Raw genomic sequence first — 68,344 nt, 5'->3', positions numbered from 1 at the left:
GCTCCTCTGTGTTTAGGCAGCTAACAAGCAGCTTTATTAATTAATAAAGCACAGCATGAGCCAAACGTGGTCACAGCAGAGCCAGACCCAGTAAAGCTACTAATACAATCAATCCTAGTATCTTTATACCCTTAACCAAACAGTCTGACGTCAGGGCATCCAATTACAGAAATCCTCAATTAAATTTGGAAAAACAAAGCCTTATCAACAAGATGGCGGACAGGTGCGAGGGAGTACATCTCCTGTCCCAACCAGCCCAATTAACACATACCAATAGCCCATCCTGTAGGCCTCTTCTCACGGGGTGACAGAAAGTTCACTCTGGTCTACGTGCTTGAGAGAAAAGCTGAAATGGTTTCTGATATACAAGATGGCTTCTAGCTAAATATGAAAATGGTTTCTACAGCTTCCACAACTCCCCCCTTTTAGCCTTTTAAAGGCTAACCTTGAAACCATTTTATACCTCCATTTTCCATTAAAGTATTTATGTACATTTCTTGTTCCTTTCTCTGCTCATCCTATTTTAACATCATGAGTTCCACATTCCCTTTGGTAAGGGTCTATCTTGTGTTTTCTAGAATACAAGAAATACAGCATTTGATTAACAAGAAACAGCAATAAGCACAAAAGAAAATAGCCAATACTAAAACTACTCTTTGCAAAATCCAAGTTCCCACATGTCTAAACTAGCCTCCCAACCAATCCCAGAGGGTCCAGTCTTCCCCCTGCCTTAGGCGTTTCACAGTTCTTTTAATTTCTGAGGCATCTTCCTTTACTTCTTTGCTGGTGTCAGAAATATACCCACAGCATTTTCTTCTTACTAAGGCACAAACCCCGCTCTTACTAGCTAGGACATAGTCTAGGGCCATTCGGTTTGGCTTTTCCTCACCCTGGCTCCTGAACCGTTACATGTCTAGCAGTACTTTCCAATTGGGGTCAAGGCTAGGCGGATATACCCTGGGTTAGTAAACTCTTTATCCTGCCAAGTATCATTTGGCTTAGTTTACTAAACAGTGTGCCATTCATTTGAGTGTTGTTTAGTGGGACTGGAATTATTGGGATGCCTCCTTCTGAATGTACTGGACTGTGAGCACATATCCAGCAACCTGTAGAATTAAATTCTTGGGAAACTTGGTTCATTAAAAGCATAAACACATTTGAACCATATAGGTTATAACTACTAAATATTAAAAATAAGATTAAGCATAAGCTTAACATGAATTGTTTGTCCAGCCTCATGCTGGCTGTTCTTCAGGACTTCGTAGTTTGCTTCACCTATCGCTGGCAGGTTCTTTTGGGCCGCAGCTGGTACCTTAGCCTTGGTCTCTCAGGCTCGTCTGCTTCTGGGCCTGGATTGCCGGTACCAAGCCTGTGCTGATCCTCGTCTACTTCTGGACCTGGGTTTCTGGTACCAGGTCTGTGGTGATTCCCATCTGCTTCTGGACCTGGGTCTCCGGTACCAGGTCTGCGGTGCTCCTTATTGGGGCCGACTTCTGTAGGGGCCAGGACGGGTTTGCAGTGGGATGCGTGAATCCAGGTGGGCAATCCTTCGCACTTTACAGCAGTATGGGTGGTCAGAAGGACTTGGTAGGGATCCTTTCACCTGGGTTTCAGGGCAGTCTTCCGCTGGTGAACTTTCACGCAAACCCAGTCTCCTGGTTGTAGTTTAAGGCACAGCTCAGTCGGGGCCTTAACCTGTGAATGATAAGACTGTACACACCTCATAAGTTCCTGGCAATACTTGACTATGCTTCTTTTAACGAGTGTGGCATCAGCCAGGTCAATTTCTGGGCTGCTTAACAGTCTCATAGGTTGGCCACATGCAATTTCATGTGGACTGAGTCCAGTTTTCTGATTAGGAGTGGCTCTCATGCTCATTAGGGCAATCGGGAGTGCTTCTACCCATGTTAATCCAGAGTTCTCACATATTTTAGCAAGTTTGTTCTTTAAAATCCTGTTTCATCTTTCTACTGTTTGTGCGCTCTCTAGGTGTCGTGCACAGTGCAGTGCTTGTCTGGTACAGTAGTACTTTTCCAGTTTTTTTTTTTTTTTTTTTTTTTTTTTTTTAACAATTTGCCCAGTAAAGTGGGTACCTTTATCACTGGAGATCACAAGGTGTATTTCCCATGATGGGATGTAATAATTTAGAAGTTTCTTAGCTACTGTGATGTCATTATGTTTCCTTCAGGGATAAGCTTCTACCCATCCCAAAAACAAGCAAACAAATAACCAGCACATTATTGAAAAGATTGACATTTAAGCAACTGAATAAAGTCCATTTGTAAATTCAGAAATGGTCCTAAAGGCGGAGGTCTGGTTGCCGGAACTGTCTTTACAGGTTTACCCACGTTGTGGGCTTGGCAGACAGGGCAAGCCAGACAGTAATCTTTGGATGCTTGGGAGAATTTGGGAGCAAAACAATTTTGTTTTAGGATTGCTACCATCCCCCCCTTTTGCCAACGTGCGACAATCTAGGGAGCACGGGGGCAAGGTGAGGTAGCAAGACCACTGGGGCAACAATGTGGCCATCAGAGCTGCACCACAAGTGGTCTGGGTGCAAGGTGCACCCTGCCAGTCTCCACTCCTGCTTTTCTGATTCTGGGGCTTGGTTTCGCAGGAGGGCCAGTTCTGAAAGAGACGGCGTAGGAGCTGGCGATGGTAGGAGAGAAGGGAAAAACAGCAGGTAGAGGAGCAGATTCCACTACATTCCAGACAGTACAAACTGCATAGCCTGCTACTAAAACTCTACTAAAATTATAAAGGCAAGAACCATTTATATAAAGCACAATATTAAGATTATTCAAGGGACTTAAATTATTCTTTCATTAGAACAACAATATTGTACACACAACGTTTGAAATACATATATCACAATCAAGATACACACAAGACAAATCTGGACAGAACACAAACTTATGTCATGACACAGAACCATGGTTTTTTTTTTTTTCCTTCGGTTAATTTTCATATGATATTAGCGCTTCTTGATGATCTGAAAGACAAAGAAAACATTTCTACCCCCGTCGGGGTGGCCCATTATAACTTAAAATACTGCCTAAGATCTGCTAGGGGAACTAGTTACATCAAGTTCCTTACCACTTCTATGGGTGAGTGAGCTATAACTTTCTGAGAACAAGAGAGCTTCATCGGTACTCGTGACCTTCCACTCTCTTGAATTACCTCTGAGCTGCTAGCTTTCCTTATCAGTGGCATGCCTCAGTTTTTCTCTTGTACTGCAGACCAGGCTTATTTTATTTACTGCTACAGAAACTCTTAGAACAAGGTGCTTGCTAGTTACTATTCCAGCAAGCAAAAGGTTTTTCTTTCCTGAAAAGAATCACATGCAATGTTACAGACTTACTTATGGGGGACAGTGCTCCCCCCCTTCCAAAACAGACAGGCAGTTTGCAGACACACACAACCTTGGATCTGAAAGCAAGCCAAAGGTGCTATCAGCTCAGCCTTGAACAGAAACACTGTGAAGTTTCTGGGCTTGGATTTTTTTAAACAATAATTAGGTTCCTTGGAAGACACATTTAACCCTTAGGGTGCAGGTTTTACAAATTTACAATGTATAGATTCTATTCTTTTATGCGGTTAACCAATTTAGTTTCAGTAGAATTCCTTATTTTTTCTTTAATAGATTTAACAAAGTGTCTGTAGCTAAATGTTTAACTTGACTGTTTCATTGCTAAGATGATTAAAAAGAGACGACAAGAAACAAGGAGTCATTTCTTAAAGCAGGTTTCCCTTCATATATAACAACAATCGCTTAATTCCGTCCACTCTCCTATGCAGTCACTTCTCACCTTCACATACTCTTTAATTACTTGCTTCGTCCTTCTAAAGAAAAACATTCCTCATTCCTAGTAACTTTCTAATGTCTGTATTTCTACTTTCTTTATTCCTTCTTATGGTTTGTCTTTGCAGAGCTTTACTTTCATCTCTCAGGGCTTTAATTTTTCCTCTTTTCCAATCTGTTAAATGCTTACAGGTCCTTGGACCATTATGCACGTACATGTAGTACACAGGGGTGCTTTTCGGCAGTGTGGGGGGATGTTTAGACTAACCCCCACCTAAACTAACTTTACACACTCCAAAGAAAGAGTCTGCCGGGTCTAGAGTGTCAGACCTTAGCAGCTTATGAAATAAGGGGAGTCGTCACTCCCTCACATATTCATTGAGTCTTGAGGTTCAGCTGACCCCCCTTTGCGTTCAGAGCTCCCTCATGGGAGAGCCCTGGTGCAGCTGGGATCAGCTCAAGTCTCAGACCTATGCAACGGCATTCATTCTTCACTCATTACATTCATACTCATTTTCCACACACATTTTTTTCTCCTTTTTCACATTTTTCCTATAGTTTCCACATTTAGCTGCATCTTTATTTATTGTCTAGTTCCCATGGGTTTCTATTAAGTGACGCTGCCCTAAGACACCCGGCACTTAATATCAGACTTCATTAGGATCCTATACCAGAAAACACTTATCATAAAGGCACTGGAATTCCTGTAGACTGACCTATCCCCATTTCCTGCGCGCGCTTAATTCTGTAAGACACCGAACCAAAGTCCGCCTGCTTACACCATATTCTGCAAGTCACCGAATCAGAATCCGCCTGCTCGCTCTGCGAGTCACCGAATCAGGATCCGCCTGCTCGCTCTGCGAGTCACCGAATCAGAATTCGCCTGCTTGCTCTGCAAGTCACCGAAACAGGATTCGCCTGCTTGCTCTGCGAGTCACTGAATCAGGATCCGCCTGCTCGCTCTGCGAGTTACCGAATCAAGAATTCACCTGCTCGCACTGGTCCCCCCCCTTTTTGTTGCGAAGCACTGGACTCAAGGTCCACCTGCCTCGCAGGGGTTTCCGGCACCTGCCCCAGCCCGGCAGAACACCACGTCCTGGCGCCTGGAGACAGCCTGGCGGAATGGGGCACTATGGCCTGGGGTTAGCCTCAGAGGTCAGTACTACGCCCACAAATAACAGAGAAAGACAACAAAGCTTCCCCACAGTTCCGTGTGCCGAGAGAGAGTAATGGCACCACACCAGCTTTTAGCGTCCGAACACAGAGGGTCCAGCGCATGGCTGCCTCACTAGAGACACCGGTGTGCCCTTTTGGAACTGTGACACATAAGACAGGCCTAATAGACAAAGACAGACACAGACAGACAAAAATGTTAGCCGCTCCACAAAATTGAATTCCGTAGCTCCCCTTACCCCGATGGCCGGCCGTCACTCCAAATCCCAAGCCCTCAACCAGGAGATTTCGTAACAGGTATCCCCTTTACCTTCTCTTGAGCGCTCTGAGAGGTTTGGAAGTGGAGTGCCAGTCCGTCCATACGGGCAATTGGCGCGTTAGGAATCTCGGTGGAACCTCCAAATTGTCGAAGCAAAAACACGCTCCTCTGTGTTTAGGCAGCTAACAAGCAGCTTTATTAATTAATAAAGCACAGCATGAGCCAAACGTGGTCACAGCAGAGCCAGACCCAGTAAAGCTACTAATACAATCAATCCTAGTATCTTTATACCCTTAACCAAACAGTCTGACGTCAGGGCATCCAATTACAGAAATCCTCAATTAAATTTGGAAAAACAAAGCCTTATCAACAAGATGGCGGACAGGTGCGAGGGAGTACATCTCCTGTCCCAACCAGCCCAATTAACACATACCAATAGCCCATCCTGTAGGCCTCTTCTCACGGGGTGACAGAAAGTTCACTCTGGTCTACGTGCTTGAGAGAAAAGCTGAAATGGTTTCTGATATACAAGATGGCTTCTAGCTAAATATGAAAATGGTTTCTACAGCTTCCACATTGTATGTATGGAACTGATTGTTCCTTCCTAAGTGGAGCACTTTGCATTTCTCTTTATTAAACCTCATCCTGTTTACCTCTGACCATTTCTCTAACTTGCTAAGGTCATTTTGAATTATGTCCCTATCCTCCAAAGAAGTTGCAACCCCACCCAGTTTGGTATCATCTGCAAACTTCATAAGCGTACTCTCTATCCCAATATCTACATCATTGATGAAGATATTGAACAGTACGGGTCCCAAAACAGACCCTTGCGGAACTCCACTTGTTATCCCTTTCCAGCAGGATTTAGCACCGTTAACAACAACTCTCTGACTACGGTTATCCAGCCAATTATGCACCCACCTTATCGTGGCCCTATCTAAGTTATATTTGCCTAGTTTATCAATAAGAATATCATGCGAGACCGTATCAAATGCCTTACTAAAGTCTAGGTATATGACATCCACCGCTTCTCCCTTATCCACAAGGCTCGTTATCTTATCAAAGAAAGCTATCAGATTAGTTTGGCATGACTTGTTCTTCACAAACCCATGCTGGCTATTCCCTATCACTTTATTACCTTCCAAGTGTTTGCATATGATTTCCTTAATTACCTGCTCCATTATCTTCCCTGGGACAGACGTTAAACTGACCGTTAAACTGTAGTTTCCTGGGTTGTTCTTATTCCCCTTTTTATAGATGGGCACAATATTTGCCCTTTTCCAGTCTTCTGGAATCTCCCCTGTCTGCCATGATTTTTCAAAGATCATAGCTAAAGGCTCAGATACCTCCTCTATCAGCTCCTTGAGTATCCTGGGATGCATTTCATCAGGACCTGGTGACTTGCTGACATCTAACTTTCCTAAGTGATTTTTAACTTGTTCTTTGTGTATCCTATCTTCTAAACTTACCCTCTCTCTGCTTGTATTCACTACGTTAGGCACACCTCCAGACTTCTCGGTGAAGACCGAAACAAAGAAGTCATTGAGCATCTCCGCCATTTCCAAGTTCCCTGTTACTGCTTCTCCCTCCTCACTAAGCAGTGGGCCTGCCCTGTCCTTGGTCTTCCTCTTGCTTTTAATGTATTTATAAAAGGTCTTCTTGTTTCCCTTTATGCCTGTAGCTAGTTTGATCTCATTTTGTGCCTTTGCCTTTCTAATCTTGCCCCTGCATTCCCGTGTTGCTTGCCTATATTCCTCCTTTGTTAGTTGTCCTAGTTTCCATTTTTTATATGACTCCTTTTTTATTTTGAGATCGTGCAAGATCTCCTTGTTAAGCCAAGCTGGTCTTTTGCCGTATTTTCTATCTTTCCTACACAGCGGAATTGTTTGCTTTTGGGCCCTTAACAACGTCCCTTTGAAATACTTCCAACTCTCCTCAGTTGTTTTTCCCTTCAGTCTTGCTTCCCATGGGACCTTACCTACAAGTTCTCTGAGCTTATCAAAATCTGCCTTCCTGAAATCCATTACCTCAATTGTGCTGGTCTCCCTTCTCCCTTTCCTTAAGATCATGAACTCTATTATTTCGTGATCACTGTCCCCTATACTGTCTTCCACTTTCAAGTTCTCAACTAGTTCCTCCCTATTTGTTAAAACCAAATCCAGAACAGCTTCTCCTCTGGTAGCTTTTTCAACCTTCTGAAACAGAAAGTTGTCTCCAATGCAGTCCAGAAACTTATTGGATAGCCTGCGCCCCGCTGTGTTAGTTTCCCAACATATGTCTGGATAGTTGAAGTCCCCCATCAGCACCAAATCTTGGGCTTTGGCTAGTTTTGTTAATTGTTTAAAAAAGGCCTCATCCACCTCTTCCACCTGGCTAGGTGGCCTGTAGTAGACTCCTAGCATGATATCACCCTCGTTTTTTACCCCTTTTAGCTTAACCCAGAGACTCTCTACACAGCTATCTCCTACGTTCATCTCCACTTCAGTCCAAGTGTGTACATTTTTAATATACAAGGCAACCCCTCCTCCCTTTTTTCCCTGTCTGTCCTTCCTGAGCAAGCCGTACCCTTCCATACCGATATTCCAATCATGCGTCCCATCCCACCAGGTTTCTGTAATACCAATGATATCACAGTTGTATTTATTGGTTAGCAATTCCAGTTCTTCCTGCTTATTACCCATACTTCTCGCATTTGTATATAGGCATCTAAGATACTGATTTGATCTTGCCTCCCTCTTGTGCCCTGACCCTCCTTTCTCCTTGCCATTATAGGCCATAGTCCCCCCCATTTCCAACCCATCTCCCAGTCCCGCACATTCAGCACTTACCTGTGGGCTTTGCTCACCTGCCCCCGTCGAACCTAGTTTAAAGCCCTCCTCACAAGGTTAGCCAGTCTGTGTCCAAACAAGGCCTTCCCGCTCCTGGAAAGGTGAACTCCATCTCCGCCAAGCAGTCCTTCCTGGAAGAGCACCCCGTGATCAAGGAAGCCGAATCCCTCCTAGCGACACCATCGTCGCAGCCAGGCATTCACCTCCAGGATGCACCTCTCTCTGCCCGGGCCCCTACCTTTGACAGGAAGGATAGAAGAGATGCACCTCTCTCTGCCTCTGGCCGCCGGTGGGTTTGTGCTCCCAGAGGGGTTCCTCCGGCTCAGTGGGGGCCCACTCTCCCCCACTAAACTCGTGGGAAGGAGGAGAGGCAGCGGGGTGCAGGGGCTGCCCTCTTCCTTCTCCCCCCACCCCACTGGTGCCTGGTTCCTGCTCCTGCACCAGTCGGAGCCCTCCCCACCCAGCTGCCTCCCTGCCCGTCCGTCTGCTGAGGCCTGCTCCCCGGACGTCGCTGCACCCCACCACCACCACCGCCACCTGCTGCTGTCGCTGCCTGGGGGGGGGGGGGGCTGCCGGCTGCCCTCCCTCTCCCCTCCACCGCTCCAGAGGAGGAGGATCACCCCACCCGCACCCACCCCCCGGGGGCCTTCCCCTGCTGCACCCCGCTGAGGGGGAGAAGAGGAGATCGTCACCATCAGGAACTGGGGAGGGGGGTTGTTTAAAAACTGAGCTTTTCTCATCTGCTCCGGGGTGGTGGTGCACTGAACTGTTGAAAGGGGGGCTGGGGGAGAGGCTCAGAGCCCCCCCCCCCCCGCTGCCACCACCCCCAGCGCCCCCTCCACCGCCCTTCACCACCTGGACTGGCTCTTCTCCCCCTGGTGGGGTTTGCTGCCCCGCCCTCCACCCGGGACTCTGCTGCAGCCGTGGGCAAGGTCGAGCCCCCACAGCGCTCGTGGGCGTGCTCCCCCCCCCTCTTCTGGACTTGGCCCCCCTCCCCCACCCTCACCCCCAGTCACCCACCCCACCCCAGCAGCTTGGTTTTTTCCCCACTGCCCGCCCCTCCCTGCTAGCCTAGTTTGCTTCCCAAAGTCACTTACCCACCACTTACCTGCCCCGCCCCTGCCCCAGAGTGTGTGCCCCGCCCCACCCAGCTGCTGTTTGCCTCCATTTTACCCCCCCCCCCCCGCCACCCGCCAGCCCTTGAGCACCACCCGGTCTGCTTTGCCCCCCCCCCCCGCCCTGAGCCCTTGGTCCCCCCCCCCTTTTTTTTTAGTTAGTCCCCCTGTTCACTGCACTCCCACATGGGTCCCATAACCCCTTTCCCTCACAGACACCCCCCTCCCTTGCCTGTTGTCCGGTGGGGAGGGGTGGTTAACCCTCGTCCCCCCCCTTGTCATCTGTGCCTCCTTCCTCCCCCCTTCCACCACGGCCAAAGCTGCCCCACCCCCCGCAGCCCCTCCTCCCCCTGCTGTCCCCTCCACCAGCTCTGGGGGTGACCCAACCAAGGCCCCCAGAGCGTACGCCCAGGTGGCCGCTGCCGCCCCCTCACCTGCCCCGTCATCGGCCCCGACTGCCGCCACTGGGGACCCCTTCCCAGACCCCGTCCAGGATCCCGATCCCCTCCCACGTCCCGATCCCCCCCCTACTCCCGCTTCCACCCTTTACGAACCCATCTCCAGCCCCGAGTCCTCCCCTGTTCCCGATCCCTTCCCTACCCCCACCTCTGCCCCATTCCCTGTCCCCGACCCACTGCCCGGCCCTGAACCTACCCCTCCCCTGCCGTCCCCCCCTTCTTTTCCCATCCTGGTCCCCGTCGTGCTGCCCGATCCGTCCCTACCGCCCCCCCAAACATCCGCCAGTGCCACCCCCGCGAGGGCCGTCTCGTTCCCGCTAGCTGCGGGCGGCCCTTCGGGGGTCGTTTTTGTATCCCCGGTCCCCAACCCGTTGGGGGCTGCCTTGTTCCCCCCGCCGCCTCCTTCCCTGCCGGGGTCGGGGGTGGGCAGCGCGGCGCCAGCAGTAACGGCGCCGCGTCGGGGATCGGATCCCTGCTTGTCCGTCTCCGTGGCCCGCGAGTCTCATCCGGGGGCCCGGGCGGAGGAGAGTCCTGGTTCCCCCTCGGTGCTGAGGGGCGAGCTGCGCCAATTCCTCGCGGATAACCGCGGGGCGAAAGGAAAGGTGCAGCTCGCCCTCCAGCGCTGGGGGGACTTCCACTCCATCCTCCAGGCCACTAGAGCCCTGTTGCAGGAGGGGAGAGGGACCAGTAGGCAGGACGACGCGGCCTACCGCCGGACCCGCAGGTTTTGGGACGCTCTCCTGACCTTCGGGTCGGGGAGCGGTCTGCTGCGGGGCTGCGTGAGGCCGCCGACTCGCCTGTCCGCGAGGATCCGCCCCAGCCCTCACTATGAATTGTACCACCTTTGCAACATTGAACGCCCGGGGCTGTAGGGCGGGTCTCCACAGGAGCCGGGTGCTCTCCTTCCTTCGGGAGGGGGGGTGCTCGGTGGTTTTCCTGCAAGAGACCCACACGACTCCAGCCGTCGAGGCTGGCTGGCGGCTGGAGTGGGGGGACGGGGTGTATTTTAGCCACCTCAGCGCTCACTCGGCCGGGGTGGCCACCCTGTTCTCCCCTGCCCTACGGCCCGAGGTGCTGGGGACTGCCCAGGTTGTCCCGGGTCGCCTGCTGCACGTCCGGGCCCGCGTGGAGGGGCGGACGTTGAACCTGGTCAACGTCTATGCCTCGAACGCGGGCCCGGACCAGGTCACCTTTTATCGGCAGGCGGCCCCCTTCCTCGGCACTCTGGATCCTCGCGAGGGCCTGGTCCTGGGCGGGGACTTCAACACCACCCTGGATGGACCACGGGACCGTGTAGGACTCGCGGACGTCCTCAGGGAGATCGTGGAACATCACCCCCTGGTGGACGTCTGGCGAGACCACCATCCGGACGACAGTACCACCTTCACTTACGTCCGGGTGGGGAACGAGCGGTCGAGCCACTCCCGGTTGGATCGCATTTACCTATCGCGATTCCATCTGGCGCGGGCCCACTCCTCCAGCGTCCGGCCGGCCCCGTTCACGCACCACCATCTGGTGGCCGTGAAGGCCTCTCTGACTTCGGAGAGGCTGGGGCCGGCCTATTGGCATTTTAACAATAGCTTGCTGGAGGACGTGGGCTTCGTGGCGTCCTTCCGGGAGTTCTGGCAGGCCTGGCGGGGGCAGCGGCCCGCCTTTCCCTCGGCGCGGCAATGGTGGGATGTGGGGAAGGTGCGCGCCCGGCTCTTCTGCCGTGACTACTCCCGGGGCGCCAGCCGGCGGAGGGATGCGGCGATAGAGCAGTTGGAACGGGAGGTCTTGAAGCTGGAGGGGCGCCTGGCGTCCGCCCCCGAGGATCCACTCCTCCGCGAGGCGTGCCGGGAGAAGCGGGAGGAGCTCCGGGCCCTGGAAGATCACAGGGCCCGGGGTGCTTTTGTTCGATCTCGCATCCACCTCCTTCGGGAGATGGATCGCGGCTCCTGCTTCTTCTACGCCCTGGAGAAAAGGAGGGGGGCCAAAAAGCACGTCACCTGCCTCTTGGCGGAGGACGGCGCCCCCCTCACGGATCCGGCGGAGATGCGCGGAAGGGCCAGGGCCTTCTACGCCAGTTTGTTCTCCCCGGATCCGACCGAAGCCGACGCCTGCAGGGCGCTCTGGACCGAGCTCCCGACGGTCAGCGCGGGCGACCGAGACCGGCTGGAGCTGCCTCTCACTCTGGCCGAGCTCTCGGAAGCCCTCCGTCTCATGCCCAACAACAAAACCCGGGCATGGACGGGCTGACCGTGGAGCTCTACCACGTGTTCTGGGACGTCCTCGGCCCGGACCTCGTCACCGTCTGGGCCGAGTCCCTGGAGAGCGGGGTCCTCCCTCTGTCGTGCAGGCGGGCGGTGCTCGCCTTGCTGCCGAAGAGGGGGGACCTCCGCGACCCACGGAATTGGCGTCCCGTCTCGCTCCTCAGCACGGACTACAAGATCGTAGCGAAAGCCACCTTGCTGCGACTGTGGTCCGTGCTGGCGGACGTGATCCATCCCGACCAGACCTACACCGTCCCGGGCCGTAGTATATTTGACAACTTGTATTTGGTCCGGGATCTCTTAGAGCTCGGGTGTAGGGACGGCTTGTCGTTCGCCCTCCTGTCCCTGGACCAGGAGAAGGCGTTCGACAGGATGGACCACGGGTATCTCCTGGGCACCCTGCAGGCCTTCGGCTTCGGGCCCCGGTTTGTGGGTTTTCTCCGGGTGCTGTACGCCCTCGCGGAGTGTTTGATCAGGCTCAACTGGACCCTGACCGAGCCGGTCAGCTTCGGGCGGGGGGTGCGCCAGGGGTGTCCGCTGTCAGGCCAGCTGTATGCTCTGGCGATCGAGCCCTTCCTCTGTCTCCTCCGTAGGAGGTTGACGGGGTTGGTGCTTCGGGAGCCGGAGCTGCGGCTGGTCCTGTCGGCGTACGCCGATGACGTGCTCCTCGTGGTCCAGGACCCGGGCGACCTGGCGCGGGTGGAGGCTTGCCAAGGTGTCTACTCGGCAGCCTCCTCCGCCCGAGTCAACTGGGTCAAGAGCTCTGGCCTGGTGGTCGGGGACGGGTGGCGGGCCGGCTCCCTCCCACCCGCGCTTCAGGCCATCAGGTGGAGCGCGGGTCCGCTGCTCTATCTGGGCGTCTATTTATCCGCCACGCATCCCTCTCCGCCGGAGAACTGGCAGGGTTTGGAGGCCAGGGTGGGTGAGCGGCTGCGGAGATGGGCAGGGCTGCTCCGGTGTCTCTCCCTTCGCGGGAGAGCGCTGGTGCTCAATCAGCTGGTCCTGTCCATGCTCTGGCACCGGCTCAACACCCTGCGCCCGGCCCCGGAGGTCCCGGCCAAACTCCAGAGGGCAGCTTTGGGGTTCCTTTGGCCAGGACTGCACTGGGTCTCTGCAGGGGTCCTGTCTCCCCCCCTGGAGGAGGGGGGTCAGGGCCTGGTCTGTGTGCGCAGCCGGGTCCGGACCTTCCGCCTCCAGGCCCTGCAGAGACTCCTCTTTAGTGCAGGTAGTCCGGCATGGAGCACCTTGGCGCGCACCTTCCTCCGCCGCCTCCGAGGGCTCCGATACGACCGGCAGCTCTTCCTTATCCACCCGAGGGGCCTCCCGCGAGACCTCCCAGAGCTGCCGGAATTCTACCAGGACCTCCTCCAGACCTGGAAGCTGTTCTCGGCGACCAGGTCCGTTGTGGCCTCCGAGGGAGCAGACCTCCTCGCGGAGCCCCTGCTCCACAATCCAGCCTTGTGCGTGCAGGTGGCGGAGTCTCCCTCGGGGCGCCGGAGGCTGATCCTGGCAGAAACCACCATGGTCGGGGACCTCCTGGACTACGACAGGGGGGACTGGGTGGACCCCCGGGCGCTCGCTCGGCGCATGGGGCTCTCCACCCCCCGAACCCCCCTGCGCCTACTCCAGGAGGTGAAGGCGGCTTTGCCGCGGCCCGCTCTCGACTTCCTGCAGCGGTCCCTGCGAGAGGGTACACCCCGCCCCTCCCCTCCTGCAAAGCCTCCGGCCCTTATTATTGGGCCCCTGTTCCACGGGCCCCCCCGGCCTCCCCACCCCTGGACCCCCAGCCGGCTGCAAAATCTGCCGCCGGTCTGTTTCCAAACCGCGCCAAGGCAGCATCTGTACACGCTCGTGCTCCACACCCTGCATTTCCCCAGCCTCGTGTCCCGCCCTGATACCAAATGGCGGGACTATCTAAGACCCGTAGAGGGTGGGGAACCCTGGTGGGCCAGCGTCTATTCCGATCTAGTCCCGCGGCCCATCGGGGACATCAGTTGGCGGCTCCTCCATGGGGCCGTGAGCACGGGCGTGTACGTGGCGCGGTTCACCCCATCCCGGACACCTGCCCTTCTGCGGCGCGAGGGAGAACCTGGCGCACGCCTACCTCGAATGCGCCAGGGTGCAGCCCCTATTGAGGTTCTGGCTGCACTTCTCCCCCCACCTATTCATTTACGCACACCCCATCCGTGGCCCCACAACGTCGCGAGACCTCGTCAGCCTGCTCCTGGCCCTGGCTAAGACCAGCATCTACAGTACCAGGAGGAGCATGCTGGGCGAGGGGTTCTCTGCGACTGGGGGCCTATTTCCGTTCCTCCCTGGTCTCACGAATCCGGGCAGAGTTCCTCTGGGCGGCGCCCGCTGGCTCCATCGACAGCTTTGAGGAGCAGTGGGCGCTGGCCGGGGCTCTCTGCTCGGTGTCCCCGTCCGGCTCCCTTATTTTGAACCTGTGACCCGCACCCCTTGATCCTTTCGTAATTATTTGTCCCAAGCAATCAGTTGGACACGGGTCCAGTGTCCCTCCCATAAGGCTTCGCCCGCCCACCTTCCCATGATTCCAAATAGACTCTGCCTCCGGCCGCCGGTGGGTTTGTGCCGGGTCGGAACCGCGACCGGCCCGGCTCTCTCCCTCCGGCCGCCGGTGGGTTTGTGCCGGGTCGGTACCGCGACCGGCCCGGCTCTCTGCCTCCGGCCGCCGGTGGGTTTGTGCCGGGTCGGAACCGCGACCGGCCCGGCTCTCTGCCTCCGGCCGCCAGTGGGTTTGTGCCGGGTCGGAACCGCGACCGGCCCGGCTCTCTGCCTCCGGCCGCTGGTGGGTTTGTGCCGGGTCGGAACCACGACCGGCCCGGCTCTCTCCCTCCGGCCGCCGGTGGGTTTGTGCCGGGTCGGTACCGCGACCGGCCCGGCTCTCTGCCTCCGGCCGCCGGTGGGTTTGTGCCGGGTCGGAACCGCGACCGGCCCGGCTCTCTGCCTCCGGCCGCCAGTGGGTTTGTGCCGGGTCGGAACCGCGACCGGCCCGGCTCTCTGCCTCCGGCCGCTGGTGGGTTTGTGCCGGGTCGGAACCACGACCGGCCCGGCTCTCTCCCTCCGGCCGCCGGTGGGTTTGTGCCGGGTCGGTACCGCGACCGGCCCGGCTCTCTGCCTCCGGCCGCCGGTGGGTTTGTGCCGGGTCGGTACCGCGACCGGCCAGGCTCTCTGCCTCCGGCCGCCGGTGGGTTCGTGCCGGGTCGGAACCGCGACCGGCCCGGCTCTCTGCCTCCGGCCGCCGGTGGGTTCGTGCCGGGTCGGAACCGCGACCGGCCCGGCTCTCTGCCTCCGGCCGCCGGTGGGTTCGTGCCGGGTCGGAACCGCGACCGGCCCGGCTCTCTGCCTCCGGCCGCCAGTGGGTTTGTGCCGGGTCGGAACCGCGACCGGCCCGGCTCTCTCCCTCCGGCCGCCAGTGGGTTTGTGCCGGGTCGGCACCGCGACCGGCCCGGCTCTCTCCCTCCGGCCGCCGGTGTGTTTGTGCCGGGTCGGAACCGCGACCGGCCCGGCTCTCTGCCTCCGGCCGCCGGTGGGTTTGTGCCGGGTCGGAACCGCGACCGGCCTGGCTCTCTGCCTCCGGCCGCCGGTGGGTTTGTGCCGGGTCGGCCCAGCTCTCTGCCTCCGGCCGCCGGTGGGTTTGTGCCGGGTCGGAACCGCGACCGGCCCGGCTCTCTGCCTCCGGCCGCCGGTGGGTTTGTGCCGGGTCGGTACCGCGACCGGCCCGGCTCTCTCCCTCCGGCCGCCGGTGGGTTTGTGCCGGGTCGGCACCGCGACCGGCCCGGCTCTCTCCCTCCGGCCGCCGGTGGGTTTGTGCCGGGTCGGAACCGCGACCGGCCCGGCTCTCTCCCTCCGGCCGCCGGTGGGTTTGTGCCGGGTCGGAACCGCGACCGGCCCGGCTCTCTCCCTCCGGCCGCCGGTGGGTTTGTGCCGGGTCGGAACCGCGACCGGCCCGGCTCTCTCCCTCCGGCCGCCGGTGGGTTTGTGCCGGGTCGGAACCGCGACCGGCCCGGCTCTCTCCCTCCGGCCGCCGGTGGGTTTGTGCCGGGTCGGAACCGCGACCGGCCCGGCTCTCTCCCTCCGGCCGCCGGTGGGTTTGTGCCGGGTCGGAACCGCGACCGGCCCGGCTCTCTCCCTCCGGCCGCCGGTGGGTTTGTGCCGGGTCGGTACCGCGACCGGCCCGGCTCTCTCCCTCCGGCCGCCGGTGGGTTTGTGCCGGGTCGGTACCGCGACCGGCCCGGCTCTCTCCCTCCGGCCGCCGGTGGGTTTGTGCCGGGTCGGTACCGCGACCGGCCCGGCTCTCTCCCTCCGGCCGCCGGTGGGTTTGTGCCGGGTCGGTACCGCGACCGGCCCGGCTCTCTCCCTCCGGCCGCCGGTGGGTTTGTGCCGGGTCGGAACCGCGACCGGCCCGGCTCTCTCCCTCCGGCCGCCGGTGGGTTTGTGCCGGGTCGGAACCGCGACCGGCCCGGCTCTCTGCCTCCGGCCGCCGGTGGGTTTGTGCCGGGTCGGAACCGCGACCGGCCCGGCTCTCTCCCTCCGGCCGCCGGTGGGTTTGTGCCGGGTCGGAACCGCGACCGGCCCGGCTCTCTGCCTCCGGCCGCCGGTGGGTTTGTGCCGGGTCGGAACCGCGACCGGCCTGGCTCTCTGCCTCCGGCCGCCGGTGGGTTCGTGCCGGCTCACTTCTGGCGTTGCTGGCCCAGGGGCAGGGTGAGGGCCCGAGACGGGCCGGCAGAGACCAGGCGGGATGGGTCTGGCCCTCCCGGGACAAGCTGCAGCCTGGCCAAGCGAGCGACTAGATCCCGTGTCCAGCCGGTCCCCCGGGCACCTGGGTGGGAAATTACAGGCCGGCACCTTCTTCTAACCCTCCCGCTGGGCAGACCGGAGCCGGTCCCCCGGGACACCGGCCTGGAGTGGCTGGTGGGCTCACCGTGGAAACAAAGACCCCCCCCACATACACCCCTCTGTGCCCTGAAATGAGGGAACCCCCCCGCATTGGATCCCACGTCCCCTGCCCGGCTCAGGCCTGGGTCCCACGATCTCCCCCTGCAGAAGGATTTGGGGGAATTGCAAACAGCCCGGAGAGACGAAGCAGCAAACCCCGGGTCCCCGCGTGGCTCGTGGACAGACCTGGCTCTCCGGCGCTGGGTGCTGCTCCAGTTCGACCTCGCTGCCAACACCGACTCGCTGCCTCGCAGCCCCGGGACTTGCTGGGAGCGACGCCGCCCCGCGCCCTTCGGCCCCTTCTGCTCCGGCGGGGACCCGCCCACGGGGGCGAGCTCTGCGGGGGATGGGACGCCTCGGGCCAGGCCTTGTGGGGGGAGGAGCTGAGATGAGCCCCAGGAGAGGGGGGGAGGCAGGGACAGCCGGGATTGGGGCTGTGCGGGCGCCAGTGACACCGGCAGGACCAGGGCCCGCTCCTGGCCTGGGCACCGGCGGCACAGAGCCCCGATCCAAAGCAGAGGGCCTCTGTGCCGGGCGCATTCTCAGCAGCCCGGCCCCATGGGCTCCCCGTGTCCATAGGGCCTGGGGGAGCCCGGCTGTGAGGAAGTGGGGAGTCGTGGGGATTCAAAGGGGGGTTACATACAGGGGGCGCTCAGTGCCCGGGGGTTACTGGTTCAACGTGACAAAGGGGGCAGTGTGTTGTTTCAGGGAACGGCCCAGAGTTGGCGCCGCGGTGCCTGGTGCCCTGCCGACAAGGGGCGGCCGAGGGGACCCCAGAGAGGGGGGAACATTGGACGGGGAGGGAGGCGGAGAAGAGGGGACCCCGGGCGACCCTGCTACCTGGGGAGAGACACTGGAAGGGGAGGGGCTATTGCAGGGGGGCGCTATTCCCTCTGGGAGGGGAGACCCGGGGGGGTCAGGGGGAGGGGAGGGGCTCAGAGCAGAGGCGGGGGGCTGGAGGTGGAGGGGCGCCCCCGACCCCCGCTGAGAGTGGGCCCCCCAAGAGGGGGTCGTCGCGCTGGAGGGGGCCCCTGGGGAGGAGGGGCTGCCCGAGAAGGCGCAGCCGCACTGGAGGGTGGGGGTCCGCCCAGGAGCGGAGGGGCCATGTGTGGGCACGACCCATGAGCCGTGACACCCGCCCCATGGGCTCCCCATGTCTATAGGGCCTGGGGGAGCCCAACCCCCATGGGCTCCCCGTGTCTATAGGGCCTGGGGGGAGCCCAACCCCCATGGGCTCCCCGTGTCTATAGGGCCTGGGGGGAGCCCAACCCCCATGGGCTCCCCGTGTCTATAGGGCCTGGGGGAGCCCAACCCCCATGGGCTCCCCGTGTCTATAGGGCCTGGGGGAGCCCAACCCCCATGGGCTCCCCGTGTCTATAGGGCCTGGGGGGAGCCCAACCCCCATGGGCTCCCCGTGTCTATAGGGCCTGGGGGAGCCCAACCCCCATGGGCTCCCCGTGTCTATAGGGCCTGGGGGAGCCCAACCCCCATGGGCTCCCCGTGTCTATAGGGCCTGGGGGAGCCCAACCCCCATGGGCTCCCCGTGTCTATAGGGCCTGGGGGGAGCCCAACCCCCATGGGCTCCCCGTGTCTATAGGGCCTGGGGGGAGCCCAACCCCCATGGGCTCCCCGTGTCTATAGGGCCTGGGGGGAGCCCAACCCCCATGGGCTCCCCGTGTCTAGAGGGCCTGGGGGGAGCCCAACCCCCATGGGCTCCCCGTGTCTAGAGGGCCTGGGGGGAGCCCAACCCCCATGGGCTCCCCGTGTCTATAGGGCCTGGGGGGAGCCCCGCCCCTTCCGACTCCCCAGGGCTATAGCCAAGGGGTAGCCTGGCTCCTACATGTTCCGTGTGTTTATAGGGCCCACGTCCCAGAGCGCTTGGCCTGTCTGGCCCCGGCACGAGGGGGAGAGGGGTGTGTGGAAGGGGGGGCTGGTTGCCCTGAGGACCCAGGGAAGAGAGGGGCTGGTGGCCCCAGGACGGGGTTGGAGGGGGGAAGTGGATGCCCCAGGGCAGGGGGAGCTGGGTGCTCTGGGGGTCCAGGGCAGGGGGGCTGGGTGCTCTGGGGGGCCCAGGGTGGGGGGCTGGGTGTTCTGGGGCCCAGGGCTGGGGGGTCTGGGTGCTCTGGGGGTCCAGGGCAGGGGGGGCTGGGTGCTCTGGGGGGCCCAGGGCGGAGGGGCTGGGTGCTCTAGGGGGCCCAGGGCTGGGGGGTCTGCGTGCTCTGGGGTCCAGGGCTGGGGGGGGCTGGGTGCTCTGGGGCCCAGGGTGGGGGGGGGGCTGGGTGCTCTGGGGCCCAGGGCTTGGGGGTCTGAGTGCTCTGGGGTCCAGGGCTGGAGGGTCTGGGTGCTCTGGGGCTCAGGGCTGGGGGGTCTGGGTGCTCTGGGGGCCCAGGGCGGGGGGGGGCTGGGTGCTCGGGGGCCCAGGGCTTGGGGGTCTGAGTGCTCTGGGGTCCAGGGCTGGGGGGTCTGGGTGCTCTGGGGCTCAGGGCTGGGGGGTCTGGGTGCTCTGGGGGCCCAGGGCGGGGGGGGGCTGGGTGCTCGGGGGCCCAGGGCTTGGGGGTCTGAGTGCTCTGGGGTCCAGGGCTGGGGGGTCTGGGTGCTCTGGGGCTCAGGGCTGGGGGGTCTGGGTGCTCTGGGGGGCCCAGGGCGGGGGGGCTGGGTGCTCGGGGGGCCCAGGCCGACAGGGACACACTCACCAGAGAGCAGGGTGCTGGGGGGGGCAGAGCGGTGCTGGGGGGGCAGGGGGCCGGTCACCCCGGTGCAGGCTGCAGCAGCAGCTCCATGGCCCCTGCCCTGCTCCCAAGGGAGCGCCCGCCCCGCAGCTGCCCCTTAAATACCCCGCCTGGCCCCGCCTCCCCCTCTGATTGGCTGCAGCTGGGGTGTGGCTCTGCCCGTCAGCTCAGCTGGCCCCGCCCCCGGCCAGGCAGCCCCAGCTGATGAGGCCTTGGCTGGGCCTGGGGTCCCGGCTCTGCCAGCCCCTGACCCACAGCCCCCCCTGTGCCGGCCTGCAGGCCCCGAGCCCTCCCTGCTGGGCCCGAGGAAATCCCAAGGGAGCCCCCCCCCACTCTGTCCTCAGCAAGGCCCCTCTCTTTGTGCCCTCGTCTGTGCGGAATAAATTTTGTCCCACGCGCCCCAGCCTGTGCCCCACGCGCCGAAACACGCGCTGTCGGCTGTGGAGTCTGTGGGCACCGTGCTAATCATCGGGGCGGCATTCACATGCCCCCTGCACCAATCGTGTGGCCTGGGGGGAGTCCCGGGGGGCTGGTATCCCCTATAGGTCCAATCCCCCTGTGAGGAAGTGGGAGTGTATTCGCTCTCTTTGCTTGTCCTTCCTGCTGGCCTGCGCTGCTCTGATGTGTGTGCCTCAGTTTCCCTGGGCCACTGCACCCGTGCCTGGCTGGGGTGGGGCGCTGGCGGGGTCTCCAGGAAGGGGACACGGGGCGGCAGGGCCGTCTTTAGGGCTGGAGCCGGTTGCTGGGTGTGTGGGATAGGCTGGGCGGGCGTGGGGCGGGGGGGGCTCTCCCCAGGCTGGCTGCCCCAGCTGCTCCCGGTCCGTGTGCGAGCAGTCCGTGCTGTGCCGTGTCCGGGGACCCAAGACCCCTTCTGCCGGCTGGCAAGCGGGTCTGGTTGCAGCTGGAGGCAGGGCCCGGGCCCCCCCGCCGCTGTCTTCCCGGGAACCCAAAATATTCTTGCTCGAGCTGATCCTGGGAGTGAGCGCTTGGATGGGGGCCCAGGGCGGGGGGCTGGGTGCTCGGGGGGCCCAGAGTGGGGGGGCCTGGGTGCTCGGGGGGCCCAGAGTGGGGGGGGCTGGGTGCTCGGGGGTCCCAGAGTGGGATCGGCTGGCTGCTCTGGGGGCCCAGGGCGGGGGGGGCTGGCTGCTCTGGGGGCCCAGGGCGGGGGGGGCTGGGTGCTCTGGGAGGCCCAGGGCGGGGGGGGCTGGCTGCTCTGGGAGGCCCAGGGCGGGGGGGGCTGGCTGCTCTGGGGGCCCAGGGCGGGGGGGGCTGGGTGCTCTGGGGGCCCAGGGCGGGGGGGGCTGGCTGCTCTGGGAGGCCCAGGGCGGGGGGGGCTGGCTGCTCTGGGGGCCCAGGGCGGGGGGGGCTGGGTGCTCTGGGGGCCCAGGGCGGGGGGGGCTGGCTGCTCTGGGAGGCCCAGGGCGGGGGGGCTGGCTGCTCTGGGAGGCCCAGGGCGGGGGGGGCTGGCTGCTCTGGGGGCCCAGGGCGGGGGGGGCTGGGTGCTCTGGGGGCCCAGGGCGGGGGGGGCTGGGTGCTCTGGGGGGCCCAGGGCGGGGGGGCTGGGTGCTCTGAGGACCCCAGGCCGACAGGGACACACTCACCAGAGAGCAGGGTGCTGGGGGGGGCAGAGCGGTGCTGGGGGGGGCAGGGGGCCGGACACCCCCCCCCCAGTGCAGGCTGCAGCAGCAGCTCCATGGCCCCTGCCCTGCTCCCAAGGGAGCGCCCGCCCTGCAGCCACCCCTTAAATACCCCGCCTGGCCCTGCCTCCCCCTCTGATTGGCTGCAGCTGGGGTGTGGCTCTGCCCGTCAGCTCAGCTGGCCCCGCCCCCGGCCAGGCAGCCCCTGCTGATGAGGCCTTGGCTGGGCCTGGGGTCCCGGCTCTGCCAGCCCCTGCCCCACAGCCGAGGAGTCCCCCAGGCCGGGGTTCCAACCTGCCTCCCGGGGCCGGCGAGTGCTGCGGAGCCGCCGTGGGGGGCAGGGCCCGGCCCCATGGGCTCCCCGTGTCTCTAGCCTGGTTCGCAGGGACACGGGCTGGCTCGGGAGCGGTGTTAACGCCGGGCCCAAGCGCATCCAGGGCCATGTCTCTTGGGGGGCAGGGACCCCGAGTCCTGCCCCCGCCCCCGCTCTAAGCCTCCTCTCCCCGCACCTTTCCTGGCCCAAGCTGTTAGCCGCTGTCCCCGGGCCCTCAGGGCGTGAGCGGCTGCACGTACTGCCCCAGTGAGTCACGCCCGGCCACCGCCCCGTCCTCCTCCAGTGTGCGGCGCCTAGGGAAACTGAGGCACACCCCTCGCGTCCTCGCCCATGCCTCCCTCCCCGAAGGCAAACAGCGAACCCAGAGCAAGCAGCGTTCCTGCCACGGCACAGGATGCACACGTGCCCGTAGATTGTCCCCGTGCCGGTGCTGCGCACACAGCGACACAGTCGCCGTCCCACCCTCCGCGGGGAAGGAGGCGCCGGTGGCTGGCGGATGGAGGGGGCGGCCGAGTTTCTGCAGACTGCGACCACCCACAGGTCCGCCCGGGCCAGCGGCCATCCTGTAGCCGGGCCCTCGGAGGGGTTTAAGTAGCCAGGGGTTCTCCGCCCCCCCCCCCAAGCTGCCCCCACTCTGGAGGGGAAATCCGTCTGAGCCCCCCCATGCAGAGAAGACACGGATCCCTCCGGGTGCGGGATTTCCTGAGCTCCCCCCCCGGCCCTTCAACCACTCACTCCGGTATCGCCCGGCTCCAGCGCTGTCTATTTAAGGAGACAATTCCTGGATAGCCTGGGCAACAGGACGGATCGGAGCCTGCCACGGGGGGGACAGACGCGGACGGTACCGGGGTCTGGAATGCTGCACTCGAAACCGCTTGTCCTTCCGAGAAACGGTCGGAAACGCCCGTGGTGGAGCGTCAGTGCCTTGTTGGTGACTGTGCGTGGACAGCCGCCACAACCAACCAGGGACTGACACTACCCCGCAACGCCGAGGACAGAAACCAGTGGGGGGGGGCAAGGCTGTTAACGGTGCAAGGATCAGGCTGGCTTGCTGCCTCGGAGCAAGCGGACACAGCTCGGAGGCTGGACGCCTGCCCCGGGGCTCCGGTAACTCCGTCTGGTGCTAGGGACACCCTTCCTACCCAGCCTGGCTAACAGCCATTGATGGACCTAACCACTACGAATCTAGCTCTTTTTTGAACCCTTTACGTTCTAGCCTTCACACCCTCCGGCGAGGAGTTCCACAGGTTGGCTGTGCGCTGCGTGAAGAAAAACGTCCGTTTGCGACTAACACGGCTACCTCTCTGATACTTGGTTCCTTTGGTCTGCTTGAAACCTGCTGCCTCTTCATTTCATTGGGTGACCCCCCATTCTTCTATTGTGGGAATAAAGTAAATTAACTTTTCTTTATTCACTTTTTCCACACCTCCTGATTTTATGGGTGCCCTCTTAGCCTCCTCTTTTCTAAGCTGAAAAGTCCCCGTCTTTTCAATCTCTCCTCATCTGGGACTCGTTCCAACCCCTAATAATGTTTGTTGCCCTTTTCCAGTGCCAGTAGATCTTTTCGGAGATGAGCTGACCACATCCGTACGCAGTATTCAAGACGTGGGCGCACCATGGTTTTACGTAGCGGCAGTAAGATAGTCTCCGTCTTATTCTCTCTCCCTTTTTAAACGATTCCTAACACCCTGTTTGCTTTTTTACGGCCACTGCACACTGAGTGGATGTTTTCAGAGAACGATCCACGCTGACGCCAAGATCTCTCTTGAGTAGTTGGAGCCAAATGAGTCCCCTACATTGTATAGATAGTTGGGATGATGTGTTCCAACGTGCTGTACTTCACGTTTATCCACCTTCAATTTCATTTGCCATTTAGTTGCCCAATCACTTAGTTTGGGGAGATCTTTTTGAAGTTCTTCATAGTCTGCTTTGGTCTTGAGCAGTTTAGTATCGTCTGCAAACTTTGCCACCTCCCTGCTCACCCCTTTCTCCGGATCATTTATGAATACGTTGAACAGGATCGGTCCTAGGACTGACACCGCTAGTTACCCCTCTCCGTTCCGAAAATTGACCATTTATTCCTCCCCTTTGTGTCCTGTCTTTGAAGCAGTTTTCAGTCCATGAAAGGACCTTCCCTCTTCTCCCACGACGGCGTGCTGGGATTACGTTGCTGAATACGGAGGTCAAGGGACACATGGCCGGGTGTGCCTGCAACCCCAGAAGCAAGCTCAGGACTATGTACGCTTTGCCTTGATTTTTTGCAAGACAGAGCAACAGAAAACCGCTGCCCCCATGCCCACCGCGGCGGCCAGAGGAAAGTCACTAGGAACGGAGCACGTGTCCCCTGCCAGCTGCAAAGCACCAGGGACAGAGCTGCCTTAAGGGTGCCACTTTACCCGCAGGGTCCTTGGCGGGACCATCTGCCCACGCCCGGGGTAAAACCAGCCGGGGTAACACACGTCGGACTGAGCCGAGGGATTTTTATTCATTAAAAAACAAAGCAACAGGGAACATTTCCTCCAGCAACCAGAGCTCTCCGCTGTGGGGCAGAACGCCCCCTGTCATCCCCACTGCAGGTTGGGTGGGACCAGCCACCCGCCAGGGGGCGGGGCCTGAAGGGACGGAGGGAGGTCCTGGATCGGAGGCCAGCCCGGCGGGTACTGGAAAACCGTCTTCTCTGAGGGCGAACTGGGAGAGAGAAAGAAACAGCAGCGCTAGGGCAGGTCCCTTCCGGAACGCTGCTCCCCTCCCGCCGCCGGCTGTGCCTCAGTTTCCCCGTTACTCAGCGCTGCTGGGCAGCTCTCTGCATGCGTGTCAACGCCCCGCAAAGATTCTGACAGCTCTGAACAGGCCCCCGCACAGGAGAAACCCCGGGGGGGAAGGCGCTGCCTGGGGCCGGCGTTCACCGGCAGCAGGCTCCCAGGCCCCGGCAGGAGGGACCAGAGCCAGAGAGGCCTGGCGCCGGACCAAGCCGCAGCAATTAAGCCTGCGGCAGTCGGTGGAGCGAGGCAGCGGCAGGCTGACCACCGGCTGTGGGGCGGGCCTGGCTCCGTTCCACCGCCGGCAAAGCAGACGGGCAAGGCGGGGGGAGGGCAAGCAGAGGGCAGAGACGCTGAACTCGGCACGTCAGTGGCATTTCCACCTCCGCGTGCTGTGCAAAGTCATCCCTGGCTCACTCTAGATAGGGAAACTGAGGCACGGAGTGAGCCCGGCGGGGATTTCCACAGCTGTGGGTCCGTAAGGGGTGTTGGGGGGCTTGGGTAGCTAGGCAGCGGGGGAAGGGGCTGTCAATTAAGACCCCCAAGACTGACAGGGACCCCCTGGAGCTCTGGCCTGGCCTCGTTGGGGCGACAAGGTCTCTCCCCCGCAGGGTCACGCCAGGGAGGGGGAAGGAGGGTTCAGTTTGCCAGCAGGGAAGCCAGCCAAGTCCTGCCCCACCGTGGGGCCCAGCCGCAGTTCACCAGTGCATCCCCGGTGTGTGCGTGCAAGGCCAGCTTTGCACGCCGCACGCCCCCGCCAGGCTTGCCAGCCACGGGCTGCCCGGCCCCCCACGCCAGGGCAGACCCTCTGCGCTCACTGGGGGCCGGCCCGTACCTGCTGTTCTGAGCTAAGCTGAGCCGCTTGGCCCTTTTCTCCAGCCAGTCCTCGGCCGCGCTCGCTGGGACCTCCCCGCCGTCCTCCTTGGATCGCCTTTCATCTGCGGGGGAGACGGTGAGCGGGGTCTGGCCACCACCAGCCCGCAGGCCGGTCCCCCCGGCACGCCCGCCGCTCCTCGGCCGCCGCGCGCACGCAGCCGGATCCGTCCTCGGCACCAGCCGCCGCTCTGGGATTCACCAGGAACCAAAGCGTCTCCCAGGCTTGATCAGGAGGCCCCGGGGAGGTCGGAGCGATCGTCCTCAGCCACGGACACGCCGGAGCGAGTCCCTGCGCCTCAGTTTCCCCTGTAGCAGGGACCGGGCAGGGCTCGCATGCCCTGGGGAGAGGTGTCTCCTGCGTCTGCCTTGCGCTGGGCCTGCCTTTCTGCCCCACAGCGCTTTGCCGGGCAGGCAGGAGACGGGCCTGGAGGGAGCAGGTGGCACCCTGCAGACCCCCGGGAGCCAGAGGCTGCCCCTTTGCCAGGGTAACCCCGCCTGGCAAGCAGCTGGCTTGGAGGAGAACGCAGCTTGGCCCCTGGACTGGGCCTGCAGCTGCCCTCCCGTTGACTGGGCTAGATCGTGGGGGGTGGGGGGTTGCCGGGCCTCCCCCCCAGACTGGCCAAGGGAAGCATCTTCCTGATCCCCATGCCCAGCTCCCCCCGAATCCAGGTCCCTGGGCGTGCCTCAGACGCCCCAGGAAGCCCATCGGAGAAGCCCTGTCCCTTTAATTGTGGGGAGAGGCTGGGGGGGGGCAGAAAAGTGGGGGGGATGCGATGCCCTGGCGCCCCCTGCTGGTGCCAATTCCCACAGCTGGCAGGCTTTCCCACCCCACGGCTGGGCTGCAGCTCGCTCCTGGCCCCTCTCCCCAGCCTCACCTTGCACCTGGGCGTTCAGCTTCTCCAGATCCGCCTCCGTCAGGTGGGAGAACCGGCAGTTGAAGCCGAAGTCGCACTGCCCTGGAACGAGACCCCGGGAAGCCGCTCAGAGCGGGGCAGGTGCCCCCGGGCATCCACGCGGCCCCCCCGCCCCCTGGGCCGCTCCGGGGGCCAGGCCAACCCGGCGCACCGAGATCTCGGAGCTCGCGCGGCCAAGACCCACCTGTCTGCAGGAACTTCCGGCACGGCTTCTTGCCCTGCTCCTCCAGCAGGACGGCGGCAGCGTCTGGGGGAGGGAAGCAGAAGAGAGCTGGGAACACGTGCCCCTCCCTCTGCAGCCCCCCGGAATCACATGGAAACCCCCCCCAGGCAGCGAACAGCCCCGGAGACCAAGCTGACACCCCACTCCCGTGCCAATGGGTACCCTGGCTGCTCAGAGAAACAGAGGCCAGGGACACCCGTCCTACGCATCCTGGCTAATATCTAGCTCTTTTTTCAACCCTGTTCAAACCCTAACCTTTCCCACCTCCTGTGGCGAGGAGTTCCACAGGTTAATTGTGTGCCAGGTGAAGAAAAACTTCCTTTGGTTTGTTTTAAATCTGCTGCCTATTCATTCGATTGGGTGACCCCTAGTTCTTATATTGCGGGAACAAGTCAATGACTTTTTCTTACTCACTTTCTCCACACCCGTCATGATTTTACAGACCTCTATCCTCTCCCCCCCAGCACACCCCCTGCCTCTCCCAGCCCCCCGAGCCTCCTCGTTACTCCCGCTCTCGTCTGCACCAGCCCAGGCCTCCTCTCAGCCTCCCCAGCTGAGGTGCAAGAGCCTTCTCCTTTGCATCCCGGCCACACTGCCTGGCTCTCTCCTCCTCATCTCAAACCCGGAGTGGAACTGCCGCCTCGGAACCAGTTCGGCAGCCACCCGCCCCGGGCCAAGGCAGCTCGTGCCGGTGGAGAGAAGGGGGCTGGGGCACCCACAGCCCCCCGCCTGAGAGGAGCCGGACTCACCTCGGAAGAGGTCGTACCAGGCCTTCTTGGCCCTCAGATGCTGCACCCCATTCAAGTGCTTCTTCCTGTTGTGGAGGTTGTCTTGGAAGGAGCGGTCGCAGTAGTCGCAGAAATACCGTTTCCCCATCGGGCCGGAGCCGGGTCAGCGCCACCGGGAGGCCAGCGGCTGCAGCGCGCATCCCCAGCGAGCCGCACGCCTGCGGCCTCCAGAGAGGGGCTTGCGCCCGCCGGAGCTGTACGCCGAGAGGGAGAGAGGAGCCTGGGAGATTTCAGAAAACACTGCTTTCTACAAACCTCACCGCGAAGAGCATCAGAGTGGGTCAGACCAACGGGCCATCTGGCCCGGCGTCCTGTCTGCCCACGGTGCCCAATCCCAGGTGCCCCAGAGGGAGGCAACACAACAGGGAGCCCTCAGGTGATCCAGAGAAACAGAGGCCAGGGACACCCGTCCTATCCATCCTGGCTAATATCTAGCTCTTTTTTCAACCCTGTTCAAGCCCTAACCTTTACCACCTCCTGTGGCGAGGAGTTCCACAGGTTAACTGTGTGCCAGGTGAAGAAAAATGTCCTTGTGTTTGTTTTAAATCTGCTGCCTGTTCATTCGATTGGGTGACTCCTAGTTCTTATATTGTGGGAACAAGTCAATAACGTTTCCTTATTCACTTTTTTCACACCAGTTATGATTTTACGGACCTCTATCCTATCCCCTCTTAGTCTCCTCTTTTCCACGCTGGAAAGTCCCCGTCTCTTTAATCTCTCCTCATACGGGACCCGTTCCAAACCCCGAATCATTTTAGTTGCCCTTCTCTGAACCTCCAGTGCCAGTAGATCTTTTTGGAGAGGAGGGGACCACACCTGGATGCCGTGTTCCAGATGTGGGCGCACCATGGATTTATAAGGGCAATACGATATTCTCTGCCTTATTCTCTCCCCCTTTTGCAATGATTCCTCACATCCTGTTGGCTTCTCTGCCTGCCCCTGCGCACGGCGCGGGCGTCTCCAGAGAACGATCCACGACAAGGCCCGGATCTCTCCTGAGGAGCTGCAGCTACATTAGCCCCCGCGCAGTGTCTGTGTGGTGAGAGACCTGGGGAGCCAGCGACCCGCTCCCCGACCTCTATCAGCGCCCCCCTGGAAACACCCCGCCCCCCCCACCCTCCTGCCCCCCTAGGAAACACCCAGCCCCCCCAATCCTTCTGCCCCCCTAGGAAACACCCAGCCCCCCCCACCCTCCTGCCCCCCTAGGAAACACCCAGCCCCCCCAATCCTTCTGCCCCCCCAGGAAACACCCAGCCCCCCCAATCCTTCTGCCCCCCCAGGAAACACCCAGCCCCCCCACTCTCCTGCCCCCCTAGGAAACACCCAGCCCCCACCACCCTCCTGCCCCCCCAGGAAACACCCAGCTCCCCCAACCCTCCTGCCCCCCCACCCTTAGGAAACACCCAGCCCCCCCCACTCTCCTGCCCCCCTTAGGAAACACCCAGCCCCCCCCACCCTCCTGCCCCCCCCTTGGGAAACATCCAGCCCCCCCCACCCTCCTGCCCCCCCAGGAAACACCCAGCCCCCCCACCCTCCTGCCCCCCTAGGAAACACCCAGCCCCCCCCACCCTCCTGCCCCCCCCAGGAAACACCCAGCCCCCCCCACCCTCCTGCGCCCCCCAGGAAACACCCAGCCCCCCCACCCTCCTGCCCCCCCAGGAAACACCCAGCCCCCCCCACCCTCCTGCCCCCCCAGGAAACACCCAGCCCCCCCCCCACCCTCCTGCGCCCCCCAGGAAACACCCAGCCCCCCCACCCTCCTGCGCCCCCCCAGGAAACACCCAGCCCCCCCCACCCTCCTGCCCCCCCAGGAAACACCCAGCCCCCCCACCCTCCTGCGCCCCCCAGGAAACACCCAGCCCCCCCCACCCTCCTGCCCCCCCAGGAAACACCCAGCCCCCCCACCCTCCTGCCCCCCCCAGGAAACACCCAGCCCCCCCCACCCTCCTGCCCCCCCCCCCCCTTAGGAAACACCCAGCCCCCCCCACCCTCCTGCCCCCCCCACCCAGCCCCCCCCCCCCCTTAGGAAACACCCAGCCCCCCCCACCCTCCTGCCCCCCCAGGAAACACCCAGCCCCCCCCCCCACCCTCCTGCCCCCCCCAGGAAACACCCAGCCCCCCCACCCTCCTGCCCCCCCCAGGAAACACCCAGCCCCCCCCACCCTCCTGCCCCCCCCCAGCCCCGACCCCCGTGACTGGACCTAGCCTGCCTGAGCCCTCCCAGGCCCGGAGCGCTGCGGGGGGGGGGGCGCTGCTCGGGGGGGGCGGGGGCACCCGGGGGGCCGCTCACCTGAAGCGGGCTCGGCGCGCGCGGCCTGCTGGGGCTTGGAGTCCTCGCCTGGCGGCGGGGGGGCGGGGCTCGGCGCGCGGGGACTCCATCTCCCGGCGTGCGCCGCGGCGGGGGAGGGGCGGGGGGTCCCGGCGTGCCCCGCGGCGGGGGGGGCGGGGTGTCCCGGCGTGCCCCGCGGCGGGGGAGGGGCGGGGGTCCCGGCGTGCCCCGCGGCGGGGGAGGGGCGGGGCTGTCCCGGCGTGCCCCGCGGCGGGGTAAAGGCGGGGCGGGGCGGGCAGGCTGCGCGCGCACCCGCGATGGCGCTGGCGGCCGGGCTGTACGGGGCGCTGCTCCGCCGCACGTCGGGCTTCGCGCTGAGCGTGGTGCTGGGGGCGCTGCTCTTCGAGCGCGGCTTCGACCAGGCGGCCGACGGGCTCTTCGCGCGCCTCAACCAGGGGGTGCGGCCCCCCCCTCGGCCCCTCCCCCCGGGCCCGGCCGGCCCCCCCCTCTGCCCCTCCCCCCCGGGCCCGGCCGGCCCCCCCCTCGGCCCCTCCCCCCGCTGACTCGCCCTTGGGCCGGGCCCGGCGCCCTTCGCTGCGCCGCCCCCCCACCCCCGGGCAGGCTGGGCCCCCCCGCTGCCCTTGAGAAGGGCCCCCCCTCCCCTCCCCCAGCGGGGCGGGCTCTGCCGCTGACTCGCCCTTGAGCCGGGCCCCCCCCATTCCCCCGGGAGGCTGGCCCCCGCAGTGCCCTTGAGAAGGGCCCCCCCTCCCCTCCCCCAGCGGGGCGGGCTCTGCCGCTGACTTGCCCTTGAGCCGGCCCCCCCCATTCCCCCGGGCTGGCCCCCCCCCCCCCCCCCATGCACCTGACAGTCCTTGTCCCTGCAGAAGCTGTGGAAGCACGTCAAGCACAAGTACGAGACGGAGGAGAAGTGAGCCCAGGGACCCGGCGCCTCCTGCCTGAGCCGAGATCGGCGCCTTCCTCTGGCCAGAGACCCGCACGGACGCCGCCTGCCACAGTGAATCTGTTCAATAAACTCGCTGACCCGTACCTCTCGTGTGGGCGTCCTCAGTTACCTGCCCCTCTGCTCCGGCCAAGGGCTTGGCTCAGTCACTGCTAGGGGTAAGACTTTACACCAGCGTGGCCTCTGTGCTATTACTAAGGGCAGAAGCAGTTTCTCTTTGGCTGTGTCTAGACTGGCAAGTTTTTCCACAAAAGCAGCTGCTTTTGCAGGAAATATTTTCCAGCTGTCTACACTGGCCGCTTGAATTTCCGCAAGAACACTGAGGATCTCCTGTAAGATTGTCAGTGTTCTTGCGGAAATACTATGCTGCTCCTGTTCGGGCAAAAGCCCTCTTGTGCGAATGCTTTTGCGCAAGAAGGCCAGTGTAGACAACGCGGTATTGTTTTGCACAAAAAAGCCCTGATTGCGAAAATGGCCATCGGGGCTTTCTTGCGCAAAAGCACATCTAGATTGGCACGGACGCTTTTCCACAAGAAGTGCTTTTACAGAAAAGCGTCCGTGTCAATCTAGACGTGCTTTTCTGCAAATGCTTTTAACAGAAAAACTTTTCCGTTAAAAGCATTTGTGGAAAATCATGCCAGTCTACACACAACCTTTTAGCATAACCTCAAATAAGGGAAGCACTGATGCAGCTGCAGGCCTTTGCTTCTGGCTAGTAAAGTTCCCATTGGTCACTTTTCAACAGCTGGTCCCAGCTGCACTTAAATATACCAAACTGGGGGGGGAGGAAGAGTTACAATGAAGGGGCTGTAAATGGGATGTGTAACTGGTGTGTTCTGATCACACCTGTGAGCCCTATAGCTCTGGGAAAGAAGAGGGCTGGAGTGCCACGTTGGGGCACTGGGAGGCTGTAGTGAGCTGTCTTCAGCAAAGTGTTGGGCCTCTTCTGCTCACAGCAGGAGTAGGTGACAGTGGGGGTGTAAGTGCCTGGTTCAAGTCTAGCTGATTGCGGTGCTACTCCTAAAACTAGGGAGCTAGGAACTGAAGCAGTAAAAGCAGTAGCTACCTGGTTCCTTTACAAATCCACCAGGAGCTTGGGGCTGATAGGAACCAGCTTTTCACTCCCAGTCTTTCCACCTGTAACTTGCACTGCTGTACTAGAAGAACTAGAGGACACCAAATGAAATTAATGGGGAGCAGGTTTAAAACTAATAAAAGAAAGTTCTTTACACAGCATGTAGTCAACCTGTGGAACTCCTCGCCAGAGGAGGCTGTGAAGGCTAGGACTATACCTGGCTACATCTAACTGGCATGATTTTGCAGAAATACTTTTAACGGAAAAGTTTTTCTGTTAAAAGTATTTCTGCAAAAGAGCATCTAGATTGGCACAGCTGCTTTTGGCAAAAGCATCCGTGGCCAGTCTAGACGCGATTTTGCACAAGAAAGCCCCGATCGCCATTTTAGCCATCGGGACTTTTTTGCGCAAAACACTTCCCTGTCTACACTGGCCCTCTTGTGCAAGTATTCTTGCACAAGAGGGCTTTTTCCTGAGCAGGAGCGTGAAAGTATTTGCACAAGAAACATTGACTTTGTACATTACGAAGTCAGTGTTCTTGCGCAAATTCAAGCGGCCAGTGTGGACAGCAGGCAAGTTTTTGCTTTTGCACAAACTCTTGCCAGTCTACACGCACCCACAGGCTACGTCTACACTGGCATGATTTTCCAAAAATGCTTCTAACGGAAAAGTTTTCCGTTACAAGCATTTTTGGAAAAGCACGTCTAGATTGGCAGGATGCTTTTCCGCAAAAGCACTTTTTACGGAAAAGCATCCATGGCCAATCTAGACGTGGCTTTCCGCAAAAAAGCCCCGATCGCCATTTTTGTGATCGGGGCTTTTTTGCGGAAAACAGTACTGTGCTGTCTACACTGGCCCTTTTGTGCAAAAGTCTTTCCGAAAAGGACTTTAGCCCAAATGGGCCCAGCAGCGTAGTATTTCCGGAAAAGCACTGATGATTTTACATGAGATCGTCAGTGCTTTTCTGGAAATTCAAGCGGCCAGTGTAGACAGCTGGCAAGTTTTTCTGCAAAAGCAAATGATTTTGCAGAAAAACTTGCCAGTCTAGACACAGCCACAGAGTTGAAAGAGAAGCTAGATAAATTCCTGGAGGTTAAGTCTATAAAAGGCTATTAGCTAGGGGATAGATATGGTGCCCCTGGCCTCTGTCAAGCTGGAGAAGGACGGCAGGAGAGAAATCGCTTGATCGTTGTCTTCAGTTCACCCCCTCTGGTGCTGGCCACTGTGGGCAGACAGGCTACTGGGCTGGATGGACTGTTGGTCCGACCCAGTACGGCCGTTCTTATGGACAACTGAAGTTGTGAGGGAGGCCTCTGAGGAGCAATGCTGCTTGTTCTGCACTTGTAGCAGTCACAGAAGAGCACTGACAACATGCTACCCACAAGGGGGCTGTTTAGGTGGCCTGAGCCGGGAGGACGAAGGGTATTTTGCTGGTTTCAATAAAAATGTCTGATTTGTCTCCTGCCATCCCTCTCCAGCCACTGACAAACAGAGGCCAGGGACACCAATGTATCCCCTGGCTAATAGCCTTTTATGGACCTAACCTCCATGAAATTATCTAGCTTCTTTTTAAAGTAGAGAGAACTAAGGGAGCAGCCCAAGATGGTACTCAGCTGGAGTTCTGCAAGGATTTGCATAGCTGGTTAATGAGATGGTCACGAGACTGTATGAAAAGCCTTACTACCATCTAGATCGGGGCAGGCACGATAGAGCCCCTTTTAGATCTGGCTTGCAGCCCGCCCTACCTGCTGCAGCCCCGGGCTCCTCAGAGCAGCTTGCTTCCGGGGCCACGTGCTTCTCGACCATGCAGCCCTCGTGAGGGGCGAAGGAGGAGCCGGCCCGCTGCCACTCGCATGCTGGAGGTCGGATACAGGCTACAGTCTCTGTAAAACCACACCAGGAGCTGGGTAGAGGCAGCCGTGGTCAGGTTGTCCGGAGACAGGAGCAGCATTGGCACAGGCGATGCAGCCCTTCCTAACCACTGCAACTGTGGCTCCTTCCCTCCCACCAACTTGCTCTCCAATTCAGGGTCCCCTGGTAGCTTACTTCTGGCTTTGAAGGCCTTTTATCCTACCCCTGTCACCCAGGGCCATTATGAGGCTGACAAAGTGGCCCTGGGGAACAGGTGCCAGCCACACAACCCTAAAGTACCCAGTAACCGAAATCACCTGAAAGAAACACACCCACATTCAGGAGCACCAAGTCGGTACTCACACCCTGTCCATCCCGCCGGGGGGGGGGGGTCTCCCCCTCGTGGTTCCCTGCGTGCTCAGAGCTACCGGCGGGTTTGCAACGTCCCCTTTAAATCAGCGTCTGTGCCAAAGGTTTCAACAACCTTGAAGCTCAAGCCACCTCCCCATGAACCTCTGTTCGTTTTGGTAGCAGGCTAGAAAAAAGCAAATGATTAGAGCAGGGGGAAAGCCCAATGCTAAATACATTCCTCTTACCGCGTGCCCTACTGGGCTGTCTAATAGTGCAAAAAACCGCCTCCTGTGAGCGTTTCCGAGCGTTACCCTATTTGCATCACAGTGACTGTATTTCCCTCCTCTCGGAAGGCACCCCCGCTGGTCTAGCACTAATCACACAGCTGCAAAGTCTCCACCCCCTGCGTATAACCCGGCAGTGAGGAACACGCGTCGGCAGCTGACAACAGAAACCTGCCCTCTGCAGTGTTTGGAGAAAAGCACCAGTTAGTCCTCCGCACAAGGGCGAGAATGCTAAAAACTTCTGAACTCGGGGCCCTTGAAGTAGCAGCCCTAGACTGATACACCAAAACCAAATTGGTCTGGATTTTCCTTGGAAAAGCAGGCTTTTAAGGCCTCAGGTTGATCTACCGCAATCCATGTGCTATCTGTTTATGTGGGGAGCTAATGTACTCGTCCGGTCTTGGAAAACAGTGAAAGTCTGCATGCTAGTGAGCAGAATGACATTTTACGTGTGTAGCTATTCGCTGACAACTCTGATTGACATTGGTCAGTGTCACTTACACACCGTAAACTCACGGGGATTAACCACTGGTGGAATCACAGTTACAGAACGCAACTGAAAATTTTTAAACCGTTTGGATGGTTTTCTACTTAAGTGTCTTGATTTCAATCACACCACCGAATACAAAGTTTCAGTGCTCATTTTGTTTCGGGTTACAAATATTTGCACCGTAAAAATGATATTTTGCCATTCACTTCACGTAAATACTGTAGTGCAATCTCTTTAGCGCAAAAGCACAACTTACTAATGCAGGGGTTTTGTTTTTTTACATAACTGCACAGAAAAATGTAATCATGTACAACTTTACAGCACAGAAGTCCACTCAGTCCTACTTCTTCTTCAGCCAATCACTCAAACAGAATGTGGGTAAACCAGTGCATGAGACCTACGCTTCTCCCCCTAGGCATTCAGTCACAAATGTAACATTGTTTTAACTAGAGTCGGCAGTATGGAAGCATGTCCTCTGGATTGGCAGCCAAAGTATGAAGGGGCGTACAAATGTTTAGCACACAAATACCTTGCAGTGCTGGCTACAAAAGTGCCATGCAAAAGCCTGTCTCGCTTTCAGGTGGCCTTGTAAACAAGAAGCAGGCAGCATTACCTCCTGCAAATGTAATCAAACCTACTTGTCTGAGCAACTGGCTGACCAAGGAATAGGACTGAGTGGACTTGTAGGCTCTAACTTTTGAAATATTTTATTTTTCAATGCAATTTTTGTACCTACATTGGTAACTTCATCTTGCGTAACAAAGAGATTCCACTACAGTAATGCCTCCCATAATATTGTCCCAGCGAATGTTGCTTATCTAACAAAGCACATGCTCGTTTAAAGGGGGGGCGATGTTCCCTTACTGTGCCCGTTGTGTTTCTTCCCTCCTGCCTCAGCTCATGCTACCTCTAAAGAGTGAGGCTCCATTAACATGTTAACCCCTGAGGGCTTGGGTGAATGCTAGTTCATCCTTCAGAAGCAAGACATTCCCTGAAAAATGTGCCACCCCTCTGGCTGTGGTGGTGGAAGCCTGGTGTGGAGATCACTCAATTGTTTACAACTTGCACTGCGAATGAATAGACTGCCTTTTCTCGGCTGGAAAAGATGTCCAACTTCACCTCCCCACACCTCCATTTGCAATTCATACTTATAGGGAAGTTGGATTCACTTAACACTGTTTTGTTTCACGGAGCATTTTTCAGGAACAGTGTTAAAGCGAGTTACTGTACAATACCCGCCTGGGGTGAATTGAAAAATGCTATTTTGGGGATCGGTACAGTCCAAATATTTTATCAAACAATATAAAGGGAGCATTGGACCATGCCTGCGGAGTTGTCATTGGAATCGAGCTGAGAGAGTGTAGGACACACCAACGAATATTTCACTAAATGGCGTTCCATGCGTGGGTAACAGCGCCATTAATTGCTTTCAGTCGCGTACCAGCTAGGGCGCTCTCAGCAGGCAGATTGTTAGCCACCACCGGCTCGTTGCGCTCCCCGGGGCAGCTCTGATCGAAGGGGTTCTGCTTAATGAGTGGTGACGAGTTGTTGGGGAAACAACTCCAGGGCCTCTTCCCTAATCTGCAGGCTGCAACCACCTCGCTTCAGATGCCGAGAGTGACTTTATTGCAAGGGGGCTTTGGACCACGGATCATGGCAGGCCTTGCCCCATTAAACAAGCGTACGAGAGTTCGCTGCCGACAGACAGGGACAGATTCACAAAACAGCAGGCCAAACGATTCCTATTTTTTATCAGCATGTTCCCAGACCCATGGCTCGCTCCGGGGAGAAGGACTTACAGCGCGTCTCCGCAGAGCTGAGCTCCTACGGCCCGCGGTGCGAGTGTTCCTACGGGTCCCGGGAGCCCACTGCCAGGCAAGGCACCGTGTGTGGAGGGGTAGCTGTCAGCAGCGAGGTTTGCTGGGCCGCCAGCCCGTTGTAGCGCTGGTTCTAAGTGCTGGGCAGTTAGGGGGCAAGGGGGATGTTACTTGTATGAATATCCGCTCCTGGCAGAAGCTTTACAACCGTTTCGGATCAAGCCCCAAACTTGAATGGCTGTTCGGACAAGGCCAGCAGCAAGCCTGCCGGACGGATGGGCAGTTCCCGGTCACACTGGAAAGCTCTCCCACTGGGGGACTGAGCCCCGTTCAAACACAACAGCCGGGCCTTGCCTCGGAGCCTCGAAACCCGGGGCCCTCGGGAGGGAGGTGGGCCCTAGCGCAGCACCTGGGGGCGGGACAGTCCTCAGGAAGGGATCATGCCTTTGTTCCGCTTCCTGTCCGCCATGGTGCGGCGGTTGTGGTTCGCTCTTGCTCCTTTGTTGGCTTCCTTCTTCCTCCGGTCCTGGACGGTTTCCCGGCTCTGCCCATGCCCCTTGGTGCTCCCTACAACCGCCGTGGCGCTGTCGTGCTTGTACCTGGAGGAGACGGGAGAGTGGGAATCAATGCAAGCTCTGCTCAAGACAGGTTGACTGTGCGCTGTGTGAAGAACTTTCTTTTATTTGTTTGAAACCTGCCACCCATTCATTTCATTTGGTGTCCTCTAGTTCTTCTATTATGGGAACAAGTCGATAACTTTTCCTTAGTCACTTTCTCCACACCACTCATGATTTTATAGACCTCTATCATATCCCCCCTTAGGGTGTTCCTAGATTACAGGACAAAACTATACCTGCGTCCACACTATGGTCGAGTTCTGTCTACATAACGTCGACAGAACTCGGCAGTTTTGTTGATGGCGGTAAACCTCATTCTCCGAGGAACAACGCCTTTTGTGGACAGAGTGCTGTCGCCAGAAGGCGTTATTGCATCGACACTGTCCTTTGCGTCTACACTGTCATGTCGACAAACCCCAAATCATGTTAGTTGCCCTGCTCTGAACCTTTTCCAATGCCAGTAGATCTTTCTGGAGATGAGGTGACCACATCTGTACGCAGTGTTCCAGATGTGGGCGTACCATGGATCTATATAAGGGCAAGAAGATATTCTCTGTCATATTCTCTATTCCTTTTTTAGCGATTTCTAACATCCTGTTTGCTTTTTTGACGGCCGCTGCCCACAGCATGGACGTCTTCAGAGAACCACCCATGATGATGTTGTCAAGTTACAGCGGGGGAGGTCTAGGTTGGATATTAGGAAAAACTATTTCCCTAGGCGAGTGGGGAAGCACTGGAATGGGTTCCCTAGGGAAGTAGTGGAGTCTCCATCCCTAGAGGTGTTTAAGTCTCGGCTTGACAAAGCCCTGGCCGGGTTGATTGAGTTGGGATTGGTCCTGCCTAGAGCAGGGGGCTGGACTTGGTGACCTCCTGAGGTCTCTTCCGGCTCTATGGTTCTATGATGACTCCGAGATCTCAAGACAGACGGACTGTCGTTCGGAACGCCTCACTCTCCCGAGGAGGGAGCAAACCCACCCCCAGGACCAAGCACTGTCTATGCCGGGGCTTTCTGTGGGTAAAACCTGGGCCATTCGGGGAGGGTCCTTCTCCACGCTCCTGAGCGGCCAATGTTTTCATGACCAAAGTGCAGTGGAGATGCGGTCTAAGACCAGGAGCTTCTAATCGGCCCACGCTGCACCACCCCCCTGCGGGGACAGGAACCTTCACCCTTCAGCCCCCGAGGGAGAAGTGCTGGCCCACGAAGTCAGGCGTGTCAGCAGAGCCATGCGTCACCGCTGGGGAGGGATTCCATCTTACCCTTTCCTGGCCAGGTAAGTCATTCGTCTGGCTTCCGCTCGCTCCCTCAGCACTGCCGGGTCCTGCACAAAGTGGTCCTGCTGGGGGGAGGGAAATCAAGTCTTTAATGGCGCATCCTTGCGACCCACTGCCTGCATGACTGGGGAGCTCCGGAAGCCTGCCTTCCGGCTGTGAGGCGTGGGCGACAGCCAAGTGACCCGAGCGGCTGAGGTGAGCCCAACTCGCTCCCACGGAAAAGCTTCGGAAACCAGGAGCTGCCCGTGTTTACATGGCGATTTCAGGGCGTTTCACCCCCGTCAACAGTCAACGTCCATCATGTGCCGATGGTGTCCGTCTGCTATGTACATTGGACAAACGTCTCAGACGCTTCGCCAAAGACTCAACGCCCACAAATCAGATATCAGACAGTTTCACAAAGAAAAAACAGTTTCTTGCCATTTTTACCAGACTGGGCATTGTCTCACCGACCTCACCACCTGCATCCTGCTTCAAAGAGACTTTACACCGGACTTCAAAGGGAAACCTTAGAACTGTCATTCAGGTTTAAATGTGACACTTTACGAATGGGCCTTAATAAAGATGCTAACTACCTTACCCATTACAAAGATTGCGTCCCCAATTATCACCCCTAATATCATTATCTCATAGACACTAATCTTCCCCCCTCATCCCCCCTCTGTCCTAAAATCTGATTTGTCAATTTTATAGGTGTTCACATTTTTTTGATTGTATCCCATTGGTATAAGAATATAAGAACATAAGAACGGCCGTACTGGGTCAGACCAAAGGTCCATCTAGCCCAGTAGCCTGTCTGCCGACAGTAGCCAGCACCAGGTGCCCCAGAGAGGGTGGACCGAAGACAATGATCAAGCGATTTGTCTCCTGCCATCCCTCTCCAGCCTCTGACAAACAGAGGCCAAGGACACCATTGTATCCCCTGGCTAATAGTCTTTTATGGACCTAACCTCCATGAAATTATCTAGTTTCTCTTTAAACTCTGTTCTAGTCCTAGCCTTCCCAGCCTCCTCCGGCGAGGAGTTCCATAGGCTGACTACACGCTGTGTGAAGAAGAACTTTCTTTTATTAGTATATACGGTCGTGCCAATTTTCTTCCACAAGCTGATCTGAGGAAGTGGGTCTGGCCCACGAAAGCTCATCACCTAATAAACCATCTTGTTCGTCTTTAACGTGCTGCATAGCCCTGTCTTTTGTTTCAGCTCGACCAGACTAACACGGCTACATCTCTATTACCATGAAATCCAGGACACTTCGCAGACCAACAGTAAAGCGGAGCTGCCCGGATACTAAGGACACCCGGGCACACCACAGAATTTCACAGCGTGCTGATTCCCATCCACCTGCAAATGAAGCTCCTCACCTTGGCTGTTTCCTTTTCAGGTTCCTCCAATTCCTCCTCCTCCTCCTCCTCTGGTCCTTCTTCCTGGCCTTTGGGCCTTAGGACTTGCGGGATGGTAAATGGCCTAGGAATTGGAGGGAGAAAGAGGGAACACTCAGCACTGTCGCATCGGGGCAATTCCGATACCACAGCCCAGTGTTTCTTAAACTGATCTGTGAGGCAGTTGGAGGTGTGCCGCACTTAAAGGGGCAGGCCACTTTTTTTTTTTGCTCAACAAAAAAAAGGGGTTAGGGGAAAGTTATTGAGCAAAACAAAACAAAACCCCTTGGTGTTCCTCGTTAAAAACAAATAATTATTGTTTGGTGTTCTAGCTCTTAAAAAGTTTAAGAAACAGTTATAGCCCGTCCAATATTTGAAAGACACTTCTGATCACCAACGGGCAATTCTTTCAAGTAAAACCATAGCTTTTAGGGACCTGCCTAGCTGGGAACGCCAGGGGCTGAATTAGCCCATCCAGAGAGCGACCAATCTGCCCCAGGAGATCGGCAATTGGAACAGGTCTCTGGGAGTTCATATTTCATCCTTCTCCACCTCTACGTCCGGCCTCGCTGGAGGGCTAGACGTGATGTTGCACCCATCTGCCTAGCAATCTGCTTTATGCAAAATAGTGCATGCGGCCGGTGACTGGAAAGCGTGGACCCTCCCCCCGACAGTGCGTGCCCCCGTACCCCTTCTGCAGCTGAAATGCAGAATAGCGACTGTAGGTTTATTATCAGTGTGTTCGTACTGGGGGGGGGGAAACGGTGATGCCTTCTCAGAACTTGTTCTTCGAGCTGTGTTGTTCCCGTCCATTCCCGCCGGTTGTGTGTGCGCATGTGCACGGCAGCTGGAAGATTCCCCCACCCCAGCAGCTAGCTGTGGGGTCAGTGCCCTGCTGACCCACCCTGCCTCAGTTTCTCCTTGCCGGCTGCTCCGGCAGAGGGGAAAGAAGGGGGTGGGTATTGGAATGGACGTGAACAGCACAGCTCGAAGAACTGTTTTGCTTCTCCCCGTGCTTGAGCATTGCAATCGGGTGACTCCCAAGCTGCGTTCAGGGGTCCTTACAAGCTGGGAGGTGAAACTGTGGCTGTCAAAGGCAGGGGGAATGGGCTTTGTAGTGCGTTAACCAGTTAGTGTCTTTATTCAAGGCCAGGGGAACAGGGTCGGATCTGCAGAGGAATCCCAGCTCTGCAGCCTCGCTCTGTGACTGGCTGGGGAACTCCTTTTGTAGACGAACGTGGTTAGTCTCTTTTAAAGTTACAGACCGCCAGGGCCCCCCCGAGACTTGTTACCACAATTCCTGCTTCCCCAGCGGCCTGTTATGGCTGGGAATCTTACAGCTTCCAAGAGACGGAGAATAGAAAGACAGGAAGGGGGTGTGTAGTTAGTTGTACATCAAAATCTCATTCTTTTTCCCAACGCACCTCTAATCGTGCCTTGAGTGGGGCCCCTTAGCTCTGGGGTGGGGCCAGAAACGAGGTCTGGGCAGGAGGAGGCTGGGGGTGGGGGTCTGTGGGAGAGGTAGGGTGCAGTGGATTGTGGCTCTTTTGGGAGGCCACAGCTGGCTCCATGCGGCCCTGCGCTTGCAGGTACCTCCCCCCGCTGCTCCCATTGGCTGCGATTCCTGGCCAATGGGAGCAGCAGGGAACGGCTGCAGCGAGCGCTAGCCTCCCTGCACTGCCATGCCCCCAGCCGGGAGGGGAAACAGCAGCAGGCAGAGCTGGCTCCAGGCAGCGATGCCCGGCTCCCCGGGAGGGGAAACGGCAGGCCCAAGAGCCCCTTCTCCGGGCTGGGAGCCGAGAGGAACGGCGTGCCGACACGCCACCCTCTGCCTGCCGGGACTCACCTCCTGCTGATCAGCTCGTCGTCCGAGTCGGCGTCGTTGGCCCCCACCTGGTTGCCGTCGTAGGTGTCGTCGTACTCGTCCTCGTAGTCAGCCCTGTAGAACGGGGCCTCCCCCTCCTGCTCCGGCACCTCGTCCACCACCACGCTGTACTGGCTGTAGCGCTCCCTCTGCTCTGCCACCAGGCGCTTGTCGTTCAGCAAGCTCCGGGTCGTCTCCTTGTCCTTCCTGGAGGGGGCAAGGCGGGTGGAAGCTGCTCCGTGCAGCAGGAATTCCCCCATCCCGACTGGCTTCCGCCTGCGCTAGCACCTGCGGGCGGAGGGACGCCGCTGCCCCCTTGGGGCGGGAGCCAGGCCTGCGCTAGACATCCAGCGGCAGGACTAGCCCGTGGAAAACCCGCACTAGGGATGTCAGCGTGGAGACAGCTCCATGATGAACCAGTAAGCCTGGACTTGCCGACTCCTCGCGCGCACACAAACACACACACCCCTCCGCTGGCTCTGTGTTGGTCCCGGAGTCAGCGCCTGCTAAGATCCCACTAGCTAACCTCCCTCTCCAGTTATCCTGCCCTCACCCCCCCAGCCAGCGCTGCGTCGGCAGGAGAGCTCCTCCCGTCGGTGCCGCGAGAGGGCCGCTGCTTCGTCCCATGGGCGTTGGAGCTGCCGCCTGACTCTCGCTGTGACCTTGCGGGCCCCTCTATCACCCGGCAGCCACTTGGGATTTGTGCCCCGCCTCGGAACCGGATGCCCCAAGGTCGCCCCTCACTCCCGAGTAAATAAGAACGGCCAGACTGGGTCAGACCAAAGGTCCATCCAGCGCGGCATCCTGTCTGCCCACAGACGCCAACGCCAGGTGCCCCAGAGGGAGTGAACCGAACAGGGAATGATCAAGAGATCTCTCTCCTGCCATCCATCTCCACCCTCTGACAGACAGAGGCTAGGGACACCATTCCTTACCCAGCCTGGCTAATAGCCATTGATGGACTTTACCTCCATGAATGTATCTAGCTCTCTTTTAAACCCTGTTATAATCCTAGCCTTCACAGCCTCCTCCAGCGAGGAGTTCCACAGATTGACTGTGCGCTGCATGACGAAAAACTTCCTTTGATTTGTTTTAAACCTGCTACCCATTCATTCCATTTGGTGGCCCCTAGTTCTTATATGATGGGAACAAGTCCATCACTTTTCCTTAGTCACTTTCTGCACACCACGCATGATTTTCATAGAATCCTAGAATACTAGGGCTGGAAGGGACCTTTGGTTCAGTCCCCTGCCCTCATGGCAGGACCAAATACTGTCTAGACCATCCCTGACAGACATTTATCTAACCTGCTCTTAAATATCCCCAGAGATGGAGATTCCACAACCCCCCTGGGCAATTTATTCCAGTGTTTCACCACCCTGACAGTTAGGAACTTTTTCCTAATGTCCAACCTCAACCTCCCTTGCTGCAGTTTAAGCCCATTGCTTCTTGTTCTATCCTCAGAGGCCAAGATGAACACGTTTTCTCCTTCCTCCTTATGACACCCTTTTAGATACCTGAAAACGGCTATCATGTCCCCCCTCAGTCTTCTCTTTTCTAAACTAAACAAACCCAATTTTATAGACCTCTCTCCTATCCCCCCCTTAGTCTCCTCTTTTCCAAGCTGAAAGTACAATTAGCAGATTGCTACCGGCAGGACCGGGACAGGGTACAAGCTGCCGCAAAAGCAGCTGTTGTTGGATTGCTTGCTGCTGCCAATCGCAGCCGGGTTGGCCTTAAGGAGGAAACGGACCTTCCTCCGCTAGAAGATACAGGCACTCCCAATACTTAGTCCGTCTTGGAGCTGCAAAGAACGGAGGCTGCCAGAGCCAACCTCAATCGTTCTGTCCCCAGCTATTTGCACAGGACCACGTGCCGACTTGGGGGTTTAAAAGAAACGGCCGACTCACGACTGGAACCCAACCACCTGCTCTGTTGGGCTTTTGAGGGGAAAACGTGAATGAGCTGAGAGGAATCCCAAAAGCACCGGGCTACAGAAAGGTAGCCGGGACTCAGGGCGCCACGCTAAAAGTGTAAGGAACAGAGGCAGTGCGCTTTCACAGGCACCGGCGAGTGTAGATTACCGCGAGTGACAGCCAAGCTACCTTTCCAACCACAGGAACGGCACCGGTACTGTTACGGGACTGGGAAACGGAGGGTACGTCCAGCCTCCTTCCACAGATCTCACGCTGGGGGCAGCAGCGGCCTGGCAGTCCAAGCCCAAATCGAAAAGACCTGGGGAAATCCCTCCACGTCTCTAGCCTAACGGACTTATGGACAAGCAGCCAGGACAACATCGCTGACCGGTGGGCCGCCGACACGCGAATGCGCTGGGATTTTCTGAATGGAGCGTGGCATGGACAGCCCATGGCACTTACGCCGCCTCGTTAAAGCGGTGACACTCACCGCCTGCCTTTCTGGACCCGGGACATGTCCACCGCGTCCCTACTGAACACGTCGAACTCATCATCCTGGAAGACGTTGCAGCGAGACGTCACCAGCGGGGTGGGGTCCGGCTTTGCCTGCCTGGTAGGAGACAGGACAGAAGATAAAGCGAAGGAGGGCCGGCCGGGCGCTCAGACGATGAACTCCAGCACTCGGTCGCTCCCTGAACCGTACTGGCCAGCAGCGCACACAGCCCAGAAGTGGAGTGCAACATCTCCAGCTGTTTTCTGTTTCACAGCCGCCGTCCCAGATCCCAACGCAGGTTGGGCTAGCACAGAGGTCTCCACCCCCCGCTGATTTCCATCGGGAGGCTCATCCTCAGGAGGAAGCCCGGGGAGAAAAGACGTCCTTTAAGACCGGACCAAGCTAAAGTATTTAAGGCTGAAACGGGCCTACGCTCAGCAAAGCGACTTGACGAAGCCAACCCTGCGTGTACGTATTGCTAACTCTCAGGAGGAAACGCCAGGAATCGGTTCTCCCTTTGGTTGCTTATTAATTCCGTCTCACATTACCAGATTTTTCTTTTTAGAATCCTAGAACTGGAAGAGACCTCAGGAGGTCATCAAGTCCAGCCCCCTGCCCGAGGCAGGACCAATCCCAACTCAATCAACCCGGCCAGGGCTTGGTCAAACCAAAACTTAAACACCTCTAGGGATGGAGATTCCACCCCCTCCCTAGGGAACCCGTCCTAGGGGTTCCCCACCCTCCTAGAGAAATCGTTTTTCCTAATATCCAACCTAGACCTCCCCCACTGCAACTTGAGCCCATTGCTCCTTGTTCTGCCACCTGTCACTACTGAGAACAGCCTCTCTCCAGCCTCTCTGGAACCTCCCTTCAGGAAGTTGAAGGCTGCTCTCAAATCCCCCCTCACTCTTCTCTTCTGCAGACTAAACAAACCCAAATCCCTCAGCCTCTCCTCGTAGGTCATGTGCTCCAGCCCCCGAATCATTTTGGTCGCCCTCCACTGGCCCCTCTCCAATCTGTCCACATCCCTTCTGTAGTGGGAGGCCCAGAGCCGGAGTATTGTGTCTTGAAATGCACTCTGCCTGGCCTCGGAAAACAGCCAGCCGTGGCCTGTTCTAAAACCACCACCAGGCCCCACGGCGGTGCTTTTGATGACGCAAAGGAAAACCAAGCCCACCCCGTCTCCCATAACTACGTTGCCGCTGCCGTGCTCACAGAGCTCAAAAGGACTGAGGGCTGGCTGAGTTAGCGGTGCTGAGGCCAAGACAGCCCAGAGCAGACGTATGTACCCGCCCGCCACCTTCCCCAGCGACTGTTCTGCTAAGAGCTGTTTGCTGAAAGGTGTCTCCCTGCCAAACGGTACCAGACACACCCGGCTAATCCCTCGGCTGCAAGGCAGCTGCAACCTCGCCGGTGTCGATCAGGACTGCTCGTTTGTCCGGGGCCCCGTTTCAGTGTCTGCCCCGAGCACACGCCTAGTACCATAGTGGATGTGGTTCTGACCCTTAGCCACGTGTGTCACTTCGGAACACGTGACCCAGCCACCGACGTCCAAGCGGCCCCGGGAAGAGGCCGTGCCAACCAACCCCGGCAGCCCGCAACGTCCAAGCTCCCGACGCCGCGTCCCCACCTCGGCATGGTCCGCTCCAGGTCCCGCAGAGACGGTGCCAGCTTGTCCTCCAGGATGTTGTGGATCACCTGCTCCACGCTGTAGCCGTGCTCCCGCAGGCAGGCCAGGATGAAGCCCTGGCCGAGGTCGGGCAGCAAATCGTTCACTTGGGAGATGAGCGAGTCCAGCTCCACCCCCGAGACGTGGGCAGCAGGGGCTGCGGCGGCGCCGGCGCACTGCACACACCAAACACAAGCGGGCCGGTGGGCATGCGCATGGGGACAGACCGGTCTCTTCCGTGCCCAGCAGCGCTGTCCTGATCACGCCAGCAGCCTGGCGACTAAGGGGTTAACTGTACCTAAGCCAGGTAGAGTTGGCCAGTAGGAATTTCAAACTGGGACAAAGGAATTTTGGGAGTTTCCCTCCTTTGTCTCGGAGGCAGTTTTTCTCTCCAGCTACTGAGGGGGACAGACACTACGTCTCCCTCCAAGAACAGACCCTTCACTATCTGTAAGTAGGGGAACGTTTAGATCAAGCCGTTCGGTTTTATTGTTTTATGGTTTGGGAAATGGGATCGGCTGTCTGTGCATTGAAGAAAATGGTGGTTTTGCTCTCCTTTGGAACTAAGTTCTAGGCCCATGGTGGGTTTCCTCCATGAGGATATTCATTTGTGACTTCGCCATCTGCTCCAGTGGTTCCCAAACTTTCTGGCATGACACCCCCTTTTTGATTTGGTTCTCAACAAGCAAAACTTGTTGAGAACAAAAAAAAAAAAAAAAAGGATATGATTGGGGCGGAAAGAAAAATAGCAGCAAAACTTGGGGAGGAGGAATTTCGCCTCGCATCCCAGCTCCCGGAATTTCTTCACGCACCCCCCCCAGTTTGGGAACCCATGATCTAGTCATGATGCTTCCAACCGGTGATAATAAAAGTTCTTTCTCTTCTCTTTTTATTAACCGGGTAGTGGTTCCTTGTTGTGTCCTGGTTTGGACTTGAGGGCTGCGTCTACCCTGGCATGATTTTGGGCAAAGACTTTTAACGGAAAAGTTTTTCCGTTAAAAGTATTTGCACAAAAGAGCCTCTACACTGGCACGGATGCATTATGCGCAAAAGCCATCTTTTGCGCAAAAGCATCTGTGCCAGTCTAGACGCTCTCTTGCGCAAGAAAACGCTGATGGCCATTTAGCGCAAGAAATGAACTTGCCTGTCGACACTGGCCCTCTTGCGCAAGAGGCCTTATCCCTGAGTATCTGCGAAAGACCCACTGATTTCATACATTAGAACGTCAGTGCTCTTGCGCAAATTCTCGCGGCCAGTGTAGACAGGTGGCAAGTTTTTATCTTTATCTTTAATCCTGCCAGTCTAGACGCACCCGAGGGGTGAGATTTCCCAAGTGATTTCTTCCCTGGTTTTCTTATCAGGTGGCAGTGGATGTTTAACCCCAAAATCTAGGTGGTTAAGATTTGGGGGGGGAAGTTTTATACCCAAGCCTGGAGAGAGACGGGTTTGGGGTACTTTTGTGGGCCCCCACTCCTGCATTTATCACGGCAGAGTGGGGAAAAAGCCGTGACAAGCGCCGTGCTCACCTCGTACTCCTCGCTGTCGGTGCTAGCAAGTCCTGCGGGGTCCTCAGCAGCGCTCACCCCCTCGGCGGAAGCGCCGCCCGGGGCCGTTGGCGGAGGTAGGGTACTCACGCCAGCTGCTTTCCGCCTCTCCACCCCTTCCCAGGCACTCGCCACTGCTTGGAGGATATACGCCGTGCGGGTGTCGTCCCTACAAGGCGGCGTTAAGGGCTGTCCCTGGGCCCATGCAGACACCGCGCACGGGTAGCTGTGTGTTCTGGGCTGGGGCAGGCTAACGTGAGCGAGGAAGGGCGTCCGTGCAGGCAGCTGGCAGAACCCCCCCCCCCCCCCCCGCGGGCGAAACCCCAGGACAGTGGGGGTGTTGTCTGCTTTCGTGAGTCTAGACCGCTCTGTATCTGCGCAGGGCCCAGCAGGGGATGGGGGTCTCCTGAGCCAAGACAGGAAGTCAATGGCCCAGCAGTTTCTCACCTGGCCAGGGGAAGGCAGGTGGGTGGCTGCCGGGAGGGGAAGGGGGTGACCGACGGCCGGGAGAAGGGGCTGGCTGGGGAAGGAAGATGAGCAAGGCAGGACGGGGGGGTTCAGAGCCCTTGAATCCCTCCCCCCACTGTCCGCTCTCAGTGTACCCTGCTACCATCGCCTGTGTCCCGGAGACCCAGTAAACCTCCCACTCCACTGGCCGGCGGAGAGTCACGTCTGGCTGCAGACGGGGGGGCAGGCTTGGGGCTCACAAGAGGAAAGGATACAAGGCAGCGGATGCCTGCTGGAGCAGGCTCACGTCGTCTGCGACGGGGAAGAGCTCGTCGTAGTCCCGGAGAAACCTGGACACGCCGAGGCAAGTAGAGCCGTCAAGCGGAGGAGTGACGGGAACTCCCCGGCCCTGCAGTCAAGCCCCCGTTACAGCCTCTGCACGACACCGTCACCCTCTCATGTCCAGCGAGAGAGGCGCGCGCTGGCCAGGCTGAAAGATTTCACACGCCGAGTCCCTCCCGTACCAATGCCTCACGCACATGCGGGAGGACAGAGATTCCTCCTTTGCCCCACCTCGGCTGGACCTACCTCCTCTCCTGAAGCACAGAGGTGAAGATCTGCAGAAACTCTTCAATAAAAGGCTGAATATTCTCGTAGCTGTGATTTAAAGACAATTAAAAACGGTTAAGTCATAAGAACGGCCAGATGGGGTCAGACCGAAGGTCCATCCAGGCCAGTATCCTGTCTGCCGACACTGGTCAATGCCAGCTGCTCCTGAGGAAATGAACACAACAGGGGATTCTCACGTGTTACCCATTTCCAGACAAACCGAGGCGAGGGGCACCATTCCTACCCATCCTGGCGAATAGCCACTGACGGACCTAACCTCCATGAATCTAGATCTTTTTTTAACCCTGTTCAAGTCCTAGTCTTCACCACATCCTGTGGCAAGGAGTTCCACAGGTTAACAGTGCGCTGCGTGACGAAAAACTTCCTTTGGTTTGTTTGAAACCTGCTGCCTATTCACTTCATTTGGCAACCCCTAGTTCTTATATTATGCGAACAAGTCAATAACTTTTCCGTATTCACCCTCTCCACACCGGTCATGATCTTACAGCCCTCTATCCTATCCCCCCTCAGTCTCCTCTTTTCTAAGCTGAAAAGTCCAAATCTTTTTAATCTGTAAAAAAATCTTTAATCTTTTTATAGCAAATGCTTTTTGAGGCAAGACCCCATGTAAAAAGAGTTTTAATTGAGATCCACGATGAGCGATTTTCAAGCTGTGCTGTAGGAGGGGTTCTAAATTCTAATTTGTGGAATGTTTCAAAAAGGTTTTGTAAATGGGTTCCAATAGTTCAGGGATTAGGGACCTAATCTTATGGGATTCCAGAGGCTTCTGTATAGATGATTGGGGTTAATCTTTCTCTCTGCCCATTGGGACTCAGCACTCAGGGTACGTCTAAACTACATGGCTCTGTCGATGGAGCCATGTAGATGAGGCGGATCGGCAAAGGGAAATGAAGCCACGATTTAAATAATCGCGGCTTCATTTAAATTTACATGGCTGCCGCGATGAGCCGACAAACAGCTGATCAGCTGTTTGTCAGCTCAGCATGCTACTCTGGACGCTTCCCTGTCGACATGAAAGCCTTTTATCGACCTCCCCGGTAAACCTCATCCTATGAGGCATAACGGGGAGGTCGATAAAGGGCTTTCAGGTCAGCTGTTTGTCGGCTCAGCGCGGCAGCCATTTAAATTTAAATGAAGCCGAGATTATTTAAATCGCGGCTTCATTTCCCTTTGCCGATCAGCCTTATCTACATGGCTCCTTCGATGGAGCCATGTAGTTTAGACACACCCACAGTCTAGAAGATTAGTTTTGCAGTTCTCAAACAGTGGGTTTGTGTCTCCAGAGCTAACACGCCTGTAAACAGCGAAAATGTCTTAAAGAAATAAATATGTATCTAGAGGTGAGAAATAATGGAGCTCCACCCTCTGCAAATGTGTGTTTCCCTCCCTCTCTCTCTCTCTCTCTAAAAGTGCAAAGGTTCCCAAAGTTCAAGGCCCAGAAGCGACTGTTTTCAGTTTCTCATGCTGACCTGGCTGACAGTCAATTTAAGGTTTGTTTAAAAAATATTTCACTGATAAAAACAATGTTAACAAAACCAAACTGGATTAAAAAAAACATTAATGTTTCACTAAATTAAAAAAAAATACAAAATATTGTATGTTTACTGGTGAAGAACAAACCCTAGAACACATAACGGTGGTGTTTCAGTTCCACAAAACAATTTACGTGTGATGTTCCCCTAATTCAGCACGGCAAGAAAGTCCTCCGATAAGACAGTTCACCTTCCAATGAGTTCATAAATAACTGTTTCAGTGCCCTTTGGGAAATGAAATAACAGAACGACACTGCATTGCCCGATACGGCTGTGAAACTCATCTGACAAGCATTCGGAATAAATGGCTGTTCACAAACGTACGGTGTGTGCCTTCTAAAAACGAAGCCTCCGTCTCGCTTGGCGTGGTGAAGCATGTGAAACACGATTACGACAACCAGCAAGAGTGCACTTTCCTGTAGAAAGCCACGATTACAGCGCGTCTCCCCGACTAACGAGGCAAATCATGGCTGAATTCAGCGCTGTCCTTGTGCGAACAACGCTCCTCCACCTGAGCCCCCCGGGACCTGCCTTGCCGGCTGTGTTTGCCACACGGGATGACCACGCAGAAAGTCCCCCTTGCTCAACGAACGTCATTCCAGGAGGGTTTCCCGACAAGCTAAGTTTGCAAAAGCAGCCAGGAGCGAGACTCCCCTGGCCTTCTCCCGCCGGTACGCGGAACTGGAGCGTACGGAAACGGGATTTGGAGGGTGCACACCCGACAGGGAGGCCGGTGAGCTGGCTGCGCCTGGCCCCGCAAGACGTGAAAACGGACAGGCACTTCTGGTTCTAACGACACTGCAATTCCTGCACACCTGGCCCCGTCGCACGAGGAGAGGGCACAGACCCCTCCGGACAAGGGGCTCTCTCTTTTGCTCACCTGGCTGAGGGGCCATGCCAAACCAAGCCCACTTGAGTGTACAGTCTCACAGCCAAGTAGCAGGGGCGCTGCAGTGACAGCAGCCATCCGAGACGGGTTGTCCAGACGCCCAGTGCCGAGGCAGCACGGCCCAATGGAAAGGGCATTCGCCTAGGGCCCACAGTCTGGATCCTTCTCTCGACCCACACATGCAGCCCTGAATAAGTCACCTTTGCTCTCTGCAGCTCCATTTCCCAGCACTCGGAGAGCTAGGGACGGGGCCGTGGCCCACTAACTTTTCACTGGGGCAGCAATGGAATGAGAGAAAGGGCCGGTACCTGTTTTCCAAGATGGGCTGGAGGCAGAGCCGGTTAACGAGGATGTGAAAGATCTCCACCATCTTCCTCCTGGAATGAGACAGCCTCCTCCACAAGTCAGCCAGCACGCTGCGGAGAAAGCACGGGGAGTTAGCCTCGGCGCAGGGAAACACGCCTCATGGAGCCCTGCGCCCTCTGCCGGAGAAGCCGTGTGCGCCGAGCCATTCGGAACAAGACCACGGTGGATCTGCCCCACGCTAGCCTGCTGTCCAACTGCCCATGGGTGCGTTAACAGCCGTAGGAGGCGCTTTCAGCTGGTCCTCTCCGACCGGGGACGAGCTCACGCCGGGCTAACGCTTGGCACATACAGCAGGCGAGTACAGGGGAGTCAGCCCCCGTGTGTCAGGCTGTGATGCCGGGGTTCTCAAACCAGGTTACTGCATGGGCATCGTGAGCCAGCCAGTCCCACCCCCAAGCCCTGCGTCACCTCCAGCGTTTCTCATGGAGTTACTACACAACACTGTGCACTTAACGGATACGGGTGGGTGGTATCCAGGCTACATCTAGACTACAGGCTTCTGTCGACAGACGTTTTGCTGACAGATAGGGTATGTCTAGACTACAGGCTTCTGTCGACAGACGTTTTGCTGACAGATAGGGTACGTCTAGACTACAGGCTTCTGTCGACAGACGTTTTGCTGACAGATAGGGTACGTCTAGACTACAGGCTTCTGTCGACAGAAGTTTTGCCGACAGATAGGATACGTCTAGACTACAGGCTTCTGTCGACAGACGTTTTGCCGACAGATAGGGTACGTCTAGACTACAGGCTTCTGTCAACAGAAGTTTTGCCGACAGATAGGGTACGTCTAGACTACAGGCTTCTGTCGACAGACGTTTTGACGACAGAATCTGTCGACAAAGCTTCTGTCAACAAAGAGCATCTAGGTTACATCCAGTTCTGTCGACACAGCAAGCTGCTTTGTCGACATGACAGTGTAGACGCAAAGGACAGTGTAGATGCAATAACACCTTCTGGTGACAGAACTCTGTCCACAAAAGGCGTTGTTCCTCGTAGAATGAGGTTTACAGCTGTCGACAAAAGTGCCGAGTTCTGTCGACGTTATGTCGACAGAACTCAGCGGCAGTGTAGATACAAGTATAGTTTTGTCGACAAAACCCTATAGTCTAGACACACCCCCAGAGGCTGGCTGTGTTGACAGCGCTCTATGTAAACCATCTCTACAAGGGGAATAACTCACAGCGCTGGGAGCTGCGCTGGCAGGACCAATCCCAGTTGCATCTAACTAAACATCCCCTGTTCCACTCATGTTTCTGCGGTTTCAGGATTTAGTCCTTCCTAGGGCATGGATGTCGCTGGATACTCCCTGCCTTGCTCTCTGGTTCAGGTTGTGTCTCCCCGCTCTGCCCTGGCCACCCACGATCAGGAAGGTCGCTGCTTCCAATTCAAACACCCCTACCCGGTTGCCTTCGGCTCTCCTGGCTGCCTGCTTCCCTGGGGACCCTCTAGGACAGTGGTGCGCAACCTGTGGGTCGCGACCCCCAAGGGGGTTGCGGATGTTGTGATGTAGTGGGGAGGCCATACACTGGGGGCAGGGGGTGACCCCTACTGGCTGGTATCTGTAGCACTGCCCAGCAGGACGGCTGCCGAAGGCAAAGACCCAACCAGTCCAACCGGTTGAGGACAGGGACAGAACAAAGGAAGGGGCAGTTGCTGGCTGGGAAACATGAAGGGAACAGCCTAAGCTGAGGGTTAGGGGGCGATGGACCCCCTACCTCAAGGGGTCTGAGGCATCCTGGCCCTGACTCCAGTACCCACATCCCGTCTGTGCTGTGTTGTATCCTGGAGAAGCAATAAACCCTCCCTATTCTACAGCTGGCAAAGTCTGTTCTTGCTGCTATGGGGCTGCAGGATCAGGGGGAACCCCGACTCACCATCACAGATGTCTTCCTGGGGGGTCGCGACGCCTAGATCCGGCCGGCCAGGGGTAGGCCCAGCAGTTGGTGGCCCCCGCAGCGTGGGGGTTGCAGCTCAAAAAAGGTTGCGCACCCCTGCTCTAGGACACACTGTGTATGCTCCAAACCCTTCCAGGTCTCAAGAGTTATCCACTCTTGGGAGGCTTAACGGGAAAAGACGTTAGTATCATGGGCAAACTTTTACCTCTGCTCTTCACACGACCGCTTCTTAATGGCAGATTCCAGCTCAGGGATGGCGAGTTCATAGAAGGAAACCAGTCTGCAAAACGACGGAACAAACCATGAACCGTCACGAGATTTGTTCCAACGCTTCGTTAAAAGATACATCAAAGGGGACTGGCGGTGTTTGTTCCTCCGGTCTCTCATTACTAGCAGTGCCAGCGCGGATCCTTGTTGCATTAGAGCTCATTCCCAGCAACACAACGCGAGTCTGGCAAACAGCCGCTCCCCGTGGAACTGTTCTGCGCCTCGTTAGAGCCGCCAAACGAGGTGGTTTCGCAGCAGGCTGCCGCGGATTAGGCAAAGAGGCTACACTGCTCGGCTGCACCGTGAAGAGCTGACAGACAGCTCTGAGATCGCCTCGTTCCAATACGGCAGACACGGGAGTGCTAGACCCAGGGGTTAGACTGACGGCTGACACAGCTGGTCCCAGGTGCAGGGAGAGAGAACACAGCGACGGAGGGAACAGAGGAACCACAAGCAGCCAGATGTGCCTGTTTACCTACCGACTCGCAGGCCGCAGAGGTACTCGCACACCCTAGCAAACAACAGGGCTTGCTTCGGGATTTGCAAGGGGGCGACAACTGGTGCTTTGTAGTTTTGCCCAGAGGCTAACACAGGACACACACACGCTGCTCTGAATTGATCTCGTAGCACGCCTCGGACACTAGGGTCGCGCCGCAGCGACAATCAGTTCACACTCCCCTCCCAGAGCCGGCAAAACCAGCCATTCTGGCGGAGCATGAATAGCCCCAGCCCAGGCCACTGTCACCCGAGTGTCTGACTTAGTCTGGCAGCAGACAGCCTGCAGAGACCACCCGTCCCGGCACACAGAGCTGCCTCCCCCCAGATCACTCAGCGAGGGGGAGAGGTAGATACGCTGGAGGGCAGGTACAGGGTCCAGAGTGACCTGGACAGATTAGTGATAGAAATGTAGCCGTGTTAGTCTGGTGTAGCTGAAACAAAAGACAGGACTATGTAGCACTATAAAGACAAGATGATAAACCATCTCGTTAGTCTTTAACGTGCTACATAGTCCTGTATTCTGGACAGATTAGGTGTCCTGCGGCACCTTACAGACTAACAGATGTGTTGGAGCAGAACCTTTCGTGGGCAAAGACCCACTTTGTCGGAGGCAGGTCTTTGTCCACGAAAGCTTCTGCTCCAATCCATCGGTTAGTCTAGAAGGTGCCACAGGACTCCTTGTCGCTTTTGCAGATCCAGACTAACACGGCGACCCCTCGGATACCGGACAGATTGGGCCACAAGAAATCTGATGAGGGTCAGCAAGGACAAGTGTAAAGTCCTGCCCTTGGGACGGAAGAATCCCAAGGATTGCTACAGGCTGGGGACTGAACGGCTAAGCAGCTGTTCGGTAGAAAACTGGGGATTACAGCGGATGAGAAGCTGGATATGAGTCAACAGTGTGCCCTTGTAGCCATGAAGGCTAATGGCATATTAGGTGCATTAGGAGGAGCATTGCCAGCAGATCCAGAGGTGTCATTATTCCCCTTTATTCAGCACTGGGGAGGCCACATCTGGAGTATTGTGTCCAGTTCTGGGCCCCCCACTACAAAAAGGATGTGGACGCATTGGAGAGGGGCCAGAGGAGGGCAACCAAAATGATTTGGGGGCTGGAGCACTTGACCTACGAGGAGAGACTGAGGGATTTGGGTTTGTTCAGTCTGCAGAAGAGAAGAGTGAGGGGGGATTTGAGAGCAGCCTTCAACTTCCTGAAGGAGGTTCCAAAGAGGCTGGCGAGAGGCTGTTCTCAGTGGTGACGGATGCAGAACAAGGAGCAATGGGCTCAAGTTACAGTGGGGGAGGTCTAGGTTGGATATTAGGAAAAGCTATTTCCCTAGGCGGGTGGGGAACCCCTAGGGTGGGTTCCCTAGGGAGAGGGTGGAGTCTCCATCCCTAGAGGTGTTTAAGTCTCGGCTTGACAGACCCTGGCTGGGTTGATTGAGTTGGGATTGGTCCTGCCTTGGCGGGGGGGCTGGACTTGATGACTCGGAGGGCTTTTCCAGCCGTAGGATTCTAAGGTGGCGTGCGAAACGCTGAGCTCTTTCCAGGACACACTGCCCCGAGGAAGCCGCTACGTGCAGCCCAGCCTCTTGGCAAGTTGCAGCCCCCCCATCTGCTGGGGAACTCGGGGAACTCCCCATAGTGGCCTGTTGTAGTCACCCAAAGAGGACTCTCCCATCAGACCCAGCGGCACAGGGGAAGGGGAAGGACGAGCCAGGCACGCACCTGGAACAGAAGTCATGGCTCTGGAAGGTCTGGCAGGCCAAGGGGAAGACGTCGAGGAAGGCCCAGAGGGTGGTGCACGTGTCACACAAGTACAGCACGACGTCCGTCAGCGCCTGGGGAGGGAGAACGGGGCGTTACCCTGAGAGCCGGCAGGCTGGTCCGCGACACGGGCCTCTTGGAGCAAGACGAACGCCGGTGCGCACGGCAGAGTCCACCGACACGCAGGGCAACTCCTCGACTGGGCCTTTTCTGCCCCCAAGGCCGACGAAAGGGCCTGGCTACTTGGGGGGGGCTGACCTATAGCAGAGGATCCCACAGTTTTCTGCTGCCTGGGAGTCACATGACAGGGCTCCCCCACCCATCCAGAGCAGCAAGGGGCTCAGGGGAGCAGGTGGCAGAGCACGGCACAGATCACACCCAGGCGCTTCCCCCACCCTGCCCGGAGCCGCGCACTCCTGCAGGCTTGAGGGTTTAGGAACCGCTGGTGCGGTGGCTAGCTAGGCCGTGGGGCAGCAGCGTCCCCATGCTACTCAGCGCTGGATTTTGCGCTTTCCGGGGGGAGGGCAGGAGAGGAGGCCAAGGGGGCAGGGGAAAGGCAGCCCCCAGCGCAGAGACGCCGAGTCACGGGGCAGGAGAGCGAAGGGGCTGGGAACAGCGTGGCTACGCCCCCCGAGCAGCAACTGCACCTGGAGCGGCATGGCGCTGGGAGTCACTCTGGCTCTTTCCTCCAGCTTCTGGGGCGCGGCCGAGGGCCCGTCGCACCGCAAGCCGCATTCCTGCAGGACGTTGCTGAGCACCTGGCCGACGGAACAGATCGGTCGTATAACACGCCAGCCACTCGGTGGCCCGCTAGAAGCCACGGCTGTTTACACACAGTGGGGAGCTGCCTAGCCTGAAAGCAGGGACAAATCTACCCGGCTCTGTTATTCTGCGGCTTTGCCACGCTCCCCCTCTGCAGACTATAAAACCAACGGAGGATTCCAGGCATTTCTGAAGCCGGACGCTTGGGTTTATCCTGCTTTTCCTTCTATTCACCAAGCATACGCATGCACGCCAAGCGACGACCTTGCTAACTGACAACACAGCGAGCACACGGTGGCTACGTCTACACTGGCATGATTTTCCGGAAATGCTTTTAACGGAAAAGTTTTCCGTTAAAAGCGTTTGCAGAAAAGCACTGATCACCATTTTCGCGATCGGGGCTTTTTTGCGGACAACAGTCCTGTGCTGTTTACACTGGCCCTCTTGCACAAATGATTTGCGCGAGAGGGCTTTTGCCCGAACGGGAGCAGCAGCGTATTTCTGCAAGAACACTGATGATCTTCCATGAGATCATCAGTGTTCTTGCGGAAATTCAAGCGGCCAGTGTAGACAGCTGGCAAGTTTTTCCGCAAAAGCAGACGATTTTGCGGAAAAACTTGCCAGTCTAGACACAGCCAACGTGCAAAGCAGAGCTCGGTCGACCCAAACACGCCCCCGTCCCTCCGAGTCCTGTTGTGACTGGAGAACCGTGCCCCACGGAGCACTTGGACACGCGTGGCCACCTCGCCCAAGAGCGCGCCTGAGTTTAACGCCCCCCAGAGCACGACGGGTCCAAACACAGCCGAGCGCCGCTCCAAAACGGCATTGGAAAAATGATTTGCCTGAGGATGGAAAAACAAAGTGGCCAGCTGCAAAGATGGCCCGGCACCTTGATTCATATTCAGATTACATCTGAGCAGAGCTCGGGGAAATTCTTACTGCTCAGAGCCATGGAGGTGCCGAACGCTGGACCTGGCTAAGATCTGTCTGGGAGCCACTGATGTGCCTTGGTGTCATGGAACTGTTCACGGTCTCCTGGGAGCTCACTAGCACAAGCGTCTCCCTCTCTTGATTTAGGGAGAGGAAAATTGGCACTTATGTAGCTAATCAAGCCCCGAGGATGGACAGCAAGGCAGGCCTCACAAGCAGGCCAATGTCAGCGCGGTTCATTCTGAGTACCCGTTGCAGAGAAAAGCTCAAAACCCACCCAACACAAGCTGGGATCCCCAACGGGAGCACACACAAGGAAACACAAACAATTCTGCCTCCCCGAGGGCTCCGGAAACCCCTCCACGCCCGAGAAAAAGGCAGCACCTGGAGGATCGTGGGCACCGTTTCATTCAGGTCACTGAAGTAACTCGGTTGCTGAGTGAAGATGTTTTCTGAGAAGAGAGGAAGGAAAAAACCAGTTTTGGAGTAATTCAAACATCTGACCCAGTGCTTTCCTGCTATTTTAAGCGTGAGATCACCTTGCTGAATGTAAGTGCAACCCAGGGTCTACCTCAACCAAACACCCTGGCCCCGCCCCCTTCCCACCCCTTCTCTGAGACCCCACCTCTGCTCCATCCTCCCTCCCCATCCTCACTCTCTTTTGTCAGGCTGGGGGCAGAGGGTTGGGGTGCAGGGGAGGGGGATGCAGGGCTAAAGGATTTGGAGCGTGGGAGGGGCTCTGAGCTGAGCATGGGGCAGGGGGCTGAGGTGTGGGAGGGGTTCAGGGTGCAGGCTCAGGGAGGGAGTTTGGGTGCAGGACGACTCAGGGTTAGGGCAGGAGCTCAGGACTGGGGGTGTGGTTCAGAATGCGGCCTCCAGCTGGGCACTGCATAATACAGGTGGCCTCTGGGTGGTGGCCCAAGGAGGCTGAGGCAGGCTTACCCCTGCTCTGCGACCGCACCGCTCCCAAAGGCAGCCATGAACTTTTGTCAACAAAACCCTGTAGTCTAGACACACCCATAGGGGCCACAGGTCTTCTCATTGTTTACACATGCTGCTATTTGACAGCGGCAGTGGTGTTTTCATTGCTGGCTCTGTGTGGGGCGGCAAAAGCTCCGTGGAATATCGTTAAAGGCAACGAGGCCTCCGCAAAACCTCTTACAGGCCCAACGGCGCATTATCTTGCCAAAGGGCTCTGCCACAGAGCAGAGTGCTGTGAACCTGAACCGAGCAGTGGAGAGGAATTTCCCCTCCTCCACGAATTACCACACAGCCTGTGCAAATGACCACCGGAACCGTACGGACATGACGGGGGTGTCCGAGTGCCACAAACCCATCGAACAGCGACTGGACTAACCAATCATCTTCTGAAGCAGGGAGCCATTCCCTTTCCCGTAGAGCGCACACAGGTCCAGAATCTTCGGGATGTCGAACAGGAAGTTGTTGTACAGAATCTCTCCAAACACCGAGGGCGTGATGAAGTGGTCCTATTAAACAGAACAGAAACCGTCTTTTTTAAAAGACAGAAAACGATCTTAGCAACTTGAAAGGCGCCTCCATTTTACACATCTGGATAAGAACGGCCACACTGGGTCAAACCAACGGTCCATCCAGTCCAGAGTCCTGCCTGCCGACAGCGGCCAATGCTTCCTGCTCGCCAGCTGTGCGGTTCTGCGCATGCACAGATCGCTCCGCGCCGGCTCTTCCAGGGTGTAATCTACTCGCCACAGGCGAGTAGATTACACTATTTGTCGAGCCCTGTTCACGAATCTATCTAGCTCTTTTTTGAACCCTGTTAAAATCCTAGCCTTCACCACATCCTCTGGCAAGGAGTTCCACAGGTTGACTGTGCACTGAGTGAAGAAAAACTTCTTTTGGTTTGTTTTAAGCCTGCTGCCTATTAATTGACGACGCCAAGGCCCTGAGGAATTCTATTCCTAGTGTAAGATCTGTAAATTAGTGACATAGGTAGGAACAGAACCCAGGCTTTCTCTGTACTCTAAACCCCTACACAAAAGCCATCTTGCAGTTGTAACACGTGAGGCTAGAAATGCTCTGAAAATTCGACAGGACACGGGTGTTCCAACTCAAACGTGCCAAGCAGAAGAACAGCAGTGGAAGCAATGACTCATAAGAGAAAGGTTTGTGTAGGACGGCAAACGGTCGCCGCCCAAAGCAAACGGCAGAGGGCGTGCGCCACGTGCTCTCCCAGTGAATACAAAGGAGGGAGAGTTAAGGTTGCTTTTCTAACACTCACATTAGTTTGCTACGTGGCAACAGACAAACCCTTGACTTCAGTTTACCCAGATACTTTGCTGTGGTTTAATTAACAGCTGTACAGTACTCCGGCTCAGATGAAAGGCTCTGCAGAACCCCAGAGTACTTTTATTGAGCTGTTGCTAGGACACAGCTCTCCTTCCGGCTGTTCTCTCCTCATTCCTCCAACACCCGCAGGGACAGCATCTCTCAAAGCAGACTGAAATTGACTATCACGGCAATGTCTATTCCTAAAATAAACCCAGGGCAATAATTATTCACACCTGAGGACAAAATGACATTCTTTAAGGTCCTCGTGAAACTTCCATTTCTGCCAACACACACAGCGCAGCCTCCGCTGTGTTGCAAAGAAAAGTGTAAGTGAATGCAACGTCACCTCACCCACAGAGCAAGGTAGACGTCTGAGACCTGTCTCGCATCGCATTTTCTCCAGTCTGGGCAAAGCGCCCATCAATGGCCCTAGGCCATACCCCGTGCAGCGAGTGGAAGGAGAAGGGGTGCTTACTTTGGACTCCTTGTGAGTGGACATTCTGAGGAAGGTGAGGAAGATGCACCGATGGAGGCATTTCTGCATGTCATTCACCTCCGGAGGGAAATCCAGTGACGTATCAAACTTGCGAGGGGCGTGGTTCAGGTATGAATCCAGGCATTTCTGCAGCGTCTCATCAAATATGACCTAAGACCCAAACCAAACGCAAATGGACAGAGGGGGAGGATGAAGGATGCACAGCGGTGCCCCGTATCACATGACACGCATGCAGCCAGTGGTGGATAAATTCAGCAACGAGCTACAGAGATCAAAGGTGAACCCATGGATTAAAAACTAGCAGTTTTAAAACGATCAAAGCTATTTAAGGAAAGAGTATCATCTTACCGTTACACCATCCAAAGTCAAGAATTTTGTGCCGCGGGGCGCCCCATACTCTATGAAAATTGGCTTTTGAATATTAAGCAAAATATGCTTAATACAAAACAGGTCATCATATAAGAATTGCCAGACTGGGTCAGGCCAAAGGTCCAGCCAGCCCAGTACCTTCTCCTCCGACAGTGGCCAATGGCAGGTGTCCCAGAGGGAGTGAACCGAACAGGGAATGATCAAGCCACCTCTCTCCTGCCATCCATCTCCACCCTCTGACAGACAGAGGCTGGGGACACCATTCCTTACCCAGCCTGGATAATAGACATTGATGGACTTAACCTCCATGAATGTATTTAGCTCTCTTTTAAACCCTGTTATAGTCCTAGCCTTCACAGCCTCCTCCGGCGAGGAGTTCCACAGGTTGACTGTGCGCTGTGTGAAGAACTTCCTTTTATTTGCTTTAAAGCTGCAACATCACACATCTCATTTTTAAAGTTACTCTGTGCTGAATCTGCGTATCCTAGTTTTGTGCCTGTATCGTTCTTGTATGTGAAGTGAGAAACAGGACACGTGAAGTTCTTTAATTCTAAACATGTTAATGGGGGCCCATCAGTGAGACTCGAGGAACTTAATGGCACAGTACTCAAACCAACAACCCATGAATGGTTTTATTTTTCCGGTGAGCCCAAACGGTGGTCCGTTCTAGAAAGACGTGCGACCATACCACCTGGTACTGGAATCCTGTACGTTTCTATGGGGATGGGGAGGCTGAACAAAGGTCTCCCGCCTTGGATGGGGCGGGGAGGGAATCTATATAAGGAATGGAAAGCAATCAAGTCTTTGGCTTTTGAAATTGCTTCCCCCACACTAAAAAGAGACACGAGGAGATCTGGAAATCAAGAACTGTAGTGAAAGGGTGAAGGCAAAGTTGATGGGCCCAAGTCAGAAAATATCAACTGAAGCGTAAGATAAGATGAGTTCGCTATGGGACCACCCCAAGGGGGTGTCTTGATTCATCCCGTCACCGTTTGGCAACTAGCAACAAAAGGCAGTTATGAGCCTTCATCAGACACATTCGCTTGCCTACTCATTTTTCCAAGCCCTCCTATAAGTCAAGGTTTTTATGTACTGCTCAGTCACGTTACCTGGCACCAAAATTTATCATGAGGCAAAGCCAGAAGCCAGTTCAGATCATCCGCGATGAACTTTGCTCGTTCCAAGAACTCCTCCACTAGCGCCGGGTCTCTGACTTTAGGGGGTGGGCGATATAACACAAAGGACTGATCTGCTTTCCTTTCCGGATGCTACACAAAGCAAAAAGATCAGGTGTTAACAACCAGGGACCAAGCAACATGAATCCCTGGTAACTATTTATGAAGCCAGGGACGTTGCTCATATTTTTGGAAAGCTCGTGTGCGGTCTTATGCCCCCTAGCAGTTCTCCCCACTCGCTGGGGTTGAAAACACTGTGATCAGAGGCTCTGTGTTGTCCCTGTTTATCAATAATATTTGCAGAATCCTGCCCAGTTGATTCGTGTTGCGCCTGCTGTCCCATTCAGATCAATAACTGACATGCAACCCTCCCACGCCGCCAAACCCAACAGCAGCTCAAAGTCACCCCTGAGACACTTTGCTCTCCTTTAGCGCAACTTGCCCTGCGCTGAGATTTTACTTCAGCCGGTGGCCGCCAGACTACATTGGCGAGGGCAGAGTGTAGTGGGAGCGGGGCAAAGACTGATGATAAGCTTCTAAACTGAGTTTCAAACGTCAGCAGGCCTCCTCTCCAGCGCAGGAACGGCAGCGCTCCCCGTCAAACAATCTAGGCCTCCTCCTGTCGGGAAGCTCTTTGGGTTTCACTGCAGTTTGGCCCCAGAACCGGTTTTGCTCTAGTTACTTCATGAAATGAGGGAAGGATTTGTGGCGTGTTTTAATTTCAAAAACAGAACAACTCACCAATGCTGGCAGCGTCCTCAGTTTCCCGGTCTTTGGATCCGTCTCGGTCAGCTGCAGTTCATCCAGCGGCAAGACTGGCATCGCGTGGAGATTCTCCTCTATCTGGCAAACCCGACATCAAAGCAATATGAGGCACCGTTTGCAGAAACAATTTACCAGCACCACAAGAGACAGGTTATAGCCCCTAGACCGGGGGTTCCCAACTCGTTACAGTCCACGGACCACCAGGCCAATCAACACATTTTCGTGGACCTCCTCCTTTTTGAGACATGATTAAAAAAAGAGAGACACTGAACACTTTGGTTTGAAATTTATTTCTTACTAACAGATTTTGGGTGCCTGCCCATGACAGGTGACTTTGGACAATGTGTCTGTGGACTGCCGAAAAAGTGAGAACCACAGCCCTAGACACTGGAGCTACATCAATACCGAGGAAATCTTTACACCACCAATCTGACGTTAGAAGACATCCAAGTAACCCTCAGAAAAAGCAGTTCCCCTTGACTTACAGAGTACAGATAACTTTTCTTTCCAGCATTTCCCAAGCAGTCACAAAGATAACCTCAGACGCACCCAAAACCATTTTTATTTGGCACAGTTACTTTTGGGTAAATGCTCAACAATTCTTACATGCTGACCGAAAAGGCTATTGAGACCTCTCCTTGTCCACGGTTCACTTTGCAGAACCTTGTAGCAACAGTGTCCAGATGCCAGAAATTCTACGAACAACGAGGAGGAGGAGGAGAATGCCAAGGGCTCTCCTGAGACATCCTGCTAACTTGTTATCAAAAGAAGTCTGTGTGTTCTTATACAGCAAGTTTGTTAAAATGACGAGGGACAGAATATGCATTTTCAGGACATGAGATTAGGCTAAAAAGGAGGTTTTTGCTGTCACCTTTTTTCAATGGGCATTGTCTGTTTGACTGCGTACAAGCCACTGTATTCTCAGACACTTCTTACAAAATTAGTTCTATTAATTGAAAAAGCTTTCCAGGGCAATTCTAGAGAAGATGTACCGTTAAAACATCCTTAAAAAAAATCTCAACAAGCTTCGAAACCACAAGCTCAACAAAGCTTTTGTTATTTCATTTCTCCCGTTTTACAGAAGTATGATAATTTATTGAGAATGAAGCTGTAGTCAGGTTACGTTTAAGACCCTGATGTCAGATGGGCTCCTGCGCACCGTTAGTCCCAGACAGAACCACACTTACAGCAACAGAACTGTGCATGGGTATTAGAGAGGTTACGTAGCGATTAATTAGCTAATCAAGTCGTTGATGGAATTTCCATCAACTACTCCATTAGTCGATAAGGGGAGGCTGCTTTGAAGTTTAAATGTAGTAGGAGCTGGATGCGCAGGGGAGGGGGGAAAGAACTATTTACAGGATGCTAAAAACAATTACAATGGGAACCTTTATGCCAGTTTTTTAAATATATCTTCGTAGGAGTTTTCATATTTCAATGACAAAATCACTGAGGCTGAAAAACCCCAAGGCTATTGGTTCTGTTGTGACCCAAATGACATTATTTGTCAATTGCTGAAATACACTCAGTTTTGGGCTTACACTTCTAACAATCACTACACAGATACCGTTAAAAAACCCCAGAAGCCCAATTTCCTGAGAGGTCGAGCACCAAAAACTCCAGGCAACAGGAAAATTAGGCTGCCAACCAAAAGAGTGTTCAATTAGAAATGAAAAGGGGGGACGAATAATCTCGAACTACGGAGTATCCGTACCAGTCATGCCAGAGAAGTAATATTTGCATTTTCCCACGAGCTTTGGCGTCAGCCTCGAAGACCCAACGCCCTGTGTGCGGCTTTGGGGCGCCATCCGCGGATGGGACTAGAGTAAAAGCGGCGCGATCCTGCCCAGGGGAGAGGCACTGAAATGCCATTTGCCACATGTCTCCGGAGAGGCCCTGGGGACGTACCTGGCGGAGAGGACAGGAGAGCCTGGGGACAAGCCGTCACATCCGCCCGCACGTGCCGCACAACACAACGGCGCCGATGAAAACGACGGTGCAGCGCCAACCACCTGGGACTGCAGAGCGGCTGGGTGTAACGTGGGTCACAGACTTCGGTAACGAAACACACGCCCCCCATCCATCCCCCCCGACAGGCACTGCCCCCCAACTCCGCCAGCTGCCCCACTGCCCCGCCCTCCATCCATCCCCCCGACAGACACTGCCCCCCAACTCCGCCAGCTGCCCCACTGCCCCACTCCCCATCCATCCCCCCGACAGGCACTGCCCCCCGACTCCGCCAGCTGCCCCACTGCCCCGCCCCCCATCCATCCCCCCGACAGACACTGCCCCCCAACTCCGCCAGCTGCCCCACTGCCCCGCCCCCCATCCATCCCCCCGACAGGCACTGCCCCCCGACTCCGCCAGCTGCCCCACTGCCCCGCCCCCCATCCATCCCCCCGACAGGCACTGCCCCCCAACTCTGCCAGCTGCCCCACTGCCCCGCCCCCCATCCATCCCCCCGACAGACACTGCCCCCCAACTCCGCCAGCTGCCCCACTGCCCCGCCCCCCCCCCCCCATCCATCCCCCCGACAGGCACTGCCCCCCAACTCTGCCAGCTGCCCCACTGCCCCGCCCCCCATCCATCCCCCCGACAGACACTGCCCCCCAACTCCGCCAGCTGCCCCACTGCCCCGCCCCCTATCCATCCCCCCGACAGGCACTGCCCCCCAACTCCGCCAGCTGCCCCACTGCCCCGCCCCCCCATCCATCCCCCCGACAGACACTGCCCCCCGACTCCGCCAGCTGCCCCACTGCCCCGCCCCCCATCCATCCCCCCGACAGACACTGCCCCCCAACTCCGCCAGCTGCCCCACTGCCCCGCCCCCCATCCATCCCCCCGACAGGCACTGCCCCCCAACTCTGCCAGCTGCCCCACTGCCCCGCCCCCCATCCATCCCCCCGACAGACACTGCCCCCCAACTCCGCCAGCTGCCCCACTGCCCCGCCCCCCATCCATCCCCCCGACAGGCACTGCCCCCCAACTCTGCCAGCTGCCCCACTGCCCCGCCCCCCATCCATCCCCCCGACAGACACTGCCCCCCAACTCCGCCAGCTGCCCCACTGCCCCGCCCCCCATCCATCCCCCCGACAGGCACTGCCCCCCAACTCCGCCAGCTGCCCCACTGCCCCGCCCCCCATCCATCCCCCCGACAGACACTGCCCCCCGACTCCGCCAGCTGCCCCACTGCCCCGCCCCCCATCCATCCCCCCGACAGACACTGCCCCCCGACTCCGCCAGCTGCCCCACTGCCCCGCCCCCCATCCATCCCCCCGACAGGCACTGCCCCCCAACTCTGCCAGCTGCCCCACTGCCCCGCCCCCCATCCATCCCCCCGACAGGCACTGCCCCCCAACTCTGCCAGCTGCCCCACTGCCCCGCCCCCCATCCATCCCCCCGACAGACACTGCCCCCCGACTCCGCCAGCTGCCCCACTGCCCCGCCCCCCATCCATCCCCCCGACAGACACTGCCCCCCGACTCCGCCAGCTGCCCCACTGCCCCGCCCCCCATCCATCCCCCCGACAGACACTGCCCCCCGACTCCGCCAGCTGCCCCACTGCCCCGCCCCCCGCACTGCCCGGTGGCTCCGGCCGGTTACCGGCGAGTCCGGCTGACAGCTGAGTCCCGCCCCCCCCGGCACTTCCGGGTCAAAGAGCGCTTCCGCCACCGGCCGGAAGTGTCCCCTGAGCGCTCGTGCCCGGTGCCCCCCCCGCCCCCCCCGCGCGACCCGCTCGTGTTGGGCGGGGCCTTGTGAGCGCAGCGTCCCCGTTGCCTTGGCAACAAGGGCCCTTGCCCGCCCCCTGCAGGCCCCAAGCGGGGGGGCCAGACCTCTGCCCCCCCAGCCTCAGCCTGCCCCCCAGCGCCCCCCCAGCACCGGCCTGCCCCCCAGCACCCCCCAGCACTGGCCTGCCCCACAAGGCCCCCGAGTACTGGCCTGCCCCCCAGCGCCCCCCCAGCATCAGCCTGCCCCCCAGCGCCCCCCCAGCACTGGCCTGCCCCACAGCGCCCCCCAGCATCAGCCTGCCCCCCAGCGCCCCCCCAGCACTGGCCTGCCCCCCAGCGCCCCCCCAGCATCAGCCTGCCCCCCAGCGTCCCCCCAGCACTGGCCTGCCCCACAGCGCCCCCCAGCATCAGCCTGCCCCCCAGCGCCCCCCCAGCACTGGCCTGCCCCCCAGCGCCCCCCCAGCATCAGCCTGCCCCCCAGCGTCCCCCCAGCACTGGCCTGCCCCACAGCGCCCCCCAGCATCAGCCTGCCCCCCAGCGCCCCCCCAGCACTGGCCTGCCCCCCAGCGCCCCCCCAGCATCAGCCTGCCCCCCAGCGTCCCCCCAGCACTGGCCTGCCCCCAGCGCCCCCCAGCATCAGCCTGCCCCCCAGCGCCCCCCCAGCACTGGCCTGCCCCACAGCGCCCCCCCAGAACTGGCCTGCCCCCCAGCACCCCCCCCAGCGTCAGCCTGCCCCCCAGCGCCCCCCCAGCACTGGCCTGCCCCCCAGCGCCCCCCCAGCACTGGCCTGCCCCACAGCGCCCCCCCCAGCATCAGCCTGCCCCCCAGCGCCCCCCCAGCACTGGCCTGCCCCCCAGCGCCCCCCCAGCACTGGCCTGCCCCCCAGCGCCCCCACAGCATCAGCCTGCCCCCCAGCGCCCCCCCAGCACTGGCCTGCCCCCCAGCGCCCCCACAGCATCAGCCTGCCCCCCAGCGCCCCCCCAGCACTGGCCTGCCCCCCAGCGCCCCCCCAGCACTGGCCTGCCCCCCAGCGCCCCCACAGCATCAGCCTGCCCCCCAGCGCCCCCCCAGCACTGGCCTGCCCCCCAGCGCCCCCACAGCATCAGCCTGCCCCCCAGCGCCCCCCCAGCACTGGCCTGCCCCCCAGCGCCCCCCCAGCACCAGCCTGCCCCCCAGCACCCCCCAGCACTGGCCTGCCCCACAAGGCCCCCAGTACTGGCCTGCCCCCCAGCGCCCCCCCAGCATCAGCCTGCCCCCCAGCGCCCCCCCAGCACTGGCCTGCCCCCCAGGGCCCCCTCAGCACTGGCCTGCCCCACAGCGCCCCCCAGCGTCAGCCTGCCCCCCAGCGCCCCCCCAGCACTGGCCTGCCCCCCAGCGCCCCCACAGCATCAGCCTGCCCCCCAGCGCCCCCCCAGCACTGGCCTGCCCCCAGCGTTCCCCCAGCACCAGCCTGCCCCCCAGCACACCCCCAGCACTGGCCTGCCCCACAAGGCCCCCGAGCACTGGCCTGCCCCCCAGCGCCCCCCCAGCATCAGCCTGCCCCCCAGTGCCCTCCCAGCACTGGCCTTCCCCACAGCGCCCCCACAGCACTGGCCTGCCCCCCAGCGCCCCCCCAGCGTCAGCCTGCCCCCCAGCGCCCCCCCAGCACTGGCCTGCCCCCCAGCGCCCCCCCAGCGTCAGCCTGCCCCCCAGCGTCCCCCCAGCACTGGCCTGCCCCCAGCGTTCCCCCAGCACCAGCCTGCCCCCCAGCACACCCCCAGCACTGGCCTGCCCCACAAGGCCCCCGAGCACTGGCCTGCCCCCCAGCGCCCCCCCAGCATCAGCCTGCCCCCCAGTGCCCTCCCAGCACTGGCCTTCCCCACAGCGCCCCCACAGCACTGGCCTGCCCCCCAGCGCCCCCCCAGCGTCAGCCTGCCCCCCAGCGCCCCCCCAGCACTGGCCTGCCCCCCAGCGCCCCCCCAGCGTCAGCCTGCCCCCCAGCGTCCCCCCAGCACTGGCCTGCCCCCCAGCGCCCCCCCAGCACCGGCCTGCCCCACAGCCCCCCCAAGAATCAGCCTGCCCCCCAGCGCCCCCACAGCACTGGCCTGCCCCACAGCGACCCCCCAGCACTGGCCTGCCCCACAGCGCCCCCACAGCTCCAGCCTGCCTCACAGCGCCCCACACACAGCACTGGCCTGCCCCACAGCGCCCCCCCAGCACTGGCCTGCCCCACAGCGCCCCCCACACACAACACTGGCCTGGCCCACAGTGCCCCCCACACACAGCTCTGGCCTGGCCCACAGCGCCCCCCACACACAGCCCCAGCCTATGCATAGCCCCCCAGCCACAAAGCATCCAGGCCTGTGAGCGGTACCAACAGCCGCAGCAAAGCCTGAGTTTGCCGTAGACGCTGGGCCCCCTTGTCCAAAACTTGGGACATACGCAGGCCGGGGGTGCAGCAGCGCCCTGCACGGTCACACGAGGACCCCGCACGGCGCAGCAGCGCGCTAGGCTTGCCGCATGCGATGGCTCCCACGGGAGGGCCGTTTCCAGGGGCCTCTCCTCGGAGGGGACATCTCTGG

At 58.2% G+C, this 68,344-nt stretch overlaps 3 protein-coding genes across 9 annotated transcripts; 1 reads left to right on the top strand and 2 right to left on the bottom strand.

Moving 5' to 3' along the window:
* Positions 1-24,009: 24,009 nt before the first annotated feature.
* On the bottom strand, positions 24,010-30,378 carry ZMAT5 (zinc finger matrin-type 5). 5 transcript variants are annotated; one of them, XM_075897873.2, is made up of 6 exons: positions 30,238-30,378; positions 27,068-27,300; positions 26,280-26,342; positions 26,057-26,137; positions 25,141-25,243; positions 24,010-24,234 (listed from the first exon to the last, which is right to left on the bottom strand). In XM_075897873.2, exons 2-6 carry the CDS (start codon positions 27,192-27,194, stop codon positions 24,108-24,110), a joined length of 501 nt encoding a protein of 166 aa, XP_075753988.1. In that variant the 5' UTR covers positions 27,195-27,300; positions 30,238-30,378; the 3' UTR covers positions 24,010-24,107. The 5 variants fall into 5 exon arrangements, with proteins under 5 accessions (XP_075753988.1, XP_089631253.1, XP_075753991.1 ...); XM_089775127.1 differs by lacking the exon at positions 30,238-30,378 and adding an exon at positions 29,397-29,539; XM_075897876.2 differs by lacking the exon at positions 30,238-30,378 and adding an exon at positions 27,923-28,217.
* On the top strand, positions 29,656-30,422 carry UQCR10 (ubiquinol-cytochrome c reductase, complex III subunit X). The gene is made up of 2 exons (XM_075897877.2): positions 29,656-29,833; positions 30,260-30,422. The coding sequence occupies exons 1-2, from the start codon at positions 29,693-29,695 to the stop codon at positions 30,305-30,307; spliced, it is 189 nt and encodes a 62-aa protein (XP_075753992.1). The 5' UTR covers positions 29,656-29,692; the 3' UTR covers positions 30,308-30,422.
* Positions 30,423-36,121: 5,699 nt separating this feature from the next.
* On the bottom strand, positions 36,122-65,772 carry ASCC2 (activating signal cointegrator 1 complex subunit 2). 3 transcript variants are annotated; one of them, XM_075897879.2, is made up of 20 exons: positions 65,659-65,772; positions 63,964-64,073; positions 62,032-62,133; positions 61,225-61,383; positions 59,726-59,896; positions 58,301-58,430; positions 57,328-57,395; positions 55,899-56,009; positions 55,213-55,325; positions 52,928-53,002; positions 50,767-50,874; positions 47,996-48,064; positions 47,683-47,757; positions 46,943-47,129; positions 45,378-45,592; positions 43,745-43,864; positions 41,321-41,545; positions 39,457-39,559; positions 38,079-38,158; positions 36,122-36,803 (listed from the first exon to the last, which is right to left on the bottom strand). In XM_075897879.2, exons 3-20 carry the CDS (start codon positions 62,110-62,112, stop codon positions 36,632-36,634), a joined length of 2,262 nt encoding a protein of 753 aa, XP_075753994.2. In that variant the 5' UTR covers positions 62,113-62,133; positions 63,964-64,073; positions 65,659-65,772; the 3' UTR covers positions 36,122-36,631. The 3 variants fall into 3 exon arrangements, with proteins under 3 accessions (XP_075753994.2, XP_075753996.2, XP_089631252.1); XM_075897881.2 differs by having other exon boundaries at positions 38,079-38,155; XM_089775126.1 differs by having other exon boundaries at positions 63,964-64,067; positions 65,659-65,709.
* Positions 65,773-68,344: the final 2,572 nt, after the last annotated feature.

This window comes from Pelodiscus sinensis, chromosome Z (assembly GCF_052426305.1).
Source record: "Pelodiscus sinensis isolate ZL-2025 chromosome Z, ASM5242630v1, whole genome shotgun sequence".
Classification (NCBI taxonomy): domain Eukaryota; kingdom Metazoa; phylum Chordata; order Testudines; family Trionychidae; genus Pelodiscus; species Pelodiscus sinensis.
Note: the sequence above shows the minus strand (reverse complement) of the source record. Positions and strands in the feature narration are given on the sequence as shown.

What these genes read in the sequence shown, in the direction of transcription:
- ZMAT5 (XM_075897873.2), bottom strand. Translation starts at nt 27,194, where the DNA reads ATGGGGAAACGGTATTTCTGCGACTACTGCGACCGCTCCTTCCAAGAC. An exon ending in CCGGAAGTTCCTGCAGACAG is followed by an intron (nt 26,138 to 26,279) that starts GTGGGTCTTGGC and finishes GTCTCGTTCCAG; the next exon opens with GGCAGTGCGACTTCGGCTTC. An exon ending in GCTGAACGCCCAGGTGCAAG is followed by an intron (nt 25,244 to 26,056) that starts GTGAGGCTGGGG and finishes TCTCCCCCGCAG; the next exon opens with ATGAAAGGCGATCCAAGGAG.
- ASCC2 (XM_075897879.2), bottom strand. Translation starts at nt 62,112, where the DNA reads ATGCCAGTCTTGCCGCTGGATGAACTGCAGCTGACCGAGACGGATCCA. An exon ending in TGAGGACGCTGCCAGCATTG is followed by an intron (nt 61,384 to 62,031) that starts GTGAGTTGTTCT and finishes TGCTTTGTGTAG; the next exon opens with CATCCGGAAAGGAAAGCAGA. An exon ending in GACGAGCTGATCAGCAGGAG is followed by an intron (nt 39,560 to 41,320) that starts GTGAGTCCCGGC and finishes TCCAATTCCTAG; the next exon opens with GCCATTTACCATCCCGCAAG.
- UQCR10 (XM_075897877.2), top strand. Translation starts at nt 29,693, where the DNA reads ATGGCGCTGGCGGCCGGGCTGTACGGGGCGCTGCTCCGCCGCACGTCG. An exon ending in TCGCGCGCCTCAACCAGGGG is followed by an intron (nt 29,834 to 30,259) that starts GTGCGGCCCCCC and finishes TTGTCCCTGCAG; the next exon opens with AAGCTGTGGAAGCACGTCAA.